Below are 63,681 nucleotides of genomic sequence, written 5' to 3'. Positions count from 1 at the left end.
ATACTTCAAAGCATACTTCCAAAGTTGTGGCAAAATGGCTTAAGGACAACAAAGTCAAGGTATTGGAGTTGACATCACAAAGCCCTAACCTCAATCCTATAGAAAATTTGTGGGCAGAACTGAAAGTGTGTATGAGCAAGGAGGCCGACAAACCTGACTCAGTTACACCAGCTCCGTCAGGAGGAATGGGCCAAAATTCACCAAACTTTTTGTGGGAAGCTTGTGGAAGGCTTCCTGAAACGTTTGACCCAAGTTAAACAATTTAAAGGCAATGCTACCAAATACTAATTGAGTGTATGTAAACTTCTGACCCACTGGGAATGTGATGAAATAAATAAAAGCTGAAATAAATCATTCTCTCTACTATTATTCTGACATTTCACATTCTTAAAATAAAGTGGTGATCGTAACTGATATTTACTATGATTAAATGTCAGGAATTGTAAAAAACTGAGTTTAAATGTATTTGGCTAAGGTGTATTTAAACATCCGACTTCAACTGTATCTGCAGAGACATTGATTTGTATTGTGCCTGCAGCCAATTACGTTTTGTTACTTATCAATGTGTGAGCTGTAACACTCCACATTCTCCTAAGTTCAGTCTAGTCAAGACATGTTGATGTTGAAAGCCCAAATAACATCCTAAAAATGTCATGTAATGGGAACCGGAAAGGACAGTGCCAATTATATTTGGCATATGAGTTTATCGAACTTATATGACATGAATGATGATATCATGACGGAGTGGTGCTGGAGCAAAGACCAGCATTTAACTCTAAAGGAATGGAGTTGGAAGGCTTTGGTGTACAAGAGGGCCGAGTGTCTGCGCTCCTCCCTTGTACTCAATTGATTAATTAAGGTCGCTGATTAGTAAGGAACACTCCTCACCTGGTTGTCTAGGGCTTAATTGAAAGGAAAAATCAAAAACAGCAGACACTAGGTCCTCCATGGAATGAGTTTGACACCCCTGCCATAGGGAATTCAGACAAATAGCTTGTATCCCAGCCAATATCTAAACATGTTCCTTTGCATTCACTTGATACAGTCCATGACTTGGCAATAACCATGACGAGCCCATGGTATATATATTGTAGCGACCCTCAGGGGTAAGGGGGGCAGATCCTGCCCAGGACTGTCAGTAACAATCACTTTCATTGTTTATGGTGTTGTCATAGTAATAGAAGAGGGGAGGGGGCATAGGTTCTGTGGGGATATAATTAGGGAGAGAGACCAAATTCATTCTCTCATTATCACGCTGAGGGAATATTTCCCGCTGGATTGTGAGTTATGGCTAGCTACTGTAGTTCAGGCTAGGTTTGTTGTTTTATGTAGCTCCCGTTACCCCGCAGTGTAACATTAAAATGCCGGTTGGCATTAACTGTAATTCCCTCTCCGTCCGTTTGTTATTTAAGCTAGTAAGGCTATCCCACTTCTGACACCAATGTGCAAACAGTGGAGCAGGGAAGTGAACCCGGGTCGCTGGCATGAAACCCTGCGCATTGCATCAATAGGGTTAACCCACTTGGTGGGAATTGTAACGTAGCTCATATAGAGAGGATCGCTACACTATCCCCCGAATTCGCAACATTGGTGTCAGAAGTGGGAAGCCCTTGAGGCCACTGAAGAGATTTTGGCAATGAGGCCCTTTATCTACTTCCCCAGAGTCAGATGAACTTGTGGAAACCATTTTATGTCTCTGTGTCCAGTATGTCCAGTCAAATGTCGTTTTGTGAGCTAATGCTAACTAGCATTGGCACAATGACTGGAAGTCTATGGGTATCTGCTCATTGCGCTAATGGTAGTTAGCAATTACAATTCCTTCAAACTGCACGCGGAGACCAAAATTGTTTCCACTGACTCTGGGAAAGTAGATAAAGGGCCTCATTGCCAAAATCCTGAAGTATCCCTTTAACCCAACACCTAGTGACCTCTTTTGGCGTAATGGGTATAGTGTTCATTTGACAGTCGCTGGACCCGGGTTTGAGTCCTGGTCAGGGCAAATCCCCGAATTCGTTACAGTATTATATACCATAAATGTGTCAACTGATAAATACAATGGCTTGGGATTGTCTAGAATGTGTGCACTCAACAGGAACATGCAGATATGCAGAGCAATTGACTACTCTGACTGAATTAAATTAGCTTTTTGGTGACTTTGGTTTGACATCCAAACTGTGCATGCAGATACTGTAGTGGATTAACCAATGCCAAACAGCTGACAAATCTGACTCCCCTTTTCAAAGGCACACTGGTGGTACCTTTGCCATTGGCCATGTTCTCCTCACTATTCAGACATCATGAGAGGGGGGCAGAGAGTCTTGTAAAATGTCAACCACCAGTGGAAACAAATCTCTTTCTCTTTCTCTCACCCACTTGTTTCCCCTCTGCAGGTCTCTTTATGATTGGTCACAAGAAGTTCACATTAATCAACTGTGAGCCTCATTAACTGTGGTATTTATTATTTAGTTAATTTGATTCAGACTGCAGTAAATTATCCCAGAGAATGATCAACTCATACAGAATATGGGCAAGGATATTCAGGTAATAATACATTGTGCTGACTATAAGCCTACAAGTATTGTCAAATTAGGTATATGAAAAGCCAACAAATCCTAGAGGATGACTGTTGGATGTGTCAATGTTGAGAAAGGATATGATCAAAAATCATATAGGCCCATGCAGTGTTGTTTCTGAAAACATCTGTACATATGCAGATGTACACTAGCAACGTGCACCAGATAGTCACATGCCCCAAGTCTCAAAGCATCATATTCTGAATTTGAGAAGAGACCCCTTGACTCTAAACAAGTAGTCTAGTACAGCAGAACTTGAGTCTTACCTTGACAGGGTGCCAATTTAAAGATAGACTCAGCCATATGACGTAGATGCAGAAAGTAAACAGCATAGGTCAAATTCCGCAACAACTGAGAGTGTTGACGCGCGAGGCTCAACTTCTCCGCTGTTTTAGTCCCATGGCTACTACACCATGCACAAGCGCAGGTACTCCGTGTGAGAGCGAAGTCTTGCATCTCGCTCGTCTCAATGTGAGACCTCCCCTGCTTAGACGTCGCATACATCAACCAATGGTTACTTGCCACGTCATCGACTGAGTCATCGACTGAGTCATTGACTGACAGATTGCTATAACATATGATGTGGTTAGCTGACATGTACATTTTTGTTTATTTATTTTATTTTATTTCACCTTTATTTAACCAGGTAGGCCAGTTGAGAACAAGTTCTCATTTACAACTGTGACCTGGCAGTGCAACAAAACACAACACAGAGTTACACATGGGATTAACAAAAGTACAGTCAATAACACAATAGAAAAATCTATATACAGTGTGTACAAATGGAGTAAGGAGGTAAGGCAATAAATAGGCCATAGTAGCGAAGTAATTACAATTTAGCAAATTAACACTGGAGTGATAGATGTGCAGACGATGATGTGCAAGTAGAAATACTGGTGTGCAAAATAGCAAAAAAAGTAAATAAAAACAATATGGGAATGAGGTAGGTAGTTGGATGGGCTATTTACAGATGGGTTATGTACAGCTGCAGCGATTGGTAACCTGCTCAGGTAGTTGATGCTTAAAGTTAGCGAGGGTGATATAAGTCTCCAACTTCAGCGATTTTTGCAATTCGTTCCAGTCATTGGCAGCAGAGAACTGGAAGGAAAGGCGGTCAAAGGAGGTGTTGGCTTTGGGGATGACCAGTCAGATATACCTGCTGGAGCGCGTGCTATGGGTGGGTGTTGTTATAGTGACCAGTGAGCTGAGATAAGGCGGAGCTTACCTAGCAACAACTTATAGATGACCTGGAGCCAGTGGGTCTGGCGACAAATATCTTGCGAGGGCCAGCCGACAAGGGCATACAGGTTGCAGTGGTGGGTGGTATAAAGGGCTTTGGTGACAAAACGCATGGCACTGTGATAGCCTGCATCCAGTTTGCTGAGTAGAGTGTTGGAGGCTATTTTGTAAATGACATCGCCGAAGTCGAGGATCGGTAGGATAGTCAGTTTTACGAGGGTATGTTTGGCAGCGTGAGTGATGGATGCTTTGTTGTGAAATAGGAAGCCGATTCTAGATTTAATTTTGGATTGGAGATGCTTAATATGAGTCTGGAAGGAGAGTTTACAGTCTAGCCAGACACCTAGGTATTTGTATTTGTCAACATATTCTAAGTAGGAACCGTCCAGAGTAGTGATGCTAGTCGGGCGGGCGGGTGCAGGCAGCGATCGGTTGAAGAGCATGCATTTAGTTTTACTAGCGTTTAAGAGCAATTGGAGGCCATGGAAGGAGTGTTGTATGGCATTGAAGCTCGTTTGGAGGTTTGTTAACACAGTGTCGAAAAAATACCGATCTGCCTTGAGGGCCAGAGCCAGAACGAATCAGTTGGACGGATCTTTGATTTCCATCGGTGGGCACATTTTTTCACAGGACCACATATGTGTGCACAATTTTTTACATTTTTTAAAATGGGTGTTATAGTACCATAGGCAGCTCGTGAGTTTGAAGTTTGGGGAAGTTTACAATTTATCCTACCATTTCTACCCGATCTGCGTGCCAGTTATGATTATTTTTATATGTGCATTTTCGTGGAAAAGTTTTATTTCAATAAAAACATTTTCATTTCTCAAAATCATTGTCACGTGGTTAATCATAAAAAGAAATGAGCGCATAGAACTCAGAGATGGCAATACAGCAGTAAGCCTATAACTTCATTGTCAACTAAGTAATAGGCCTGAAGTCGACAAATTAAAACAGTACAACATATTTCATTTCTCTACTTTGCCTGTCTGCCTCTGTTTCTATCTGTCTTGCCTTGAGCTATTACTAGTGAAGTATAACATTGTATCAAATCACCAACTGGGTCGACCCAAAGCTCTTGCTAGCAAACTTGAAAAATTATATAAACTAGCCAATTCCGGGCCCTCAGTTTCCCGCGCCAGTGAACTCCGGACAGACACCAGTTTTTACATTTTTTTATCATGTTTCCACTGGATATATGGAATCATAAGATTATGATACATTATTTTGCTCTTTCACGTGGAGATTATGAAGGCCCAGAGTGTTGCGAAGACTTTTCAAATACTGAAGAACTATCATTTACAGTGGATGTTAAAAAACAGACTTTGGTGACTTACTGTGTGAGGTGAAGAGAATATGACTGAGAAGAAGTAACGATATCAGAAATCAGACATTGCCAAAAGGGCACTTTCCTACTTTTGCATGCAGCTGACCTGGTAGGCTTACTTCTGTGAGTGCTCAGGCACACGTGCTCCCTCAATGTTTTAAAGAAAGAGAAACCAGACACATGCTCATTACCCACATGGAGCACTCCAATCAAAAATAATGAAAAATGTACAAAACTCGTAATCGTTATGAAATAAACCAAAACGTGTGTCTCACAAGTGTAGCTGGTTGTGAACTTCGCAAGCAGCATTTCCAGTGTGAAAATGAGAATGGTAAATGACTGTAATTAATACATGCAATAACATAAATCAATGTAACCAAATTAGAGGGAATTAATGGTACATTTACTAGGCCCAATGGTGACATACATTACCGGTCAAAGGTTTTAGAACACCTACTCGTTCAAGGGTTTTTCTTTATTTTTACTATTTTCTACATTGTAGAATAATAGTGACGACATCAAAACTATGAAATAGCACATTGAATCATGTAGTAACCAAAAAAAGCGCTAAACAAATCAGAATATATTTTATATTTGAGATTCTTCAAAGTAGCCACCCTTTTCCTTGTTGACAGCTTTGCATACTCTTGGCATTCTCTCAACCAGCTTCATGAGGTAGTCACCTGGATTGCATTTCAATTAACTGGTGTGCCTCTTTGAAAGTTCATTTGTGGAATTTCTTTCCTTCTTAATGTGTTTGAGCCAATCAGTTGTGTTGTGACAAGGTGGGGGGGTATACAGAAGATAGCCCTATTTGGTAAATCCATATTATGGCAAAAACAGCTCAAATAAGCAAAGAGAAATGGCAGTCCATCATTACTTTAAGACATGAAGGTTAGTCAATACGGAACATTTCAAGAACTTTGAAAGTTTATTCAAGTCCAGTCGGAAAAACCATCAAGCGCTATGATGAAACTGGCTCTCATGAGGACAGCCATAGGAATGGAAGACCCAGAGTTACCTCTGCTGCAGAGGATAATTTCAGAAATTGCAGCCCAAATAAATGCTTCACAGAGTTCAAGTAAAAGACGCATTTCAACATCGACTGTTCAGAGGAGACTGTGTGAATCAAGCTTTCATGGTCGAACTGCTGCCCTATACTCTCTCCTGGCCCCTTACACTGAGTCTTAACTTGTCCTGCAGGGTGACCTAAACTGGGACATGCTTAAACCACCTAACCAAGTCCTAAAGGGACTCCCTAAAACTGTCTCAGATTATTACCAATCCCACAAGGTATGACTCCAAACACCCAGAAAAGGCTACTCTCCTCAGTGTTATCCTCACAAATAATCCTGATAGGTATCAGTCTGGTGTTTTCTGTAATGACCTTAGTGATCACTGTTTTACAGCCTGTGTTCATAATGTCTGCTCAGTGAAACGACCTGACCTGATTTGTCATAGACGCTTGCTAAAAATCTTTAATGAGCAAGCCTTCCTTCATGAACTGGCCTCTGTAAAATGATATAGAATCATCTTGATCTTCTCTGTCAAGAGGGGCAGGGGCGGAAATCCCGGGGGGGACGGGGGGGACACGATCCCCCCATCCTGGGAAAAATATGATTTGTCCCCCCCAATATATCACTGAAACATAACTATGTAATTTAAATAATATTAATAATACGCAATGAAAGCAATTGTGCTGATTATAGACACTTAATAGCGCGTTTTTAAGTTTCAAAAGATTGCAACCCCCCCACCCTTTGCCTCACAATGGTTTGATCCACTTCCAGTTCCTTAGCTTGCTAGGTAACAGAGAGGTCGTATCTACTGTCTGAAAGGCACTCAATGCACATAACTGACGTGAGGTTAATCCAGTCAATCACGCACACACACTAGCTGAATATGCACAGCTAGCGCGCAAATATGAACTATTAAGCTAGCTAGTACCTATTCCATTTATGTGGCGTCGTCAAAGATGGAATCAGCATGCAGATGATGTAAGTTAGTGCTTCAAAGTCCCTGTGATAAGGTTAGCGATAAACTGAAATCCAAACTGAACAGAACTACACTCTCTTCTACCATTGTCTTAAATATATTTAATAGTCTCGTTGCAAAAGCTAAATTGTCGCAAGTGAACTTTTATTTATTTATTTTATTTCACCTTTATTTAACCTGGGTAGCAAAGATTATAGCAAACACCACTGAAACTGAATTGGTGCTCGCTAGCTTTGCAAATTCAGCTATTGTTGGAAGCCAGCCAATATGAAACAAACTATTAAAATTACAAAAGGTTGCAGCATATGTTGTGTAAATGGTGAACTCATACAGCTGTCAACTCTTGTCATTTTAATCCGTTTCACATTTGCTAGCTACCTTTTAGCTCGAAGCCCAAATAGAATGATTGAAGATGATAGAAGCCCATCTCCTACTGTAAATAACCTACACATTGTGTGTGTGTGTGTAGCCAGCCAGCCAGCCAGGTAGAAAAATGGCAGAAAAATAAAAGACGGACATCAGAGTATTTTTCAATACACCAAAACGCACAGTAAGAACCCTAGTAACCTAATATCTCAAAGACTAGTTGATAAAATGTTCATAAGAAAGAAATGAAATTCTAATGGAAATGTTTCACAATGATGTCATTAGGCAGAGCAGGCAACAGATGGCACACAGACAGCAGAGTTGGGGACAGATATGCAGGGACAGACTGGCAGAGACGGGGAGTCTCAGGTAAGTTTGTTGAGTCTTTGTTTGGCAACATTATGAAAGGTTCTCAATTTTTTTGACTTGTAAAATAGGAACATAATTGGAAAATGCCATGGATACCCCCACTCTCAACTTAAACTGGTGACTGAACTAAGATTTGTTAAAGGCAATGGTATTGCTGTTGTGATTAGTTGTGTAGTTTTGGGTACCGGTAGTTAGGAGTACGGCAAACACCTTATTTCTTTGGTTCCTCAATATACATTTACCATATTACAATGTAGGCTATGTGTTACAGCACTACTTTTGGTGTCCCCCTCAGGAATTGCTCTTGAGAAAATGTCATGTAATTGTCCCCTCCAAAGTTGATATCAGATTTTCGCCAATGGAGAGGGGATCAATTTTCAGTGGTATTGTTAACAAACACGCCCCCATAAAGAAAATTTGAATTAAAAACAGGTTCAGCCCCTGGTTCGACCGTAATCTTGCAGAGTTACTCCACCTCAAGAATTGCATTAGACAAAAGGCTCAGCACACGCATACTCAGGCTGACTGGCTATCATTCAGGCAAATGAGAAATAAGTGCACTCAGGCTATCCGGAAGGCCAAAGTTAGTTACTTTAAGGAGCTCCCCCCTATCTCTCTTTGTGGGTCTAACCCCAAGAAGCTCTGGAAAACAGTTAAAGACCTGGAGAATAAACCCTCCTCCTCACAGCTGCCCATGTCCCTTAATGTTGATGATGTGGTTGTTACTGACAAGAAGCACATGGCTGAGCTCTTTAATCACCAATTCATTAAGTCAGGATTCCTATTTGACTCAGCCATGCCTCCTTGCCCATCCAACATTTCCTCAACTCCCACCCCTTCTAATGCGACTATCCCCAATGCTTCTCCCTCCTTTTCCCCCACTACAAAGTTTCTCCCTGCAGGCAATCATTGAGTCCGAGGTGCTAAAGGAGCTCCTTAAACTTGACCCCAAAAAAACCATCTGGGTCAGATGGTTTAGACCCTTTCTTCTTTAAGGTTGCTGCCCCTATCATTGCCAAGCCTATCTCCAAACTTTTTAACTTGTCTCTCCTTTCTTGGGAGGTTCTCATTGCTTGGAAGGCACCCACAGTTCGTCCTTTATTTAAAGCTGATCTTAACTGTTATAGGACTATTTCTATTTTGCCCTGTTTATCAAAAGTGTTGGAAAAACTTGTCAATAATCAACTGACTGGCTTTCTTCATGTCTATAGTGTTCCCTCGGGTATGTAATCTGGTTTCAGCTCAGGTTATGGATGTGTCACTGCAACCTTAAAGGTCCTCAATGATGTCACCATTGCCCTTGATTCTAAGCAATATTGTGCTGCTATTTTTATTGACTTGGCCAAAGCTTTTGATACGGTAGACCATTCCATTCTTGTGGGCCGGCTAAGGAGTACTGGTGTCTCTGAGGGGTCTTTAGCCTGGTTTGCTAACTACCTCTCTCAAAGAGTGAAATGTATAAAGTCAGAAAATCTGCTGTCTCAGCCACTGCCTGTCACCAAGGGAGTACCCCAAGGCTCGATCCTAGGCCCCACACTCTTCTCAATTTACATTAACAACATAGCTCAGGCAGTAGGAAGCTCTCTCATCCATTTATATGAAGATGATACAGTCTTATACTCAGCTGGCCCCTCCCCAGATTTTGTGTTAAATGCTCTACAACAAATCTTTCTTAGTGTCCAACAAGCTTTCTCTACCCTTAAACTTGTTCTGAACACCTCCAAATCAAAGGTCATGTGTTTTGGTAAGAAGAATACCCCTCTTCCCACAAGTGTTATTACTACCTCTGAGGGTTTAGAGCTTGAGATAGTCACCTCATACAAGTACTTGGGAGTATGGCTAGACGGTGCACTGTCCTTCTCTCAGCACAAATCAGAGCTGCAGGCTAAAGTTAAACCTAGACTTGGTTTCCTCTATCGTAATCGTTCCTCTTTCACCCCAGCTGACAAACTAACACTGATTCAGATGACCATCGTACCCATGCTAGATTACGGAGACATCATTTATAGATCGACAGGTAAGGGAGTTCTCGAGCGGCTAGATGTTCTTTACCATTCGGCCATCAGATTTGCCACCAACGCTCCTTATAGAACACATCACTGCACTCCTCTGTAAACCGGTCATCTCTGTATACCCGTCACAAGACCCACTGGTTGATGCTTATTTATAAAACCCTCTTAGGCCTTACTCCCCCTATCTGAGATATCTACTGCAGCCCTCATCCAACACATACAACACCCGTTCTGCCAGTCACATTCTGTTATAGGTCCCTAATGCACACACATCCCTGGGTCGCTCCTCTTTTCAGTTTGCTGCAGCTAGCAGCGTGCTTCTACACCTGCATTGCTTGCTGTTTGGGGTTTTAGGCTGGGTTTCTGTACAGAACTTTGAAATATCAGCTGATGTACGAAGGGCTATATAAATACATTTGATTTGATTTGAGCTAGCGACTGGAACGAGCTACAACAAACACTCAAACTGGACAGTTTTATCTCAATCTCTTCATTCAAAGACTTAATCACGGACACTCTTACTGACAGTTGTGGCTGCTTTGTGTGATTTATTGTTGTCTCTACCTTCTTGCCCTTTGTGCTGTTGTCTGGCCCAATAATGTTTGTACCATGTTTTGTGCTGCTACCATGTTATGTTGCTACCATGTTGTTATTATGTTGTGTTGCTACCATGCTGTGTTGTCATGTGTTTCTGCCTTGCTATGTTGTTGTCTTAGGTCTCTCTTTATGTAGTGTTGTATTGTCTCTCTTGTTGTGATGTGTGTTTTGTCCTATATTTATATTGTATTTATTTTTTATTTTTAATCCCAGGCCCCCGTCCCCGCAGGAGGCCTTTTGCCTTTTGCCTTTCAGTAGGCCGTCATTGTAAATAAGAATTTGTTCTTAACTGACTTGCCTAGTTAAATAAATAAAATAAACCACTACTTAAGGACACCAATAATAAGAAGAGACTTGCTTGGTCCAAGAAACACAAGCAATGGACATTAGACCAGTGGAAATTTGTCCTTTGGTCTGGAGTCCAAATTGGAGATTTTTGGTTCCAACCGCCGTGTCTTTGTGAAACATGGTGTGGGTGAACGTATGAACTCCACATGTGTGGTTCCCACCATGAAGCATGGAGGAGGAGGTGTTATGGTGTGGGGGTGCTTTGCTGGTGACACAGTCTGTGATTTATTTAGAATTCACGGCACACTTAACCAGCATGGCTATCACAGCATTCTGCAGCGATACGCCATCCCATCTGGCTTAGGACTTGGGACTATCTGGCTTGGCACTATCATTTGTTTTTCAACAGGACAATGACCCAAACACACCTCCAGGCTGTGTAAGGGCTATTTTACAAGAAGGAGAGTGATAGAGTGCTGCATCAGATGACCTGGCCTCCACAATCCCCCGACCTCAACCAAATTGAGATGGTTTGGGATGTTGGAAAAGCATTCCAGGTGAAGCTGGTTGAGAGAATGCCAAGCGTGTGCAAAGCTGTCATCAAGGCAAAGGGTGGCTATTTGAAGAATCTCAAATATAAAATATATTCTGATTTGTTTAGCACTTTTTTGGTTACTACATGATTCAATGTGCTATTTCATAGTTTTGATGTCTTCACTATTATTCTACAATGTAGACCCTTGAATGAGTAGGTGTTCTAAAACTTTTGACCGGTAGTGTATGTAATGGGGAATTGATCAAAAACAAAACAAATTCATAGGGCAAACAATTCACACAATAAAACAATGAATGTACAATAATTGGTGGGAGAGCTGAACACATTCTGGAGAGCTGAGTGCCTGCATTCTGGAGAGAGACACACCATATGTTTTCCACACACCCTTCCCCGTCTTGTTGCAACATTTCAAATCAAATTTGACATTATACTGAAAGCATTATCTTCACACATATTTTAGATGCTTATCACTGACAAATTTTCATGTCTCCTCCCTAACAACGGGAGTCTTTGTCCCAATGGCGACAAGGCAGGCAACAAGCTTAGGTCTGCATATTACGCCCATAGAAACGCATTGGGATTATTCTGGATAGCTTTTGGTGAGAGTGAGCCCTCTCATTTTGTCTCTTCCTCTCTGCTGAAACGATGTCATTGGAGAAAGCATTCGAGCAAGAAACAGTGCCCCTCTATATGTAGCCCATGTATCTTATCTTATGTCTGCCAGTAAGAGTATGACATTCCATACTCTTTTGGTCCAAAAAGCAGGGGAGCAACTTTGGTTTTAGATGTGGGGGGGACATAACTGTTAGAATTTTTTATCCAGTCGGATAAACACTCCAAACAGCCTTCCTGACTGCTCGGAGGCCTCCGCATGGTCCTAAAGCACACCGTTGCCACATTTTGTATTATATTCCAATTATTAAACTGGGGGGAACAAAAGTGCAATTTCAGAAAGTGGGGGGGACATGTCAAAAAGCATTTCATTCCTGCCAAAAAGCATCAGATACATAGTCTACACATACTTAGACAGAGGGGCACTGTTTTGCTCGCTCGGATACGTTAACTAAGATTGATGCGTTTTCTGTAGGCACGTGTCTTGGTCAAATAAATGATCAATATTTCAATATTTTATTTGGACAGGTAAGGATGTTCGGTAGGGCGGGCCCAGAAATGTCCGACCTGCCTACAGGCATTGTAAGATCTGGCAGGCATGCTTCTGGTAACTTCATTTGGCTGAGTCTACCTTTTAAAGGCTCTGCATGGTCAATCTGATATCTGCAGTGGCCGAACAGCATTTACATCAATTTGGCCTCTGCAGAAGTCAGGGCATTCATACTTCTTGCGCTTTGTGTAACAGAGCAGAGCTGTTGTGAAGGAAGTTGTCAAGGAAGTGAGTTTGTGTTTATACAGGACCTCCCGCCCCCACCTACCATCAACCAATCATGTCACATTTGGGAAGCACACGTCAATGTGGTATGGCGCTTGATTTGGCCTCTGCAAAACCTCCGGAGGCTTCGCAATAGAGTACCACAGTATGAGTCATAATCAGTGGCGACCCATCATTCAGGGTTTTGCATGTTATTTTTGCATTTATACGTGTCACGTATCAGTTTACAAACAATGTAAAAAATAATAATTTAGTTAATAAAGCCGCATACAAACTTGGTCTCCTTTTTGCTTTCTTGAGTAAGGCAGCTCCAAAATGCAGCTACTGTGCTTTCTGTGGTGGTGCGGCAGCCAGCGGAAAATATGGAGTTTAGGGGTTGGTAATGTTCTCTTGTTGCGCTGTGATTGGCTCAGTGTTCTGTCACTCATGGGGACACAGTGTCACCGCAAAATCTACAGGTAGAGCTTGAAAATTCAAGCCTCTTGGGTGCTGCCATAGAGTTACATTAGAAGTGCCATCCAAGAAGGCTCAAGGTCATTAGCCACAGATACAATGATGTCAAATCACGTTATATCTACAGTAGCTTTGATTGGACTGATCATGTCAACATCATACTTTCAAAATCTTAGCTAGCAAGCTAGCAATCAACATCATGAATCAAGTTGACAATCTCCTGGCAAATCCTTTTCAATCCTTGTCATGTGAAGAGAAATAATGAAGAGAAAGTATAGATAAAATGTATCGGTGCTCATCGACCATTGGACATAAACAAGTTTGAAATTGCAAATTCAACAATGAGTGGTTTGGAAGGAATCAGTGGCTAACTGCAAGCATTGCAAAGCAATCACCAGCCTGTTATTCAGTGGAGTGGGTGTGTGGTCCAAGTCTGGGGTTAAGGGTCTCTTTTCCAAGCTTAAAAGGATACACATTCAACATTGACCATGCTGTCATTCACGCATGACTTCTGCCACGCTCAAAACAACTGGAAACTCGGAAATGGGAAATCTCAGACTTCAGTGAGATGAAGACAACTGGGAACTCGGAAAAATATGATCTCAGACTGAGAAAATACGTTTTGAACGGTCATCCAACTCGGAATGGCAAGTTGGGAACTTTCTTTCTACATCTCTGACCTGAAGATCACTGACATCATCATGATTCAACCTTGTTTTTTTAAGAGTTCCCATTTGTCTTGAAAGCACCACAAATCCAGAGAATGCCAGACTTTGATGACAGAGTTTGATGACAAAATTTTCCCACGAAGAACCGCCGCGCCACCTTCCTGTTCAAGTGAGCACAGCACAACAAGGTGAGTCCAAAAATGTCTTGTATGCTGCTGCATAAATTATGGAATATTCCAGGGAGATATGTATACTGTAACCAAGAAAGTAATACTAAGTGTATGTCGTGTAGTAAGCTGTTAGTAGCCCATGTGCTTCACCCTAATAATTTGGTCCCTTTTCCCCTCAAAATTCAGCCTACTGTTCTGACTTGGTGGTGCACATGTAGCCTACAACATGTTTTTGAGAAATGTAATCATTGGATATTGTAAGAGCTTCCTTTGTCTGCTTATATGCCCCCTTTATTTATCCTTCGGTTCTGACTTGGTGTACAGGGAGAATACTGTAAGAACGGCCCATGGTCTGAATTATGTCGCTGTACATTTCAAAAGTGCTGAACAAATTGTTATATTGACTACGTCAATTAATGTCATTTTGATAAAAGTCACGTTGTCTGAGATATTTACCTGGTTATCAAAATGTTACACCAGGGCAAGCCTACACGAAACACAGCCCTTATTTGAAGTGTTTCTAATATTTCCTATGGGAAAAAATGAATGGTGGAAAAACAATTGGAACCATTTCCCTGTTTGAATGCTAGGTTTTATGGGTATTATGACACCTCCACCTTGGGGCTCTATTGTGTCACACCCTCCAGAAATGTATTGCCAGATCAATAATAAATTGGCTTTTAGTCCATGTGTATTAAAAATGGACAAATGAGTTAATCAATCCATCCAAACCCACCATTTTAATTGATTATTATATGAATGGAATATAAAATTAGACTGAAAATGATTTAAAACATGATTTTGCCAAGATGCACCCACCGTCCAAATTAATGGTGTAGGTTTTTAGTTCTGTACTTCCTTGTCGATTGATAAGCGACAACGACCTTGACATTCTGGCAGAGCATGCGGACGCGGAGGCGTGTCCAAGGACTCAATGGGAAGATAAAATGCAAGCGCACCTTTGCTCGTCCCCGCTTCCCCTTGCAAACAAGTGGACAGACAGAGGCTATACAAGAACGGTACTTTAAAACTTTGTTTCTTATGCCTTCAAAACGAACTTTAATTGACAGTTTCATGTGTGTTTATTGTATGTGATTTACGCACTATTCATTATAGGCCTGGGCTTATCTGGCGTTTTGAATTGCTTTCTTTTATGACTGCGCATCGTGTTTTAAAATGTTTTCTTTGACATGCATATTTAGTCACTTCATTTTCTTTCAACGTTTTCTAAGACTGTTTTGGTCAACTGTGTACATTTATAAATGACTCCCTGCCACAGACTCGATTGTCTCATGGCTATTTTAATATGTTCTTCTTTCTATGACTGTCAGTGACTTGATTGACGTACATCGTCTCCCAAACTCAACCCTGGGGACCCCAATTAGTGGACTTTTTTGTTGCTTTCACAACACCGCTAATCCAAGTAGCCTAATCAACTTGAGTTGATCATTTGAATCAGCTGTCTACTGCTAGGGTGAAAGACAAAACTAGTTTTGGTAACACTGACATGGATGCTTATTCAAATTTTGCATTATGCTCATGTTACTTGTGATAAAGTTAACTACTTTTTACTTTCAGAGGACTAGACCATATCAGGCGAAATGGTGAAGATTGGGATCAATGGGTAAGTTGCTTTTGTTATATTTAGCTTAAATAAAGTCTTGAATAGTATTTTAACACTGGCTGAATTTGGCTTTTGTATAAAAGCTAGACAACAAAGTTTTTTAAAAGGTCACAAGAGACCTTGGATTGCATTGCACAAATCCCTTGATACAGTTTGTACTTCAGAACCAAGGTGGTGGACAGTTCAAGCCATACTGTAGCTACTAGTTCATAAGCCAAGTCTGGACACTTTCCCTGTCCATTCTCTACTTATTTATAGTTTGGGTGTCACACCGCCTCTGCAACACTCCTGTAGAAATCCTCTCCTCAGCTGTCATGTCTTTATTCTATCTAATAATACTCTGTTAAAGTTCAGAGCTCAGATTGTTTGGAGGAGCTCTTAGACAATCCTATCCTTCTAACCTTTATTTGGCCAATAGATGGCTGTAAGTTAATATATATATTTTTTTTGTGTAACCTTTAATTTAACTAGGCAAGTCAGTTAAGAACAAATTCTTATTTAGAATGACAGCCAAACCTGGGCCAATTGAGCGCCGCCCTATGGGACTCCCGATCACGGCCGGATGTGATACAGCCTGGATTTGAACCAGGGACTGAAGTGATGCCTCCTGCACTGAGATGGTGCCTTAGACGGCTGCGCCACTCAGGAGCCCAATGACGGTGAATAATTGAGCTGCACGAAGATTAAAGTTGGATATGATAGGCCCTTTCTAAAAATAAACATGAAGTCGAAGGCAATTGCCCATTTTAAACCGGAAACACTGACATGAGGTTGTTCCAATTCTGCTGTTGTGCTGATTGACCTTTATACAGTGTGGAAACTAAACGGTCTTATCACTGAGTGCAATAAATCCTGACTGTTCAGTTCCCTCAACCGATGTCATGGACGCGTTGAGTGTGACAACTTCATTGACTAGAACAGGACTTGTTAATGGGAATGGATAACAAGGGATTTTCTCCAGAACACCAACTGTTTACCTCATAATGTTACCGAATGGGCACTTGTTTTTCACCTTGTTTTTACTCCGTTCTGACGCACTGAGTCCTTTGTTGGTCAATACATTGACCCTTGTGAACAGGATACCCTTGTAGTTGGGGGTGTGTCAGCTTGCGTCACTGGACAAAGTTCAAATGAGTTTAAACATAACAAGGATAATAACAATGCATAACAGTGAATCCTCAGTTTTAGTATCCACTCTGAACTTGATTGCTCAATATATACCACAAGGCAGCTCTGCACTAATTGACTGCTGATGGTATCTACATGGAAGTTAATACTTCAGCCGCCCGGCACTGACGTCTTTTTAAATTGAGACTGAAAACGATTCTAGACTGGAATCCAGTTTACTTTCAGTGTCATCTAGATTCATATGCCTTATTATTGACCTTAAATATTTCTCAACTACTAACAAACTGAAGTCTCCTGCATTCAGTATTTGACTGTGGTCCTGTCATTAATCTGCATGAGTTACACAGTAACCATCAGACTTAATTTAGTTCACCTAAGTGAACATATCTATGTGGATTGCGCTAAACACTTCACCGAAGTTATGCTGAAACTAGACCTACACCACTGATGGCAATGTGGCTTAATCTAGTTTAAACACTAGGACAAAATGTATTTGCTTTTGGTGGGTAATGTAACTGCACGGGCCAACCAAGCTTTCAGATCTGTCTTTTCTAACCTGATTTTCCAATTTGTCCTCAACCTGCACTTTCTCGTCACTTCTGGTCACGCTGCACCAACCATATTAGGCATAAACAAAGGCTCTGGGCTGCAAATGTCAAGTGTTGTTATCAGTCAAGGTTGGCAGGCCTTGTAGAGCTGTCAGTATAGGGCTGCTGCTACCTGCTGGTGTGGTCATATGGATACATGGGGATTAATCATAAAACGATCTGATTTCGCTTCTCAGATTTGGGCGTATTGGGCGCCTGGTGACCCGTGCTGCCGCCAAGAGTGGAAAAGTTGAGGTTGTCGCCATAAATGACCCCTTCATCGACCTGGACTACATGGTGATAACTTTATACTGCATTTAGAAGTGCAGTACACTTAAGCAAATGTAAACTAAACTATACCTTCTCAGGTTTTTACTGTACCATGACTGACTGTAATTGCCCCTGTTCCATAGGTCTACATGTTCAAGTATGACTCTACCCACGGTGTTTGGAAGCACAGTGAAGTGAAGCAGGAGGGTGGAAAGCTGATCATTGGAAACCTCCACATCACAGTTTTCCATGAGTGGGTTTTCCTTATTCTTAAGTACATTAGTTCAAATTACACATTTGGATGGTTTCCTGCACCCGTATGAAGCTTAGAGGTGGACTAAAAAGCACTTTCAATGGAAATGTCTCACTGGTTCTGGGAAACTGCCCCATTGACTCATGGGCGTGCCAAGGCTGACGCTTGGGAGTGCTTGATCGGTCTAGACCACTTATGTTAAAATGCCTATGGGTTTCACACCAATTGGAACCATTCGATATCTGTAATTGAATTCTAGGTTTGTGGCTCTTAATCCCAACTTCTATCTTCAGGAGGGACCCCACTGCCATCAAATGGGGCGAGGCTGGAGCTGACTATGTTGTGGAGTCTACTGGTGTGTTCACCACCATCGACAAAGCTTCTGTAAGTACATCCGTTCACTAGCAGTAGGAAGGCCATGGTCACATTTTTATATAGTTTAGGATATTGGCGAGCGTTCATTATAATTTTGGTAGGCATGTTGTGCAGTGACCCCACTTTACATGAACACTTTTTTTTTTTTTTACATCTAGACTACTGCTTTTAAACATACCTGTTTTTTTTAACTATGTGCTTAAAGGTTGTCTGGCTTGGTTCATTCACTGGCTTTGCTATTCCACAATGTCCTTTGCCCTCTAACCCCAACTGTCACAACAGGCTCACCTGCAGGGAGGTGCCAAGAGGGTCATCATCTCCGCCCCCAGCGCAGATGCCCCCATGTTTGTGATGGGCGTTAACCACGAGAAGTACGACAACTCCCTGAAGGTCGTCAGGTAAGCCCCCCTTCGTTTCATCTTAAAAGAGCAGTGGTAATTCCCTGTGGCCAAAAGATACCGTGTACAAAGAATGGCTGAAACAAACACGCACTGTGTGCATTATTTAGACTCCTTCCCCTCAGTCCTGAGGTAATATTTTAATTTAAATAAATGGTGCATTTATGAGTCTTGAATGCGTTTGTTGCACAACTGTAATTTATTAAACATTTGTGCTGGTATGATAGTAATTATGTAATGTCCTTACAGCAATGCCTCCTGCACAACTAACTGCCTGGCACCCATCGCCAAGGTTATCAACGACAACTTTGGTATTGTTGAGGGTCTCATGGTAAGAACAGATTTTCCTTCAGTGTTTTGACTTTGTCGAAGCGTGGTACTTACTGGAATGTATACTCGGCAAAAAATAAACGTCCTCTCACTGTCAACTGCATTTATTTTCAGCAAACTTAACATGTGTAAATATTTGTAAAAACATAAGTTTCAAGACATACACTGAACAAGTTCCACAGACATCTGACTAACAAATGGAATGTGTCCCTGAACAAAGGGGTCAAAATCAAAAGTAAATCAGTATCTGGTGTGGCAACCAGCTGCATTAAGTACTGCAGTGCATCTCCTCATGGACTGCACCAGATTTGCCCGATCTTGCTGTAAGATGTTACCCCACTTCCACCAAGGAACCTGCAAGTTCCCTGACATTTCTGGGGGGAATGGCCCTAGCCCTCACCCTCCAATCCAACAGGTCCCAGATGTGCTCAATGGGATTGAGATCCGGGCTCTTCGCTGGCCATGGCAGAACACTGACATTCCTCTCTTGCAGGAAATCATGCACAGAACGAGCAGTATGGCTTGTGGCATTGTCATGCTGGAGGGTCATGTCAGGATGAGCCTGCAGGAAGGGTACCACATGAGGGAGGAGGATGTTTTCCCTGTAACGCACAGCGTTGAGATTGCCTGCAATGACGACAAGCTCAGTCCGATGATGCTGTGACATACCGCCCCAGACCATGATGGACCCTCCACCTCCAAATAGGTCCCGCTCCAGAGTACAGGCCTCGGTGTAACGCTCATTCCTTCGACGATAAACGCGAATCTGACTATCACCCCTGGTGTCACAAAACCGTGACTCGTCAGTGAAGAGCACTTTTTGCCAGTCCTGTGGTCCAGTGACAGGTTTGTGCCCATAGGTGACATTGTTGCCGGTGACGTCTGGGGAGGACCTGCCTTACAACAGCCCTACAAGCCCTTAGTCCAGCCTCTCAGCCTATTGCGGAAAGTCGAGAACTGATGGAGGGATTGTGCGTTCCTGGTGTAACTCGGGCAGTTGTTGTTGCCATCCTGTACCTGTCCCGCAGGTGTGATGTTCGGATGTACCGATCCTGTGCAGGTGTTACATGTGGTCTGCCACTGCGAGGACGATCAGCTGATCTTCTGTAGCGCAGTCTTAGTCGTCTTACAGTACGGACATTGCAATTTCTTGCCCTGGCCACATCTGCAGTCCTCATGCCTCCTTGCAGCATGCCTAAGGCACGTTCACGCAGATGAGCAGGGACCCTGGGTGTCTTTTGGCGTTTTTCAGAGTCAGTGGAAAGGCCTCTGTAGTGTCCTAAGTTGTCATAACTGACCTTAATTGCCTACCGTCTTTAAGCTGTTAGTGTCTTAATGACTTCCACAGGTGCATGTTCATTAATTGTTCATTGAACAAGCATGGGAAACAGTGTTTAAACCCTTTACAATGAAGATCTGAAGTTTGCATTTTTATGAGTTCTTTGAAAGACGGGGTCCTGAAAAGGGGACTTTTTTTTTACTGAGTTTAGTAGTAAAGTGTCTAACACTGATGTAAATGCTAACATTAATGGTCATTAGTGTATCAATCTATCCAAACCCTCCTGGTTCATTTATTAGTATATCAATGAATTTCTGGTTTGTTCATATCATAAAAGTAGTTGGTTGTGATGAGTCATGGGCGTATCTCAATGTACTACTTTTGAGGTATGAACATTTCCAAAACGTAGATTCTGGAACGTCGTATCCATTTAATTTTGGTGCCCTCCATAAACCATGCCTAGACTAACGCCCCTACCACTGGTTTCTCCCAGAGCACTGTTCATGCCGTCACAGCCACACAGAAGACTGTTGACGGGCCCTCCGGTAAGCTGTGGAGAGATGGACGTGGTGCCAGCCAGAACATTATCCCTGCCTCCACCGGTGCCGCCAAAGCCGTGGGAAAGGTTATCCCCGAGCTGAACGGGTATGAACCAATCAGGATCACTTTAATGGAGGTTTTGACTATAGTGATGACTGCTGGGATTTATGACCCTAGTGCTTTTTACTAGGGACAAGTTTTTTTTTTTTTTTAAGATGCTTAATGGTGTGGCTCCTGAACCTTGTTGGTCTTTCTAACCCACAGCAAGCTGACCGGCATGGCCTTCCGTGTTCCCACTCCCAACGTGTCCGTGGTTGACCTGACTGTCCGTCTTGAGAAGGCCGTAAGTCTCCAACCACTTTATATACTTTTGCTTGTCTACTAGGGTTAACCTGGGAGTTTGGGGTAAGTTACCAGCATTACAGCAACAGGCACTTCATACATGTGTGGTCTACCTTTTTTAACATGTTTGTCTGCTTTAGGCACCTTATGACGAGATCAAGAAGGTCATCAAGGCTGCTGCTGAAGGACCCATGAAGGGAATTCTGGGATACACGGAGGACCAGGTAAATGTCCCCACTAACTCTGTCCCAATCTCATTTTATTTTGTATACTATTTCCTATGATTAAAACAACTTAGATTAGTCTAGATCAGTTTACCAAACTGACCTGGGCCCCCCATGCATGTTTTTGCTTTGCACTACACAGCTGACTCCAATAACTAACTCATTATCAAGCTGTGATTATTTAATCGGCTGTCTAGTGCAAAAACCAAAACGTGCAGTTTGGACAAACCCTGGTCTAGATCAGTTTCCCCAAACTTCAGTCCCAAGCCATTCCATGTATTCCAGAACTAGCACAGCTGATTTGAATGAGGGATTATTAGTTGACCACTTGACTCTGCTGTGTTAGTTCTGGAATGCATGGAATATGTGGATGAAGTGCACCAAGAACAGGCAACATTTCCTTACTCTAATGCCTGGGGCCTCAAAGTCAGGCTGAAATGTCTAAGCTCCAGGCCTGTTGCTTCCCCCCTGCAGGTGGTGTCCACAGACTTCAACAGCGACTGCCGCTCCTCAATCTTTGACGCCGGTGCAGGAATTGCGCTCAACGACCACTTTGTCAAGCTGGTCTCATGGTATGTATGCAGGAACCTACACACCCTTGCAATCTCTCACCATGTGTCCACTGACTCGATGTTTCATTGATGTACAGCGGTGTATTGTTTGTATTGCAGTGAATGTGCTGTTATAACATTACGTGTGTGTGTGTAATGAACAGAGCCTTGAGCAACATTGACAAACTCAAATTAAAGGGAGGTTGCAATCTAAAGCAGGCCAAAAAATTCTAAACACAATAACTTATTAAATATAACGTCCTGTTATTGTGGGATGGTGAAATGCAACAGTGGGGGGGGGGGGCAACAATTTGAACTTGTGGCAAACAACAATGCCTAGTGTGGCAGCTGGTGTGAAAAGGAGTGGACTGCCTACCTTAAATGAATTACTTCTGTTGGACCACATTGTTGAATGCAGTTCATGGGTGTATGTCACTCACCCAGATGCAATCAATGGTGTGCTGGCACAGAATTACAACAATCATTGAATTAGTATGGTTTTGTGTATTCTCTAACTTTCTCTTTTCCACAGGTACGACAATGAGTTTGGCTACAGCAACCGTGTTGTTGACTTGTGTCTTCACATGGCCTCCAAGGAGTGAAGCTTCCAACTCCAAACCCCCACATCCCATAACATATTCCTTCTCCTGAACAGACATCCCACCACCAGAGAAAAAGAGCCTGTAGAGAACTCAAGGCAACATTTTCATAAAACGTCACTGCTGTTTAGTGTGAGGACTAATATGATTTCTGCTTGAAGAGTATCTTTTTACTGCACTGCACTAGGGCTTAATTTGTACTCAGACAATAAAAGTCCTGTTTGTGAAAACTGTCCTCGTTATTCCAGAGCACATTTTCATTACGGCGCGCAACGGCATTCTGATTGTCTTTACTTTTTGCAACGGAAAATAAATCTTTATTCCAGTTGGTGCCTAATAAACCACCCTGCATGGACTAATGTCCCTAGGCCACAGTTCACGTTGCCATAGAACAGACGGGCACTCCAGTAAGCTGGAGAGGCGCCAACTAGAACAGCACTTGTGTCGCTAAGGCTGTGGTAGGAACCAATCCAGGACCACTGGGTCCCTAATAGGTTTTTATCACCTGTGATGAATAGGATTTCTGTACTGCTTTTCACTCGGGTGAAATCTAAATTCTAAAGCAGTCATGGAGATGCATCTCTATGCAGCTGGTCTAAAGTAATTGACATACCCAACTGCTGTGACTTGTAAAAAAGGGTGTAAGTTAAGATGAACTACAGTATTGAACAGATTCTTTTAAATTTAGGACATTTTTAGTGTAGTTCTAAATTTAACTTTGCCCTGCCAGCCAGCATGGCCTTCTGTGTACCCCGACAACCCATCTTGTAAGTCTAGCCTGGCTGATCCAGAACAGAGTAGCAGAATGAAATCGGACAGGTCAGATTCGGTGACTGGTCAAGGAGGTATTCGGATCCAGACTCCTTGTAGGAAAGGTAATGTCTGTGGGTGTGGCATAGCGTTTGGTTGGAGCAAGGAGTCTGGGTAGCCAAGCAAGTCTCAGTATTTCCTATGAGTTTATTAGTGTTAAGGGCCAGGGTTGGTTCAATTCACTAAATCAACTGAAATTCCATCTTCAATACTTTAAAGCTAGGTTTCCATCAAATTGGCAACAGACTCCTGCATTAATAAAATTAGCATTTTCCCACAACTTGTTGCGGATAAAAGCGGTGCTTGACGACTGTGCACAAAGTTAAATCACCTCCTGGTAATTTCGAGAAAGAAATCACTGTCCTGGATTGGTGTGCAAGCTTTCCTTTGCTTTCACCATGTTGGATTCAAGGAAGGGAGGTAAGGATGCATTTTTAGGAGTATTAAAAAGGGCCCAAGCTTTCCTTACTCATGTCCTGTGCCTCAGCCATAAATGGTCAAATCTAAGCTCAGACACGGGAGCAGTAGTGGTTTTTTTCACACCTTCATCCCTCAGGTGGTGTCCAGACTTCAACGGTGTCTGCTGCTCAATCCACGATGCCATCGCATTTGACCTATGTCAAGGGGCTCTCTTGGTGTGTATGCAGGAACTTACTCATCCTTGCGAAACCACAATTGGCACCAGACATGAGCTTCACCGCACAACTGCAAGAAAAATGTCAGGAACAAAAGCAACCATTTAGACCTTAAAAAAGCTTTGACTCTGAAGTGCTTTGCCCTCTGGCTGATTCTGTCAAATTGGCAAATTCACCAGAATACTGCGACTGATGCATAACATGTAAGCTTCAGTTATGAGTGTTCATCCATAACCTGTCTGAATGTTTTCATTTCATGTAAGAGTAAGTGAACAGGGTCAAATGTGCTTGTAACTAGTGTTTCAAGTGTTTAAGTCACAATCACCAAACCAACTTAAAACATTCCATTTATCATTTTTAACCTATAACTCATATTTGCATAAAAGCTCCATAGGCTATAATCCATTTAGGATTCACCACTGCTCTTGAATCATTTAAGCTACAAACGCCAAACCAATGTTGAAATGTGAAGTTAAATTGCTCGTCAAAAGCTTTTTGATACCATTTACACTTGAACTATAACCATTTTAAATTAACATAAAAGCTACATTGATACTTTAACGTCTTCTCTAGACGGAACAGAATTGCGGTACTTTTCACTTAAGTATTCCCTGAACTCAAAGCTAACCCTGAGTTGGTTAAACTGAATTTTAAAAATGTAGCCATCCCTCAACTATGAACTGAGCATCCTTTTCCCTCCAACAAACCACCTTCCTATTGGTTATAACTTGTAGTCCATGAAGAGGGCAGACCATGACCCTATTGGTTATAACTTGTAGTCCATGAAGAGGGCAGACCATGGCCCTATTGGTTATAACTTGTAGTCCATGAAGAGGGCAGACCATGACCCTATTGGTTATAACTTGTAGTCCATGAAGAGGGCAGACCATGGCCCTATTGGTTATAACTTGTAGTCCATGAAGAGGGCAGACCATGGCCCTATTGGTTATAACTTGTAGTCCATGAAGAGGGCAGACCATGGCCCTATTGGTTATAACTTGTGGTTTGGCTCTGTACTCAGCACTTTGGATTTCAAATGATACAATGACTATGAGGTTAAAGTGCAGACTGTCCATATCGGGGGAACCATTTAGAAATTACAACCCTTTTAGTACATAGTCGCCACATTTTAGGGGACCAGAAGTATTGGGACAAATTCACCTATACACTATATGTGTTAATGTAGTCAAACGTTTAGTATTTGGTCCCATATTCCTAGCACGCAATGATTACATCAAGCTTGTGACTACAAACTTGTTGGATGCATTTGCTGTTTGTTTTGGTTGCGTTTCAGATTATTCTGTGCCCAATAGAAATGAATGGTAAATAATGTATAAGTGTCATTTTGGAGAAACTATTATCGTACATAAAAATAGAATATGTTTCTAAATACTTCTACATTCATGTGGATGTTACCATGATTACAGATACCCCTGAATTATTCATGAATAATGAGTGGGAAAGTTAAGAGACGCACAAATATCATACCCCCAAGACATGCTAACCTCTCTCAATTCTAATAACAGGGGAGGTTAACATGGTATTTGTGCATCTGTAACTTTCTCACTCATCATTATTCACGATTCAATCATGATTACCAATAGCGGTAGCAGTCTGCACTTTAACCTCATAGTCATTAAATCATTTAAAATCCAAAGTGCTGGAGTACAGAGCCAAAACAGCAAAAAATGTGTCACTGTCCCAAAACATTTGAAGCTCACTGTAGGGTGCAAGTTGAACAAGCTACAGTCTAATCCCTCATCTCCATTCAGTGAGTAATAATATCCGCAGGGACACTGATTATGCAGCAAATGTCGTATTGTTACTCATCAATTTATCAAATTTCCCAACTTCAGTCTAGTTGAGACATGTTGATGTTGAAGCTCAAATAACATCCTGAAAGTGGTGTGTCGTTAAATGGAAATGTGGGTTTTATCGAACGAATCAAACCTTTTGAAGATGGTTCTACATGCAATGACTAAGCTATGTGGTTGCAAGTCGCTCTGCATAAGAGCATCTGCAAAATGACTAAATTGTCAAATGTGTCATGAGTGATGGTATGAAGAGTGGTGCTGGAGCAATTGTCAACATCTGACCCTGAAGGAATGGAGTTGAAAGGCTTTACTGTAAAAGATGCCAGAGGTATTTCAGACAAATAGCCCGTATCCAAATCCCTATGTAAACATTTGCCTTTGGCTTTAATTGAGACATATTACGACTTGGACGGAAACCTTAGAAGATTCCTACTGTGGAGTCTTGTCCGGTACCAGCAGTGGTTGCCAAAGCCCTCTCCAGGGACAGGGGCATACCCGGCCCTGGCCCCTGGATCTTTGCCTGGCCCTGGTCCAACCTCCAGCAGCAATTCTGGATCCAGCGTAGATTCCTCTGCTGGGTGATAAGCCTGTGATAAGAAATCATCCTCCAGACTCAGAAGTAGGATATTATGCATGAACGTAATGAATACAACAGAAAGAATAAATATGAAATGGAAGTGCAGATGAAATTGAGCACAGTAGAGAAACGACCACTTTAAGATAACAAAGGACTGTATAAAGGTAGCAATACAAACTCGACCCAATAAATAAGAATAGGAACAACAATGCCAAACTTACAGCTGAATATGCATTCAACTTTATGAGAGCTGCTCAGAAGATAGGGTGCCAGGTGTTGAGACTCTGAACTGCTGCAGGGGAAACCGTGGCTAGTGGGAGAGGTGAGGAGATTTTCTGGGCAGGCTGTAATGGGACCGATGGGATGCCTGGTCATTCAGGTCACGGACAGTTACAGATAGTTACAGGTGGCTGAGATGCTCCGTCCCTCCAAAGATGAACTGCTTCAACTCCCTTCCTGATCTCATATTTCTGTTTTTGTGTGCTCCAGTATGTTTGAATTTGCTTTTTGTTTAGATTTTGAAACACTTTGAGATACTTTGTGTCAGTGTATTATTATTATTAATAATATATTATTGTTTTATCTAGAAGCCTACAAGTCTGGGCACAGTGGGAAGCTCACCATCCCCCTGTTTTATGTCTCTGCTATCTTCTGCAGCAAGGCTGAGTTTCAAGGAGCTTGAGAAAGAGATGAAGAGGGTGTCAGAGCTCACCAATATAGCTCTAAACAGTTTTTAACATTTTTTTATAATCCTTTATTTTACCCACTTTTCCTACCCAATTTCGGGATATCCAATTGCAATCCAATTATGATCTTGTCTCATTGCTGCAGCTTCCCAACGAGCTCGGGAGAGGAGAAAGGTCCGCTAAACCCGGAAGCCAGCTGCACCAACGTGTCGGAGGAAACACTGACGACCGAAGTCAGCCTGCAGGCGCTCAGCCTGCCACAAAGAGTCGCTAGAGCGCGATGAGCCAAGTAAAGCCAAACCCTAACCCGGACGACGCTGGGCCAAATGTGCGCCGCCCTATGGGACTCCCATTCACGGCCGGTTGTAACACAGCCTGGGATCGAACCCGGGTCTGTAGTGACGCCTCAAGCACACCGCTGCGCCATTCCGGGGGCCTAAACAGGTATTCTTAACGGACAGTAGAACAGGATTAAGCTTGTGAGGAACGAGGGAGTGAGGCATAGCGACTCAAGAGACTCACCATCCAAGTGATGTCCACTATCCTCTATCCCACAGCCTGCCTCTCAGTGTCACCACCTCACATACAGTTGAAGTCGGAAGTTTACATACACCTTAGCCAAATACATTTAAACTCAGTATTTCCACAATTCCTGACATTTTATCCTAGTAAAAATTCCCTGTCTTAGGTCAGTTAGGATCACCACTTTATTTTAAGAATGTGAAATGTCAGAATAATAGTTGAGAGAATGATTTATTTCAGCTTTATTTCTTTCATTACATTCCCAGTGGGTCAGAAGTTTACATACACTGAATTAGTATTTGGTAGCATTGCCTTTAAATTGTTTAACTTCGGTCAAACGTTTCGGGTAGCCTTCCACAAGCTTCCCACAATAAGTTGGGTGAATTTTGGCCCATTCCTCCTGACAGAGCTGGTGTAACTGAGTCAGGTTTGTAGGCCTCCTTGCTCGCACACGCTTTTTCAGTTCTGCCCACACATTTTCTATAGGATTGAGGTCAGGGCTTTGTGATGGCCACTCCAATACCTTGTCTTTGTTGTCCTTAAGCCATTTTGCCACAATTTTGGAAGTATGCTTGCGGTCATTGTCCATTTGCAAGACCCATTTGCGACCAAGCTTTAACTTCCTGACTGATGTCTTGAAATGTTGCTTCAATATATCCACATTATTTTCTTTCCTCATGATGCCATCTATTTTGTGAAGTGCACCAGTCCCTCCTGCAGCAAAGCACCCCCACAACGTGATGCTGCCACTCCCGTGCTTCACGGTTGGCATGGTGTTTTTCAGTTTGCAAGCCTCCCCCTTTTTCCTCCAAACATAACGATGGTCATTATGGCCAAACAGTTCTATTTTTTGTTTCATCAGACCAGAGGACATTTCTCCAAAAAGTGCAATCTTTGTCCCCATGTGCAGTTGCAAACCGCGTTTTTATGGCGGTTTTGGAGCAGTGGCTTCTTCCTTGCTGAGCGGCCTTTCTGGTTATGTCGATATAGGATTCGTTTTACTGTGGATATAAATACTTTTGTACCTGTTTCCTCCAGCATCTTCACAAGATCCTTTGCTGTTGTTCTGGGATTGATTTACACTTTTCGCACCAAAGTACGTTCGTCTCTAGGAGACAGAACGAGTCTCCTTCCTGAGCAGTATGACGGCTGCGTGGTCCCATGGTGTTTATACTTGCGTACTATTGTTTGTACCGATGAGCGTGGTACCTTCAGGCGTTTGGAAATTGCTCCCAAGGATGAATCAGACTTGTGGAGGTCTACAATTATTTTTCTGAGGTCTTGAGGTTTTCTGAGGTCTTGGCTGATTTCTTTTGATTTTCCCATGATGTCAAGCAAAGAGGCACTGAGTTTGAAGGTAGGCCTTGAAATACATCCACAGGTACACCTCCAATTGACTTAAATGATGTCAATCAGCCTATAAGAAGCTTCTGGAATTTTACAAGCTGTTTAAAGGCACAGTCAACTTAGTGTATGTAAACTTCTGACCCACTGGAATTGTGATACAGTGAATTATAAGTGAAATAATCTGTCTGTAAACAATTGTTGGAAAAATTACTTGCGTCATGCATAAAGTAGATGTCCTAACCGACTTGCCAAAACTATAGTTTGTTAACAAGAACTTAGTGGAGTGGTTGAAAAACGAGTTTTAATGACTACAACCTAAGTGTATGTAAACTTCCCACTTTAACTGTAGCTAATTGTAACTCTTGCGTTCCATACTTACGTAGGCTATAAGTTAGGCTTGAATGCTGCATGCATAGTAGCCTATTGTAGTGGTTCTGGGCATGGGTAGTTCAGGTTATGCACTAACAGATCCCCTCACTATGCAGACCTCTCTGGGGGGGGGGGGGGGGGGGGGGGGGGGGGTATAAAGTGTCTTGTAAATGTCAACCACCAGCCACTCTTGTTTTTTTTTTATTTTTTACTTGGGCTCACACACTCCCTGTCCTCTCTTTCTCTCTCTCTCTCTGTACAGGTTTCTTTTTTTACATGGGCTCACACTCCCTGTCCTCTCTATCTCTCTCTCTGTACAGGTTTCTTTTCGTCCTGAGACATTGACATGGGGGAGAGGAAGGGGGGTTTAGAGGGTCTTGTAAATGTCAACCACCAGTGACTCCTCTTTTTTTTCTTTCATGGACTCACACACTTCCTGCTCTCTCTCTATATCTCTCTCTTTCTAGCTCTCTCTCTCCAGGTTTGTTTTGGTCCTGAGAACATTGATGCCTAGGTTCATAAGTCATATAGAACCCCCAACACTTTAGTTCCCTTTACATACAAATTCTCAGAATATATGATAACGTTAATTTATATTGCTGCATTAGGCATCCTAAACCTAATTTTTTTTATTTATTTCACCTTTATTTATTAACCAGGTAGGCTAGTTGAGAACAAGTTCTCATTTGCAACTGCGACCTGGCCAAGATAAGGCATAGAAATTCGACACATACAACAACACAGAGTTAGTTACACATGGAATAAACAAAACATACAGTCAATAATACAGTAGAAGTAAGGCAATACAGTAAGGCAATAAATAGGCTATGGTGGCGAAGTAATTACAATATAGCAATTAAACACTGGAATGGTAGATGTGAAAAAGATGAATGTGCAAGTAGAGATACTGGGGGGCAAAGGAGCAAGATAAATAAATAAATACAGTATGGGGATGAGGTAGGTAGATAGATGGGCTGTTTACAGATGGGCTATGTACAGGTGCAGTGATCTGTGAGCTGCTCTGACAGCTGGTGCTTAAAGCTAGTGAGGGAGGTATGAGTCTCCAGCTTCAGAGATTTTTGCAGTTCGTTCCAGTCATTGGCAGCAGAGAACTGGAAGGAAAGACAACCAAAGGAGGAATTGGCTTTGGGGGTGACCAGTGAGATATACCTGCTGGAGCGCGTACTACGAGTGGGTGCTGCTATGGTGACCAGTGAGCTGAGATAAGGCGGGGCTTTACCTAGCAGAGACTTGTAGATAACCTGTAGCCAGTGGGTTTGGCGACGAGTATGAAGCGAGGGTCAACCAATGTGAGCGTACAGGTCGCAATGATGGGTAGTGTATGGGGCTTTGGTGACAAAACGGATGGCACTGTGATAGACTGCATCCAGTTTGTTGAGTAGAGTGTTGGAGGCTATTTTATAGATGACATCACCGAAGTCGAGGATTGGTAGGATGGTCAGTTTTACGAGGGTATGTTTGGCAGCATGAGTGAAGGGTGCTTTGTTGCGATATAGGAAGCCGATTCTAGATTTAATTTTGGATTGGAGATGCTTAATGTGAGTCTGGAAGGAGAGTTTACAGTCTAACCAGACACCCAGGTATTTGTAGTTGTCCACGTATTCTAAGTCAGAGCCGTCCAGAGTAGTGATGCTGGACGGGCGAGCAGGTGCGGGCAGTGATCGATTGAATAGCATGCATTTAGTTTTACTTGCGTTTAAGAGCAGTTGGAGGCCACGGAAGGAGAGTTGTATGGCATTGAAGCTCGTCTGGAGGTTAGTTAACACAGTGTCCAAAGAGGGGCCAGAAGTATACAGAATGGTGTCGTCTGCGTAGAGGTGGATCAGAGAATCACCAGCAGCAAGAGCAACATCATTGATGTATACAGAGAAGAGAGTCGGCCCGAGAATTGAACCCTGTGGCACACCCATAGAGACTGCCAGAGGTCCGGACAACAGGCCCTCCGATTTGACACACTGAACTCTATCAGAGAAGTAGTTGGTAAACCAGGCGAGGCAATCATTTGAGAAACCAAGGCTGTCGAGTCTGCCAATAAGAATGTGGCGATTGACAGAGTCGAAAGCCTTGGCCAGGTCGATGAATACGGCTGCACAGTAATGTCTCTTATCGATGGCGGTTATGGTGTCGTTTAGGACCTTGAGCGTGGCTGAGGTGCACCCATGACCAGCTCTGAAACCAGATTGCATAGCGGAGAAGGTACGGTGGGATTAGAAATGGTCGGTAATCTGTTTGTTAACTTGGCTTTCGAAGACCTTAGAAAGACAGGGTAGGATAGATATAGGTCTGTAGCAGTTTGGGTCTAGAGTGTCACCCCCTTTGAAGAGGGGGATGACCGCGGCAGCTTTCCAATCTTTGGGAATCTCAGATGATACGAAAGAGAGATTGAATAGGCTAGTAATAGGGGTTGCAACAATTTCGGCAGATAATTTTAGAAAGAGAGGGTCCAGATTGTCTAGCCCGGCTGATTTGTATGGGTCCAGATTTTGCAGCTCTTTCAGAACATCAGCTATCTGGATTTGGGTGAAGGAGAAATGGTGGGGGCTTTGGCGGGTTGCTGTGGAGGGTGCTGGGCAGTTGACCGGGGTTGGGGTAGCCAGGTGGAAAGCATGGCCAGCCGTAGAGAAATGCTTATTGAAATTCTCAATTATAGTGGATTTATTGGTGGCAACAGTGTTTCCTAGCCTCAAAGCAGTGGGCAGCTGGGAGGAGGTGCTCTTATTCTCCATGGACTTTACAGTGTCCCAGAACTTTTTTGAGTTAGTACTACAGGATGCAAATTTCTGTTGGAAAAAGCTAGCCTTAGCTTTTCTAACTGCCTGTGTATATTTGTTCCTAACTCATGAAGGATATCACATAGCAAAGGGCACCAGATCATCACATGCCCCTTCATTTCTCAAAGTCAGTGCTTGAGTTGGACTGAAATTGGTTTGGGAACTCATTTTGGGTGCTGGTACTGTTTATATTTAGGTGCAGGAGCTCCACAATACTTTTGAGCTAATATTCTGTAAGAGGAACAGGAGCTTGAGCAGTAGAACATTTGAGGTGCCGATACTCAGCTCCGGTGAGCTCCTGCCCAAGTCAAACACTGCTCAAAGTGTCATACTCTGAACTTGAGAAGAGCGCCCTTGACTGTAAACTAGTCCTAGTGTACTGGTGGTCTTACCTTTGCAAAAGGCCAACTGATGGACACACTGTTATCATTGGGCTTTATCCCATGTTCTTTCAACTGCCTTTCATTGCAACATACTATATTGCAGCCAAGCACACCCAATGCCCTGAAAAAATATTATTACATGTTTTTTTCCCCAAAGATTCTAAATGTTTTTTTCCCCAAAGATTATAGCCTTTAAATAAAGTTAAAGTTAAGCAATTGGGTAATCCAATTATTATCCTACTATCAAATCAATCCAAATGGAAATTGCCCATCTTCCTCTTTTTTGCAAAGATGCATGCAGTTCATTACATATGCTATGTTGCCATGATGATCACATCAGTAGTGGGGGGGTGTCATCCAAATTAATGTCCTGTTCTGTAATTAAAATGAAACTCGATTGGGACAACGACCAATTGGCTCTGCTGTTCATCTGTGACTTAACATTCTGAAGGGGCCTGCGCGCATGAGTTTGTGTTCACGCGGGGGCGTGTCCATGTACCCTATAGGAACATACATTAAGCTCTTTATGCCTTCGTAGCCAACTTGGAATTTAATTATACAATTATGTGTTGATTACATGTGGCAATTTGCACTTTGGCAGGTGAAGTCCTACCTGGTGTTTTGAATAGCTGTCTTGTATGACTGCAATTTGTATGGATGTAGGCTACAATTGGTGTAGATGAGAGAAAAAATTACCTGGCATGCATGGTTGAATATTTTAGGGGAGCAAAACATTTTAAATGGGCTCTTTGAAATGATTGTAATGTCTGCACTGTACAATTCTTGGGGATTCTATAGATGCCACAAAATAGATCAGTATTTTTCACTGCTAGTTTCTTTCTATTGTGGCTGTTAATCAGTGATGCTTAATGTAGTGATGTACCTAGGGGATTTTAGTTGCTTATTAAAATGTTGCCTCATACATAATATAACCAAGTACAGTTAAAGTAAAACAAGTTATTATGTATTTTTACTTTTTTTTTAATTTACTTTCAGAGGTCTGGACCATATCAGGAAAAATGGTGAAGATTGGAACAATGGGTAATTAGCTTTTTCTGTGGGCAAATTTACCTTTAAAATGATATATTTTCAAAAGAACAGAAGGACAGACTTGACAGGATCGAGTGACAAGATAATACCCTGGGTTGCATTGCACTTCTGTGCTATACAGTGAGGGAAAAAAGTATTTGATCCCCTGCTGATTTTATACGTTTGCCCACTGACAAAGAAATTATCAGTCTATAATTTTAATGGTAGGTTTATTTGAACAGTGAGAGACAGAATAACAACAACAAAAAATCCAGAAAAACGCATGTCAAAAATGTTATAAAATGATTTGCATTTTAATAAGAGAAATAAGTATTTGACCCCTCTGCAAAACATGACTTAGTACTTGGTGGCAAAACCCTGGTTGGCAATCATAGAGGTCAGACATTTCTTGTAGTTGGCCACCAGGTTTGCACACATCTCAGGAGGGATTTTGTCCCACTCCTCTTTGTAGATCTTCTCCAAGTCATTAAGGTTTCGAGGCTGACGTATGGCAACTCGAACCTCCAGCTCCCTCCACAGATTTTCTATGGGATTAAGGTCTGGAGACTGGCTAGGCCACTCTAGGACCTTAATGTGCTTCTTCTTGAGCCACTCCTTTGTTGCCTTGGCTGTGTGTTTTTGGTCATTGTCATGCTGAAATACCCATCCACGACCCATTTTCAATGCCCTGGCTGAGGGAAGGAGGTACTCACCCGATTTGACGGTACATGGCCCTGTCCATCGTCCCTTTGATGCGGTGATGTTATCCCGTCCCCTTAGCAGAAAAACACCCCCAAAGCATAATGTTTTTACCTCCATGTTTGACGGTGGGGATGGTGTTCTTGGGGTCATAGGCAACATTTCTCCTCCTCCAAACACGGCGAGTTGAGTTGATGCCAAAGAGCTCCATTTTGGTCTCATCTGACCACAACACTTTCACCCAGTTGTCTTCTGAATCATTCAGATGTTCATTGGCAAACTTCAGACGGGCATGTATATGTGCTTTCTTGAGCAGGGGGACCTTGCGGGCGCTGCAGGATTTCAGTCCTTCACGGCGTAATGTGTTACCAATTGTTTTCTTGGTGACTATGGTCCCAGCTGCCTTGAGATCATTGACAAGATCCTCCCGTGTAGTTCTGGGCTATTCCTCACCGTTCTCATAATCATTGCAACTCCACAAGGTGAGATCTTGCATGGAGCCCCAGGCTGAGGGAGGGTTCTTTTGTGTTTCTTCCATTTGCGAATAATCGCACCAACTGTTGTCACCTTCTCACCAAGCTGCTTGGCGATGGTCTTGTAGCCCATTCCAGCCTTGTGTAGGTCTACAATCTTGTCCCTGACATCCTTGGAGAGCTCTTTGGTCTTGGCCATGGTGGAGAGTTTGGAATCTGATTGATTGATTGCTTCTGTGGACAGGTGTCTTTTATACAGGTAACAAACTGCAATTAGGAGCACTCCCTTTAAGAGTGTGCTCCTAATCTCAGCTCATTACCTGTATAAAAGACACCTGGGAGCCAGAAATCTTTCTGATTGAGAGGGGGTCAAATACTTATTTCCCTCATTAAAATGCAAATCAATTTATAACATTTTTGACATGGGTTTTTCTGGATTTCTTTGTTATTCTGTCTCTCACTGTTCAAATAAACCTACCATTAAAATTATAGACTGATCATTTCTTTGTCAGTGGGCAAACGTACAAAATCAGCAGGGGATCAAATACTTTTTTCCCTCACTGTACGTTCCATAGGTGCTTGCTCTCAAGTTCATAAGCCTGACCAAACTCCTGGGCCGTACATTGACCCTTGTATGTATGGCTCCTTTTTTAGTTGGGGGTGTGTCTGCTTCTGTCACTGGGCAATTTTTTTTATATTTAAAATTGCATATTTAAAATTGCATATCTTAAAGAAAACATAAGGAATGGCTGTTGACAGGATCGGGTCACAGGACATATCCTGGATTGTGTTGCACTTCTGTACTGTACATACCATAGGTGCTTGCTCTTAAGTTCACAAGCCTGGGTTATACAGTTTTCACTAGAAACGAAACGGAAGCAAACAGGACGAAATGAGAAGGGACTACCTGAACTTGTCCAATAAGATGCTGCTTTTCATTTTCCATTGCAATTTTTTTTGCCACCTTGTGCCCTAATGAATAAGACCCTGGTCTGGCCAATACCATTCTCTACTTCTTTCCAACCGCCTCTCTGCAACACTCTTGTATCTCTCCTCAGCTGTCACATTCCTTTATTCTATCCATCTAATAATATCCTGCTAACCTTCTCGGCTAAAGTTCAGAGGTCACACTGAGACTTGTTTGGAGGAGCTGTTAGACCAATCATATCCCTCTAACCTTTGTTTGACCAATCTGCAGCTGTCACTGAGCCACAGGAAGATTAACGTTTGTTTTGATAGGCCCTTTCCCCAAATCAACCTGAATGTTTAACTGTGCCTACTTGAAAGACCAAACGCTGTGCCTTGCAGTTTGATATTTCACTCCTGCTGACCAACCTTAGTATGGTAACTAAATGATGTCTCGTTATGACTGACTAATTGATCATGCTGACTGTTCACAGTTCCGGCAAAGCCAATCTTGTTGACCCATTGAAAAATGCTTTGTGGAGTATAGTTATGATCTAACTTTATTGACCCGGGCCAGATTTCCCAAAAGCATCTTATGGCTAAGTTAATCATAGAACCATAGGATCCTATGGTTCTATGGTTCTAACAATGAACTTAGCATCTTAAGGCTTTTGGGAAAGCAGGCGCAGAACAAAATGACTTTGACCAAACTGTTACCAAACACTTGTTTTTCGCCCTGTGTTGTTTCTGACCACAGGAGGTTGGTGGCACCTTAATTGTGGAGAGCGGGCTGGTGGTAATGGCTGGGACGGAAGAGTTGGAATTGTATCAAATACCTGGTTTCACAGTTTTTTTCCATTCGTCTCCGTTCCAGCCGTTATGAGCCGTCCTCCCCTCGGCAGCCTCCACTGTTTCTGACATACTGTACACTGGCTCCTTTCTGACGTACTTTGACTATTTTGCTGGGCCATACATTGACCCTTGTGTGCAGGACTCATTTTAGTTGGGGGTTTGTCTGCTTGTGTCACTGGGCAAAGTTCCAGTATGTTCTATTAGAACAACGATCGTCACACCAACTCCTCAATCACAAAGATTATATCTTCCACTGTCGGTGGACTTGATTGGTCTATCTCGCTCTCTCTATATCGTTTCACTAGCTGGCTACAAGAGTCTGCAATATGGCGAATAGTCTAATCTAGACATTTCTCACCCGCTTGTGAGTGGTGACAACTTAAGTCTCCAGAATTGACAGTGTTTGACTAATGTGGGCCTATCAGTAGTCTGCTTGAGTTAAACAGTAAAGGGAACGGTGCATACCGCACATACAGTGTGTATTCCACTGAACTTTACACCCAAGTTATGCTGCAACTGGGCATTTAAAGGGGAATTACACTCCAAGTTCCTGAACTGTTTTCATACATAAGTGGTCTTCCGTTGAAGTCCATGTTACCCAAGATGCGCACCATGTCATTTGCGGTACTCCTCTTTTACATTATTTTTGGGGTTGGGGGAGCTAGATATACACAACTGATAGTGTGGAGCGTGGATTAATCTTGACATCAGACTACTGGATAGGCAAACTACAAATGTTACACTGACCAGCCTTGTCCCTTCCCTGCTTCTACAATTTGTGTCCTCAAGCCGCACTTGTCTGTTCTATGGGTCAGCACGCTGCACAACCCCAACCATATTAGGCATAAACAAAGGGTCTGGGCTGCAAATGTCAAGTGTTGTTATCAGTCAAGGTTGGCAGGCCTTGAGGAGCTGTCAGTATAGGGCTGCTGCCACCTGCTGGTATGGTGTGGTCATATGGATACATGGGGATTAATCATAAAACTATGGGATTTCGCTTCACAGATTTGGGTGTATTGGGCGCCTGGTGACCCGTGCCGCCGCCAAGAGCAGAGAGGTCAATATCATTGCCATCAATGACCCCTTCATCGACTTGAACAACACGGTGAGAACTTTATATAGGCTACTGCTTTATATACCGACAAATATACAATTTAAAAGGTACGGAAATTGAAATAAACTGAGAAATATAAACCTGTTTTACTGAAGTCAGACATTGAGTGGGTCAGGTTTGTTTCGGTTAAACAAGAAATATCTCAGGTGCACAACTTTACTGTACACATATTCAACACCTCCCTAAAGATTGTATGTAATATCACTGACCAGCTCTCTACCCCTGCCACTGTTCCATAGGTCTACATGTTCAAATATCACTCCACCCATGGTGTTTGGAAGCACAGTGAAGTGAGGCAAGAGAATGGCAAGCTGATCACTGGCAACCTCCACATCCCAGTTTTCCATGAGTAAGTGTTGTTCCTTTTCTTTACCTCTGTAATTCTAACACTAGTTTTATGGTATAATCCTAACTTCTATCTCTTTGCCATCTTCAGGAGGGGCCCTTCCCAGATCAAGTGGGGAGAGGCTGGAGCTGCCTATGTTTTGGAATCTACCGGTGTGTTCACCACCATCGACAAGGCCTCTGTAAGTACCGCTTCGCTAGCAGACAATGGTCTATACTTGAATTTGGTGGATATATATATATATATATATAAGACTTCATGGCTATAAGGTTGTGGGTGAGCAGCAAGTGAGCACAATGCTGTATGTATTTTTCTGCTGTAAATTGTTTACATTGATACCTTAACTTTTGCCTACAGACTGTCGATTTTGCATATCATCAGCTGTATGAGACTGAACCAAGCAAGGCAGCCTTGATGCTGTGTATTTGTTGTTACACAAACATACCCTTTGACCTCTCCCCCCACTCATCACCCCCACAGGCTCACCTGAAGGGAGGTGCCAAGGGAGTCATCATCTCCACCCCCAGCGCCGATGCCCCCATGTTCGTGATGGGTGTCAACCACCATCATTACGATAACTCCCTGAAGGTTGTCAGGTAAGCCCCTCCACCCATGACATTATTTTAAAGGAGCAGTGTGACATGTACAAACATTCCTGCCACAGGGTGACATGTCACATGTACAAACAATTGCTGAAACAGACGCACACACACACTCAGTTCCAGCAGGTCAAAAATCATCACTCAGTCTTACTGAGAATGCGAGTGTGAAACATGGCCTAAAAACATCCTACAATTGCTCACACCAATTAAACTTTGAGACAATATCACTAAACAAGGTCCTGTGTTTGACAGATTTTGGACCAGAACTGTTTTCAACAATGGTTTTGTAAAGAAAAATGTACTCTCATTCTATGCATTGTTTACTTTACATTGCTTTCCATAAGCCTTATATTCAAATTCTATGGCAGCTGCATATCTCCTCGAGGTAAGAAAACAATTCAGATTAGGTAACATGGGAAACTATTTTACTTCGGAAAGGTAGGATTTCATGTGGGTCAAAGGTGGGTGGAGGAGTGACTTGGTGCTGCTGACAATACAGTTGAAATGATGTAGGGTTGTTCCTAGTGGGAGGATGTAGATTATGTTGATAATGATGTCATGTCCTCACAGCAACGCCTCCTGTACAACTAACTGCCTGGCTCCCATCGCCAAGGTTATCAACGACAACTTCGGCATCATTGAGGGTCTCATGGTAAGAACGGATGATAAAAAAAGCACAATTATCACACGGACTGGGATGTAGTGATAAAAGTGGGTCAACATTGATGCTAACATTGACGCCTCGATTAATGTACATGCTAACAACGCTCATGTTTCAGCTCTGCACAAGTCCTGAGTCATGTTTATCAGAGCACACAACAGAAAAAGAAAATGTGGTTCATTTCAGATAGTAACTTCCTGTTTTCTTCCTTTTGGTGCCTAATGAACAAAACCCTGCATAGACTAGCATCCATATCACTTGTTTCCATCCCAGAGCACAGTTCACTCCGTCACAGCCACTCAGAAGACTGTTGACGGGCCCTCCGGTAAGCTGTGGAGAGATGGACGTGGTGCCAGCCAGAACATTATTCCTGCCTCCACCGGCACCGCTAAGGCGGTGAGCAAGGTTATCTAGGACCATTGGTTTCGTAATGGAGGTTTTATGACCAATGGGTGGGATTTGTATAGTCCTTTTCACTATATATTTGAAAGCATGAACATTTTTTATAGCCCCATCCCTCAGCTGTATATCAAAACAAGTGGCAGGGCTGTCATTGTTTTATTATCCCAGAATGTAGATTTAACTGAACCTTCTGACCCACAGCAAGCTGACCGGCATGGCCTTCGTGTCCCCACCCCCAACGTGTCTGTGGTTGACCTGACTGTCTGTCTTGAGAAGGACGTAAGTCTCGTCACCTCTCTACACTTTTTGGGGTATTTTATTGAAATACAAGATGTTCTACACAAGTAGAGCTACTCTTCGATCCCAGGCTGTGTCACAGCCGGCCGTGACTGGGAGGACCCATGAGGCGGAGCACAGTTGGCCCAGCGTCGTCCGGGTTAGCGGAGGGTTTTGCCGGCCGGGATTTCCCTGTCCCATCATGCTCTAGCGACTCCTTGTGGCGGGCCGGGTGCCTGCAAGCTGACTGCGGTCGCCAGATGGATGGTGTTTCCTCCAACACATTGATGTGTCTGGCTTCCGGGTTAAGCAAGCATCATGTCAAGAAACAGTGCGGCTTGTCAGGGACATGTTTCGGAGGACGAATGGCTCTTGACCTCCGCCTCACTCGAGTCCGTAGGGGAGTTGCAGCGATGGGACAAGACTGTAACTACCAATTTGATATCACGAAAAAGGGGTAAAAAAACAGGAATTCAGAGTAGCTCTACTTAATTCCCCTTGACCACCCTCCCAACCCAACTACAAACGACCCTTGTTTTTGCACCTTTCCTTTAGTTACTGTAAACGTAACACACAACAGGCACTTAATACATAATAATTTGTCTCCATTTAGGTACATTCTTGTTCTACATGTAATGTTTTCTCCTGTCTGCCTCAGGCCCCTCATGAAGAGATCAAGAGAGTCATCAAGGAGGCCTCCAAAGGACCCATGAAAGGAATTGTGGGATACACAGAGGACCAGGTAAATATTTTCCCATTCCAAGACCCTGCTTGAATACTATCAAATGCATCATTCCTTCCATACTTATAGAAATCACTGATCGAACATGATTTGATAGGTGTGAGCAAGGGTCTGTGTTGCAGTCCCTAATCATGTCAGTGAGTACCACAATGAAGGAAATAAGGAAGGATGCATTTTAAGACTACTTGAACAGGGCCCAAGCTTTCCCTGCTCTCATGCGCTGAGCCTCAAGGTCATATGAACTGAAACGTTTCTGTTTTTCACGTAACGAGCCTGTTGCTCAGGTGGTTTCCACTGACTTCAATGGTGACAAACGTTCTTCAATCTTTGGCGCAGGCATTGCACTCAATGACCACTTTGTCAACCTGGTCTCATGGTATGTATCCAGACCTACACACACACACAATATATGTAGTAATTCTGAGTGTATATATACATTATAAAGATTCCTTCCTCTCGCTCCCTCTCCCATAGGTACGACAATGAGTACGGCTATAGCAACCGTGTTATTGACCTGTGTATGCAACATGGCACTCAAGGAGTAAAGTCTCCACAGCACACCTCCAACATCCCATGACATCTTCCTCCTCCTGAACAGACATCCCACCAGTCCACTGCCAGAGAAAGAACCGGTAGCAAAGTCCATGGCAACAGGTTTAAAATAAGTGACATTTCTGTTCAGAGGATGGAGTCTTGTTTTTGCCTGCAAAATATTTCCGTCCACCGCACAGTGCCTAAATTCACTCGGTCACACAATAAAGTGTTCTGTTTGTGAAGTGTTTGTCGTCTTCTGTTTTCGAAGTGTTCTCGTGGTACATTCTAGCAGACTTGTCGTGGTACATTTCATTAAAGCTGCACAGAGGCTGTGAAACAAAGCATTTGGACCATGAATGGCATGCCAAAATCTGCCAGTCATTTACTCCAGTCTGACAACAGGAACCTTCTACCACTTATAGTAAACTCATTGAATTATCCTGACAAGATAATGGTTAAATTATTTATTTTCAACAGCTAGCAATGGAGGCTCCTCAGAGGAGGAAGGGGAGGGCCATCCTCAGTGAATTTCCAAAATGGTAAAACATTTTTAAAAACATTTAAAGTTAACCTTTTTAGATCAAACTATACTAAATATAGTCACATGTCACCAAATAGATTTAACACACACTATTTTGCAAAGGTCTACAGTAGCCTCAACAGCACTCTGTAGGGTAGCACCATTGTGTTGAATGCTCTGGATTTTAAAACCTCTAATATAATCTTTAAGATCAAATGGATACAAAACTATTAAAGAAATAAGGATTGCATTTGGAATATAATCCCTCATTTAATATTCCAACAGATTGGTGGTCTAGAATTCTTACTCAAATGCAACTTTGATATGGGTAAAATCCCTATTAAGCTTGCTAACTTTCATGAACAAGTACTTCTAACTTGGAACTTCATGTACAAACACAATTGTTCCCCACATAGGTATACAATCTGGAATAATAAAGACATACAAAAACAAGTCTTTGTTTTTCCAGAACTGGTTTGACAACATTATCTGGGTTAAACAATTATTGAATCATGATGACAACTACATGATTATCTAGAATTCATGAGAACACACAATGTTACATTCCCTCCTGAGGAGGATCACATTGTTGTTAGAGCTGTCCCTAAAGGTGCTATTCTTCTTTTAGGAGAATATAACAGTACTCCAAGTGCAACTGGTTGAGGATTTTGTAGCCTCAATACAATTAGAAGGAATTGACATTTTAAACTATAAATGTAATAACATGTATATAAGGAAACTATGTCAATATGTTACTATTCCCTCTGGTAAAATGTACTGGAATGCAGCCCTAGGACAAGTGAACTGGAACAAAGTCTCGTTGTCTGGTAAATATTGTATATCTAATAAGGTGAAAGAAGTATCATACAAACTCATTCACAGAATCTACCCTGTAAAGACCTTTATTATACACAGATTTAAAATAGCTATTGGGACTGTTCTTATGTCAGAAGATTCTGGAGTGAGTTAGAAGATTTATTTTAAAAGAAACGACTGTTAATGTTAATCTGAGAGACTCTGATATTATGTTTATTTTGATCTAAATGATATGGACCCTGATTTAACTTTCATTGTTAATTTGTTTATCTTTCATGGAAGATTCTTTATCCATCAAATGAAGTGGGCAGAGAACAAACCCCTCTTCACATTATTTAAGATAGAACTGAAATATTATTTTGTAATTATCATTGAATGTAAAAACAAAAAAGCAATACGCACCATAAACGTTTTTGACGGATTGAAAATGTATCTCGATTAGTAATACCCCTGTCTGTTAGGTTTATTTACTCTTGTTTGTATATTTCTGTTTTTGAATGAGTCATCCAATATGCTGTAATAGAAATAATGTCATGCTCGTGAAACGGTACTGACCGTCACTGACAGCTAGGTAGTGAAAGGTAGCATGTTGCTGAGTCATTTTAACTGTCATCCAGAATCTCTTGTTCTAGAAATATCACTTTTACACATGGATGTAACTGTTTTTGTGAAGCAACCCTCCTGCTTAGAACAACCATTTCCAGGGCAACAAGAAATGTACAGTGGTGCATTGACTTCTAAAGAAAAAGAATGAACTTATTTTTGGTTCCTTGGAAGAGGAAAAACAGGTTGCCTGACGGCAGGTGACGTGAGCCAGACAACTCAAGAAGAGATCAGTGCATTCAAATCACAGACATATCATTGCTCTTTAAAAAACAGCATAGGAACAAGACAACAAGAAAAGAGATTATATGTTGTTCATGTAAGTATTTGAACTTTATTATACTTTATTCATGACTGTTGTTGTAAATGTACTATTGTTTTTTCCAAGACAGGGACAACTGGTGCATTTGGTTGAAGAAAATAGTTGTTCTATTTAAATCTACTTTTTTAATTGTATTTTTTAATGGCTTTGTTGCTGGTTTCGGGGTAGTTCCTTATACCTGATAGATAATGGTTAATCACTGATAATATATCTGATCTCTCCCACTAGTATCCGATCTCTGCATCTGTGATATAGTTTATAAATATGGACAGTGATCAAGATGAAATCACCCAGGGTAAGTATGAGCTGAAATATCTACTTTTTACCCCTTTTTCTCCCAATTGGTAGTTACAGTCTTGTCCCATCGCTTCAACTCCCGTACGGACTCAGGGGAGGCGAAGGACAAGCGAAGGACGAGAGCCATGTGTCCTCTGAAACACGACCCGGCCAATCTGCGCTGCTTCTTGCCACACTGCTCGCTTTACCCAGAAGCCAGCCGCATCAATGTGTCAGAAGAAACACAGTACAACTGGCAACCGAAGTCAGCATGCAGGTGCCCGGCCCACCATAAAGAGTCACTAGAGCGCAATTGGACGAGGACATCCCAGCCGGCCAAACCCTCCCCTAAATCGGACGACGCTTGGCCAATTGTGTGCCGCCTCATGGGACTCCCAGTCACGGCCGGCTGTGATGCAGCCTGGGATCAAACCCGGGTCTGTAGTGACACCTCAAGCACTGTGATGCAGTGCCTTAGACCGCTGCGCCACTATGGAGGCCCTGAAATACCTACTTTTATTTACCTTTGGACAATTTGAGAGGGCCCATTAGCCTTATAAAGGCACTACAAAATAATTGAGGTGAGGTGCAGTTTTGTGGCAATCCCAAACCAATAGTTAAGGCTATAATATAAAAAAAATTATTTACATATTTGCATTTCTTCAAAATATATATTTGTTGTAACTTGTTAAAACAGTCCTCGCAATCTCTTATTTACCATTTGGTGAAGTCTTAAATATTAGGCTACATGAATGGGTTAAAGTGCTTTCGAAGTGAGAGTAAGTACTTTATCTTCATCTTGCTGCCAAAGTTACAGATTGTGGCTTTAAATTTGAAGGCTAAATGGGTTTCCCTGCCCCATCTCTCTCTCTCCTTTTCTATCTCCCTCTGTCTCATAGAGGAATATCATGTTGGGAAACCTCTTCCAGCCCGACTACATTTGTTCCTACCAATGCCACATCCACAAGTCAGTACAAAGACAAAACCGTGGCATGTTGAGGAGAAAGGTGTTGAGGAAAAAACACTTTCCTCCATTCCAGCTCTCTAACTGCCTCTGTCTACTTTACTAACACAGATAGCTCAGATTGACATTGTCACTGTGGAAGATGAGTTCACCTTTAATTAATATACATACCTTTAACTACGTCTTAAAGGGATAGCTTTCTGGGTTTTTACTGCAATCCTAATTGGTTTGTGTTCTAACTTATTTAAAATACAGACTACTTGTTTTAAATACAGGCTCAACAGAAAGCCCTATGAAGTAAACTATGTATGGCTTGGGAGTAAAAACATATACAAAAAGCTTTGGGAAAAGTTATGTTCCATAAACGTAGATGAACACAGATCTTCTGGAGTGATATTGTGGCAATAGAAGTCTGATTTAATTATCGACAAGGTATTTTGGGATGTTTTTAGAGAAGCGTGGCAAACGCATTCTATGCATTGTTTACTTCACAGGGCTTTCTGTAGAAAACGATCTCTTTAAGTTGATTGTTTCTGTCCTTTCACTCGCTCAGGACAGGACCATGGTAACATAACAACTATTGAGAAGAGACCAACTACATCTTTAATTTATGCCCCTCCCTATGCTACCAGAACACAGAATACAACCGCTGAGAAGATACCAACATCCATAAATTCAAGTCTCTTTAGCCCTGACAATTCTACTACAACAAAGACCACCACAACCTTTTGAGATAACACCATTCTCCTCAATTACAAGTCAGTATACACCTGACCATTCTACCAGTACAGTGAAAAACCCCATTGAGAAAAGAGCAACATCCTCCATTGCAACTGTGAATGCCACTTCCAGTTACACTACGACACATCAGTCTGATTTTAATGGGGAGATGGATTCCTGTGGGGGACACACAGTACATGTTCAAAATGCTATTGGAAGAGGATCTTGTGATGTCAGTAAATACGTAATTCCCTCCGACATTTCAGTGAACGGCAGGCCAGAGATTGACATAGATCAGGTGCTGGGGGGGGGATCTACACAAGATGCGTCAGGAATTCATGACCAACAGCAACATCTATCCACATTAAGATGGTGTGGCATGTCAGCAAGTCATACTCTTCACTCCACTGATCCCATTGACTGCAAGTACAACATTCAACTTATATGTTCTCTATTGTTTTATGTATGTGTCAAAGGTTGTCAAATAAAATCAAATGTATTTTACCATATTTCAGCCCTCCTCGATCAAACAACAGGAAATTGTGTAATGGAGCATGTGTAGCATACGTTTCAACTAGGTGTAGGCCTAGTTTTGCACAAAACACAGTCCAAAAGTTTCAGTAAGCCAGTAGCCCATAGCTTTTAGACAATATGAGCAGAGAACCTTACAGGCAACGTTATTATGAGCTCTCTCTGACGTCCCCAAGGGATGCTGAGGGTGCCGTAAAACTCCTAAATCGTGAGCCATCATTGATTGAAATAATGGTGACGAAGTTAGACTTACAGACAATAATGCCATTGATATTACTCACGTGTAGGGTAAAATAAACACACAATGTGATATTAATGAAACGTGTCGAGAATTTACTCAAGCCAAGCAGTAGGTGATTGCGCGTTTACTCTAGTCGTGGCGGTAGTTGAAATCCGCAGTAGCTTGTTTATTTCTGCCTGGCCATGGTCTTCTTGACTGTACTGTTACTTCGGCAGACATCCCTACGCCAAAGTTAGTAGTTGCGCTGCGGCCAGCCAGGTAGCCTTCACCGCTTGAATTGCTGCGGCTTTTTCAGTCACTGACGGGTGAAATTTTAAAACGTGGAATATTCTACTTGTTCAATAGCTCCTTTTTACCTATAGCCTATACATTATTTTATTTTGTTCAGTAATCTTATTCTGTCTTGGTAGGACGCATAGGCTAAGTCTTCACAGGGTAAGGCTATTATTTGCATCAGGAGTTAGCTTTCAAGCTAAATTAAGAAGTCTGTTTTCATGCCGGATTTCGAACATTTCAGATTTTCATACTCAAGCATGAATCCGTTATTGGGGGAGAACGCGTACCTGGTTCAGCAACAGCAGCATAACCAGATGGGCAGCCAGTCGGATTCTTCCATGACAGGCCTAGACTCATACGGTGCACCTGACTCAGGCTTCATCTTGGGTGAGCACACTGGCTTTGGACAAGATGGGCTATCTGGCCTGGACTTTAGTGCGCTGCCACCTTCGGGACTCGCGTATCTGCACCTGAACAACATGCACCGCGCGCCGCCGCCTCCCGCAGCGATGGCCCTGCGTAACGACTTGGGCTCCAACATCAGTGTTCTCAAGACCTTGAATTTGCGCTTCCGTTGCTTTTTGGCTAAAGTTCATGAGCTGGAGCGTCGGAATAAAGCTTTAGAGAAACAGCTTCAGCAGGCGTTGGAAAATAATGAGGACAATTCAGGAGAAGGACACAGGAAAAAGCCATTGACTAAGGAAATGGGAGTCCAGACTGGTTTCGTAGGGCACATCGCAGTTAGGCCCGGACATATGCCCCTCCAGAACGTCAATAATTCTGCATACCTGCCCGGAGGCCTTCTCTCTCCATCACTCAACAGGCCTACAACTCCCGTCTTTGAGTCCAACAGCAAATCAGTATTTAGGAACTCGACTCTGACTGACTCGAATTGCAACCTCAATTCCAACCAACTCACTCCACATATTTCCATCAGTCCTTTATTAAGCCCTACTGATCCTTACGAGACTATATCCAACATTAACGAGAAATATGTCCGTTTTGGGACTGGTATGTCTACTAACCCGCCTCCCCGGTTCCTTCCCGGCACCGTTTGGTCCTACAACCACGACCGCAGGTTTGGCACGGGGAGGGATTCGCGCATAACGGGCACGGGTGTGCCTTGTGCCCAAACGGACGGAGTAGGTGTACAAATCGACACCATCACCCCTGAGATACGGGCCCTATACAACGTGTTGGGCAAGGTGAAACGAGAGAGGGATGAGTATAAACGCAGGTATGAATGAAGCGGTCTAATCAACAATAGTGTGTTTTTGCTTTCTTCATACCAAATTACACCCCAGAACACAAGAAAAGAACATTACATCATCATGCAAGGTCTACATGATTTGCGTACGCATCTTGAAATATAAGGCAGCGCTATATTACAGGCTTTATGGTTGTCCAGCTTATGATCATGCTGCCAAAGTACTACTATCTTAGAACTGAGTTGAAATGAGGAGGCATCATCATCATCATCATCATCCATTAGATGGCTTCTGGTTACTCTGCAAATCTTAAAGTGTTTTAGCCACTCTACCTTTTGTCTTCAAATTGCCCCTGTACTTCCCAAGTGATATGCCATTACAAGGCTTCGCTATAGGCTGGTTGGGGATCATAGTTCAAACATAGTTAATCACAGCATTTAAAAGAACAGCATTGGCCAATCTCTTATCCAATAGGAGGATTATCTAGAGAGGGCTGAATTGGCTGGGGAGAAGTCAGCAGTACACTGTTTTTTCTCTCTCACATGGCCTCTATCTCTCTCTCGCTCTCCCTCCTCCGCCCATCTGCGTTTCGCCTCACCACCTGCAATGCAGCACTGTACTGAAAGCTGTGACCGCTAGTGGTGCCGCCAGAGACTGTTCACATTGTTCTCTCTTTTTCTCGTTCCCACTTTCTCTTCTCCTCTCTCTCGCTCTCTATCACTCCCTCTCGTTCTCTCTTTTTTCACTTGAACCCTCTCCCACTCTATTTCTCTCTTACACACACAAACTCCCTGTTCCTCTCTCTTTCGCTCTCTCTCTCTCTCTCTCTCTCTCTCTCATCCCCTCGACCCATCGCATACGATCACTCGCCTTCTGCAGCGTCTGTGAGAAGACGCTGACGTCACTAAATGACACCAGTGACCTTCACTACAGCCTATAGTCCACTGTCTGAATGTTAATTTGTAAGTCGCTCTGGATAAGAGCGTCTGCTAAATGACTTAAATGTAAATGTAAATGTAATGGGAACAAGGCAACGTCAACTCTGTTCACCAGCCTCTATGCCTTGCCAGCTGAAACACCTTCGTCTAATTTCCTTTTATTGACAAGGTCAAATTGTTCAACAGGGGAATATTTCCAATCATCTGCCTTAGATCACATGAAAAACAACTGTCTCATAACAATACAATAACATACAATTCGTTTTTGTGTAATAAAACTCCAGGGGGCTGTGGGAAGCTAGAATAGAATATAACTTCATTTTCCATTCAATTTATACAGTGTATACCTAAGGCAAAAACAAAAGTAGGTTCAAGTTAACTTTATTGTCCCAATTGGGAAATTTGTTGTGCAGTCAGGGTTCAACAATAAAAAACATCAACATTAAAAACAGTGACAACCATATACAGTTGAAGTGGGACGTTTACATACACTTAGGTTGGAGTCATTAAAACTCGTTTTTCAACCACTCCACAAATTTCGTGTTAACAAACTATAGTTTTGTCGAGTCGGTTTGTAGGACAACTACTTTGTGCATGACACAAGTCATTTTTCTAACAATTGTGTCACGTCCTGACCAGTAAAGAGGTTATTTGCTATTGTAGTTTGGTCAGGACGTGGCAGGGGGTGTTTGTTTAATGTGTTTCGGGGTTTGTTGGGCAATGTTCTATGTTAGTCTATTTCTATGTCTGTGTCTAGTTTATCTATTTCTATGCTTAGTTTATTGGTTTGACCTTCAATTGGAGGCAGCTGTTTCTCGTTGCCTCTAATTGAAGGTCCTATTAAGTAGGGGTGTTTTTTCATGGGTTTTTGTGGGTAGTTGTTCCATGTGTAGCTGTGTGTCTTACAGGACTGTTTCTTCGTCGTTGTTGTTTTAAGTGTTTTGTTTTGTTTTCTTCTCAACAAACAAGAAGATGAGCATACACATTCCCGCTGCGCCTTGGTCCCATCTTTACGACGAGCGTGACAGAACTACCCACCACCAACGGACCAAGCAGCGGAGGAAGGAGCAGCAGAGGGTTTTGGAGTCATGGACATGGGAGGAAATTTTGGACGGGGCAGGACCATGGCACCAGGCTGGGGAATACCGACGCCCTAAGGAGCAGCTGGAGGCAGCCAAGGCGGAGCGGCGCCGTTACGAGGCATTATACGCGCCGATTGGCAAGTGCGAGAGGCACCCCCAAGACATTATTTTTGGGGGGGCACACGGGGAGTGTGGCTAGGTCAGGTAATAGACCTGAGCCAACTCCCCGTGCTTATTATGGGGAGCGTTTGGAAGTGAGAGCGCCGGTCTATGCGGAAGTGCGCACGATCTCGCCCATGCGCACGCACAGTCCGGTGCGAGCGAACCCAGCCCCTTGCACGTGCCGTGCTAGAGTGGGCATCCAGCCAGGTAGGAGAATGCCTACGCAGCACATCTGGCCACCAGTGCGTCTCCTAGGCCCAGGCTACCCTACGCCTGCTTTACGCACGGCAGCCATCAGGCCTCTGCACAGCCCAGTTCGCCCTGTGCCAGCACTCCGCTCGTGCAGGGCAACTCTTACCATCCAGCCAGGACGGGTTGTGCAGGCTGTGCGCTCCAGACCTCTAGTGCTTGTTCATGGCCCGGTGTATCCAGTTCCTGCTCCTCGCACTAGCCTTGAGGTGCGTGTCTCCTGTCTGGCGCCTCCCAAGCCAGCACCACGCACCAGGCCTCCAGTGCATCAGCCCAGTCCAGTACATCCTGTTCCCGCTCCTCGCACTAGCCTTGGGGTGCGTGTCTCCAGTCTGGTACCTCTAGTACCAGCCCCACGCACTAGGCCTCCAGTGCGTCAGCCCAGTCCAGTTCGTCCTGCTCCTGCTCCTCGCACTAGCCCTGTGGTGCGTGAAAATAGTCTGGCGCCTCCAAAGCCAGCCCCACGCATCAGGCCTTCAGTGCGCAGTCCCCGTCCAGAGCTTCCGACGACAGTTCCCCGTCTAGAGCTTCCGACGACAGTTCCCCGTCTAGAGCTTCCGACGACAGTTCCCCGTCCAGAGCTTCCGACGACAGTTCCCCATCCAGAGCTTCCGGCGACAGTGCCCCGTCCAGAGCTTCCGGCGACAGTGCCCCATCCAGAGCTTCCGGCAACAGTGCCCCGTCTAGAGCTTCCGGCGACAGTTCCCCGTCTAGTGCTTCCGGCGATGTCCTACAGTCTGGAGCCTGCAGAGACGGCCCACAGTCCGGAACCGGCAGAGACGGCCCACAGTCCGGAGCCTGCAGAGACGGCCCACAGTCCGGAGCCTGCAGAGACGGCCCACAGTCCGGAGCCTGCAGAGACGGCCCACAGTCCGGAGCCGGCCCGCAGTCCGGAGCCGGCCCGCAGTCCGGAGCCGGCCCGCAGTCCGGAGCCTGCCCGCAGTCCGGAGCCTGCCCGTAGTCCGGAGCCTGCCCACAGTCCGGAGCTTGCAGAGACGGCCCACAGTCCGGAGCCTGCAGAGACGGCCCACAGTCCGGAGCCTGCAGAGACGGCCCACAGTCCGGAGCCGGAGCTCCCAGAGTCGCCCTCCAGTCCGATGTCTCCAGCGACGCGCATCAGCCCGAGGTCTCCAGCGGGGTTGGACAGGTTAGGTTGGGGACTAAGGCCAGAGCCTGAGCCACCTCCATAGTAGGTGGATGGGGGAGGGGGGGTGTAGCATAAGAACCGTCAGTGACGGTGGCCTCCCTCCCTTTAGTTTGTGATTATTTTTGTTTTGGGGTTTATTTTTGTGTTTTTGTTTTTTTTTGGTTTCAGGTGCATCCGGGGTCTGCACCTTTGGGGGAGGGGGGGGTACTGTCACGTCCTGACCAGTAAAGAGGTTATTTGTTATTGTAGTTTGGTCAGGACGTGGCAGGGGATGTTTGTTTAATGTGTTTTGGGGTTTGTTGGGCAATGTTCTATGTTAGTCTATTTCTATGTCTGTGTCTAGTTTATCTATTTCTATGCTTAGTTTATTGGTTTGACCTTCAATTGGAGACAGCTGTTTCTCGTTGCCTCTAATTGAAGGTCCTATTTAGTAGGGGTGTTTTTTCATGGGTTTTTGTGGGTAGTTGTTCCATGTGTAGCTGTGGGTCTTACAGGACTGTTTCTTCGTCGTTGTTGTTTTAAGTGTTTTGTTTTGTTTTCTTCTCAACAAACAAGAAGATGAGCATACACATTCCCGCTGCGCCTTGGTCCCATCTTTACGACGAGCGTGACAAATTGTTTACAGACAGATTATTTCACTTATAATTCACTGTATCACAATTCCAGTGGGTCAGAAGTTTACATACACTAAGTTGACTGTGCCTTTAAACAGCTTGTAAAATTCCAGAAAATTAAGTCATGGCTTTAGAAGCTTCTGATAGGCTAATTGACAACATTTGAGTCAATTGGAGGTGTACCTGTGGATGTATTTCAAGGCCTACCTTCAAACTCAGTGCCTCTTTGCTTGACATCATGGGAAAATCAAAAGAAATCAGCCAAGACCTCAGAAAAAAATAGTAGACCTCCACAAGTCTGGTTCATCCTTGGGAGCAATTTCCAAACGCCTGAAGGTACCATGTTCATCTGTACAAACAATAGTACGCAAGTATAAACACCATGGGACCATGCAGCCGTCATACTGCTCAGGAAGGAGATGTGTTCTGTCTCCTAGAGATGAACGTACTTTGGTGCGAAAAGTGCAAATCAATCCCAGAACAACAGCAAAGGACCTTGTGAAGATGCTGGAGCAAACAGGTACAAAGGTATCTATATCCATCTATGCATCTATATCCACAAAATGAGTCCTATATTGACATGAAAGGCCACTCAGCAAGGACGAAGCCACTGCTCCAAAAGCGGCATAAAAATGCCAGACCACGGTTTGCAACTGCACTTGGGGACAAAGATCGTACTTTTTGGAGAAATGTCCTCTGGTCTGATGAATCAAAAAATAGAACTGTTTGGCCATAATGACCATCGTTATGTTTGGAGGAAAAAGGGGGACGCTTGCAAGCTGAAGAACACCATCCCAACCGTGAAGCACGGGAGTGACAGCATCATGTTGTGGGGGTGTTTTGCTGCAGGAGGGACTGGTGCAATTCACAAAATAGATGGCATCATGAGAAGGAAAATTATGTGGATATATTGAAGCAACATCTCAAGACATCAGTCAGGAAGTTAAAGCTTAATCACAAATGGGTCTTCCAAATGGACAATGACCCCAAGCATACTTCCAAAGTTGTGGCAAAATGGCTCAAGGACAACAAAGTCAAGGTATTGGAGTGGCCATCACAAAGCCCTGACCTCAATCCTATAGAGAATGTGTGGGCAGAACTGAAAATGCGTGTGCGAGCAAGGAGGCCTACAAACCTGACTCAGTTACACCAGCTCTGTCATGAGGAATGGGCCAAAATTCACCCAACTTATTGTGGGAAGCTTGTGGAAGGCTACCCGAAACGTTTGACCCAAGTTAAACAATTTAAAGGCAATGCTTCCAAATACTAATTGAGCGTGTGTAAACTTCTGACCCACTGGGAATGTGGTGAAAGAAATAAAAGCTGAAATAAATCATTCTCTCTACTATTATTTAGACATTTCACATTCTTAAAACAAAGTGGTGATCCTAACTGACAGGGAATTTTTACTAGGATTAAGTTCATTGTGTAAAAATGCAGCAATAAATATACATTATTTAATTTTATGTGCAGATTCAGAAAGTTTATGGCCTGTGGGATAAAAGAGTGGTTGGTCTGGGTGGATGGGTGGGCGTATAATGCGATCGTCTACCCAAAGGTTAACATATCATATGTTTTGCAAATTCGTAACATATAGTACGTTTTGAAATTCGTAACATATTATACGAAATGGGTGATGGACATCCACAATTTATTACATACCATACGAAACATAACATATCATACTAAATGGAGTGTCTCGGATTTACGTACGGAATAATACAAATGCTATGAGACCAGGTTGAACTTACAGCATAGGCTACCCAAGTATACTGTTAACAACAGGCTACTGTAGGACTATACACTGCATCCCCACTTGAGCAGACTGATAACAGTGTGTATAGGCAACGTGGACTATGGCACATGCGCCCTCCTGGGTTAGGCCACTTCACCTTCAGTAAGTGCTGCAGCAGGGTGCTCTATATGCATACTGGGTGGTGTTCTGTTCCGTAACACAGCTGAGTAAGGGAGAATAGGCGCACAACATGGATATACAAACTCCATCAAACTTCAGAATGAACTGGGTGGTTCGAGTCCTGCATGCTGATTGGCTCACAGCTGTGGTATATCAGACCGTATTCCACGGGTATGACAAAACATTTATTTTTACTGGTCTAGTTATTTTGGTAATACAGGAGGTTGGTGGCAGCTTAATTGGGGAGAATGGGCTCGTGGTAATGACTGGAGCGGAATCAGTGGAACGGTATTGAATACACCAAATACATGGTCTCCAGGTGTTTGATGCCATTCCATTTGCGCTGTTCCAGCCATTATTATGAACCATTCTCCCCACAGTAGCCTCCACTGGTTGGTAACTAGTTTATAATAGCAATAAGGCATCTCTGGGGTTTGTGATATTTGGCCAATATACCACGGCTAAGGGTTGTGTCCAGGCACTCTGCGATGCATCGTGCAGAAGAACAGCCCTTAGCCGTGGTATATTGGCCATTTACCACACACCCTCGGGCCTTATTGGTTAATTGATCCGCATGAGCACAACACTGTAGCCTATAGGAGAGGGTATTAGGCTATCTGCCTGGTTTCTATCTGTTATTTGTAACTTTTTTACATGTATTTTTTATTTAAAATTTATTCAACTAGGCAAGTCGGTTAAGAACAAATTCTTATTTACAATGACGGCCTACCAGAGAACAGTGGGTTAACTGCCTTGTTCAGGGGCAGAACGACAGATTTTTACCTTGTCAGCTTGGGGATTCGATCCAGTATTACTATTATACTATTTGTGAGACATTTTGGCCTTTGACAAAGTTATCTACCCTCAGTCACAGATGGTCGGGAAAATTGAGGAACTAGAATATCCTAAATAGACAATAATGGTGATTGTGTGATTGAACTGCTAAAGTTGGGTGTGTAATTGGAAGTTGTGTCCCCAGAAGAGACAGTGATGATAGTGCGATGTTGTGGTGATGACTCCCTCATCCATCCCCATTCTCATCTTTATGATCACTGTGTGTGTGTGTGTGTGTGTGTGTGTGTGTGTTTCAACAGATGGGAGGAAGAATATACATTCAGAGTGGACCTCCAGGAGAAAGTGGCTGAGCTGGAGGAGGTAAGCCCTTAGCTGTGTCAATGATAAAGGGCAATCTGCGATTGCTACATGCATGTTTTAATCAATGATATATAGCCATTGATTCTTGAAAAACAAAACATATATAAATGCCTCGTGAGCTTAGTTCACCAGTCAAACCCCCTCAGAACCCAAAATAGAAGTGGGTTTTACTCCATTGTTGGTAAACAATGTAATTGTAAAGAAACACTGTATAGTGTCGCTTTAAAACATGGTAAAACTCTCATTTTGAACTCATGGATGGTGAGTCCTTGTGTCCATAGCACCGTCTATGAATTTGATAGTGGTTGCATTTCTCCGAACCCCCCATCCCTAAGCTGTTTACCTAAAAAGCTGGAGGTCGACTGCTTTGTTATTGTTTGAACTGCAGGTTACCCCTTTTAATATTTCACATCACACTAACATTATGATTCCACCTCAGATTGATTGGTTGATTGGAAAGCAGTAGTAGAGAGGTAGAGAGTGTATTGTGTAACTTGAGCTGGAAAGAACTACAAATGAACTATTCAATACGCCACCCATTCTATTTATTCTGCATACTTATAATCAGTTATGTCATACATGCAATGCAAATAATGCGCGCGTGTGTGTGTATGTGTGTGTGTGCGTGTGCATGTGTCTGTGTGTGTGTGTGTGTGTGTGCGTGTGCGCGTGGCGTGTGTGTCTGTGTCTGTGTGCGTGTGCGTGTGCGCGTGCGCGTGTGTGTGTGTGTGTGTGTGTGCGTACAGGATCTCCAGGAGAGTGAGGTGTGTCAGGATGAGCTGGCCCTCAGGGTGAAACAGCTGAAAGCTGAGCTGGTCCTCTTCAAAGGCCTAATGAGCAACGTGAGTCCCTCATAGCAACGCTGGAATAGTCCCACGTGAGATGGCTTAGAATAGGAATTTTGCCCTACTCACTTTTGAGTTCTAAAATCGTAGAACATCTCTAATTGGTAACTCATTGGTGCGGTTAACTTCAAAAATGTATTTTAAAATACAAATAAGATTTGGGAACACATATTTCCTTTTGCGAGGGTCACTCACTCTCCTCTCCTTCTCTCTCTCTATCAGAACCTGTCGGATCTAGACAGTAAGATCCAGGAGAAAGCCATGAAGGTGGACATGGACATCTGTAGACGCATCGACATCACAGCTCGCCTGTGTGACGTGGCCCAGCAGAGGAACTGTGAAGACATGATCCAGATCTTCCAGGTCAGGACTGCTTATAGGCCACTATACAACTAACTATACTATATGTTAGGTAGCCCCTAGACACTGATATGAGATCAGTTTAGCATTTACCACCATAATGGTTAAGTGTAGGATTTTCCAAAGGTAAGCAGATTCTAGATCTGTTGGAGCAATCGTCGATTGGTTTAATTACAGCTTGACCGATTCTGTGGAAGCAAGTCCACTCATATCTTCTAGGTCAACTCATGTTAATTACACCTTTATTACACTGCTATTACACTGTTATTCCACTTTTATCTAGCAGATGGCCACACCTCCTTCCACTCTGACTCGCCGGCCCCGAAAGCAGGCGGCCCAGTCGGTTAAAGGCGGTGATGGGGACGAACCAACCAGCATCTCTGAGAGCGAGAGGGGCAAGGATGAGGAGTCGTGTAGCACGTCAGCCAATCAGATCAACGAGGAGATGCAGAGGATGCTGAACCAGCTGTGAGTCCTAAATATGAGGAAATGGTCAGCAATCAAGGTCTGATAAAGTTTCAGTCACCACAATTGGGAAGCCACTCTAAATTTCAGACCATGATTGAATCAGGACGGTTAGAGTTGGTCTGGATAAAAAGCTTACACACTGCTCATCACCAGGACTAGCCTGTCACTTGAGAGTCGGCCAGTAAACTACACTGAACAAAAATATAAACGCAACACGCAACAATTTCAAAGATTTAACTGAGTTACAGTTCATATAAGGAAATCAGTCAATTGAAATAAATTAATTAGGCCCTAATGTATGGATTTCACATGACTGGGAATACGGATATGCATCTGTTGGTCACAGATACCTTAAAAAAAATAGGTAGGTTTGTGGATCAGAAAACCAGTCAGTATCTAGTGTGACCACCATTTACCTCATACAGCCCAACACATCTCATTCGCATAGAGTTGATCAGGCTGTTGATTGTTGTCTGTGGCATGTTGTCCCACTCCTCTTCAATGGCTGTGTGAAGTTGCTCGATATTGGTGAAACTGGAACATGCTGTCGTACACGTCAATCCAGAGCATCCCAAACATGCTCAATGGGTGACATGTCTGGTGAATATGCAGGGCATGGAAGAACGGGGACATTTTCAGCTTCCAGGAATTGTGTACAGATACTTGCGACATGGGGCCGTGCATTGTCATGGTGAAATATGAGGTGATGGCGGCGGATGAATGGCACAACAATGGGCCTCGGGATCTCGTCACGATATCTCTGTGCATTCAAATTGCCATCGATAAAATACAATTGCATTCGTTGTCCATAGCTTATGCTTGCCCATACCATAACACCACTGCCACCATGGGGCACTCTGTTGAAAACTTTGACATCAGCAAACTGCTCGCCCACACAGTGCCATACACGCTGTCTGCCATCTGCCCAGTACAGTTGAAACCGGGATTCATTGATGAAGGGCACACTTCTCCAGCGTGGCAGTGGCCATCAAAGGTGAGCATTTGCCCACTGAAGTTGGTTTCAACGCCGAACTGCAGTCAGGTCAAGACCCTGATGAGGATGACGAGCACACAGATGAGCTTCCCTGAGGCGGTTTCTGATAGTTTGTGCAGAAATTCTTTGGTTGTGAAAACCCACAGTTTCATCAGCCGTCCGGGTGACTCATCTCAGACCATCTCGCAGGTGAAGAAGCCGGATGTGGAGGGCCTTGGCTGGCATGGTTACACGTGGTCTGCGGTTGTGAGGCCGGTTGGATGTAATGCCAAGTTCTCTAAAACGATGTTGCAAGCGGCTTATGGTAGAGAAATTAACATTCAATTCTCTGGCAACAGCTCTGGTGGACATTCCTGCAGTCAGTATGCCAATTGCATGCTCCCTCAAAACTTGAGACATCTGTGGCATTGTGTTGTGTGACAAAACTGCACATTTTAGACTGGCCTTTTATTGTCCCCAGCACAAGGTGCACCTGTGTAATGATCATGCTGTTTGATCAGCTTCTTGATATGCCACACCTGTCAGGTGGATGGATTATCTTGACAAAGGAGAAATTCTCACTAGCAGGAAAAATCTGAGAAGTAAGCTTTTTGTGCGTATGTAACATTTCTGGGATCTTTTATTTCAGCTCATGAAACATGGGACCAACACTTTACATGTTGCGTTTATATTTTTGTTCAGTATATACATATATTTACAACTAGTAAGCCATACTATTGCAGGAGGGAGTGTGAGTTTGAGGACGACTGTGACAGCCTGGCCTGGGAGGAGACTGAGGAGACTCTGCTGCTGTGGGAGGATTTCCCAGGATACACTCTGGGAGCAGTGGAGACCCAGGGAGAGGTAAGCCACTATACCTGCCACTATACCTGCCACTGGCTGATCTAAGTTTTGTATTTACCACTGTAATGGTTCATGTTTGGAGCTGGCTAGGGTAAGCTGATCCCAGAACTGTGTTGAAGGGCGTGTTTCAACCGAAGCCGCTGTACTTCCTGCTTGTTAATTATTCTTATGGTTGGGCTGCCTTGTCTGTGTGTCTCTGTCCTATTTTAAACACTGCATGTATGACTGTGACATTGGTATGTCCTGATCCGTGGATCACAGTGTAAATTAGATAAGCTGGTAGCACACACACACACACAAAACACACACACACACACACAGACACACAGACACACAGAGGCAGGGCATTAGAGACACTTTGGAATTGAGCTGTACTTATGCAATGGATTGGCAGTATATTACATTTCCATATACTGATCGACATTCCTTTTATCTCATGTATCTTAGGCAAATAAGCACAAAACAATGTGTTCTCTTTCTCTCTCACACGCACACACACCACGCAGCAGCAGCAGGAGGAGTCCATAGAGAAGGTGATAAAGGACACAGAGTCCCTCTTCCAGACTAGAGAGAAGGAGTATCAGGAGACAATCGACCAGATCGAGGTGAGACACACACAAACATACAAAGCCCTTCTCTAAGTACCACAGTTGTCCCCCTGCAGTTTGTACAATATGAGGACTTTGCTGCAGGATAAGGCTATTTATTAGCCTGCAGAGAAGTAAACAGAGCCATAAATACATAGACGTTTCTCTGGGATTATTACATTATGGAAATAAATAAGTCAGCCATTCCATGTGCTTACATGAATCACTGTTGAAATTAGTTCCTATGTAGATGATAAGATAAATTGAAGTAACAAATTGAAGGTAGTGTAGTCTTTCAAGAGCTCTCCTCTTGCTTGCTCATTTGCTAATTTCTCTGTTCCCCGTGGCAACGATAGGAAGTACAAATACAATCGACCTAAAAGAAGACACAAACTAGAAAAAAAGATTTATGCAAACGGCTGCAGCCTTTTGGTTTTGCGCTTGCAAAGATCCTGCCCCTAATCGCTCCAACATTTTGGTGGTGACACTTTAAACCAGAAAGCAAACTTACGGTATGGATTGTCTTACCTTACGTCTCCACAGTTGGAGCTGGCCACGGCTAAGAGTGACATGAACAGACACCTGCACGAGTACATGGAGATGTGTTCCATGAAGCGAGGCCTGGACGTGCAGATGGAGACGTGCAGGAGACTCATCACCCAGAGTGGAGACAGGTATCAGACACCTCCGCATGGTGCTGAACACTCACCCTAAACGCTCAAAAAGATACCTGTATGAGATATCTAATCGGTCAAAGAGATACCCTAAAGATACCTAGAGTTACCCTGGAGATACCCTGGAATTAGATACTAGAAAGAGGTAAAAGATTGCAAGATGTCAAATCAAATCAAATGTTAATTTGTCACATGTGCCGAATACAACAGGTGTAAGCTTTACCATGAAATGTTTACTTACAAGCTCTTAACCAACAATGCAGTTTTAACAAAATAAGAGTTAAGAAAAGATTTACTAAATAAACAAAAGTTTAAAAAAGTAATACAATAAAATAACAATAACGAGGCTATGTACAGGGGGTACCGGTATCAAATCAAATTTTATTGGTCACGTACACATGGTTAGCAGATGTTATTGCGAGTGCAGCGAAATGCTTGTGCTTCTAGTTCCGACAGTGCCGCAATATCTAACAAGTAATCTAACAATTCCACAACAACTACCTAATACACACAAATCTAAGTAAAGGAATGGAATAAGAATATATACATGTAAATATATGGATGAGCAATGACCAAGCGGCATAGGCAAGATGCAATAGATGGTATAAAATAAAGTATATACATATGAGATGAGTAATGCACGATGTGTAAACATTATTAAAGTGGCATTATTAAAGTGACTAGTGATCCATTTATTAAAGTGGCCAATGAGTTCAAGTCTGTATGTAGGCAGCAGCCTCACTGTGTTAGTGATGGCTGTTTAACAGTCTGATGGCCTTGATAAGTACAACATATCATACAATGGCAGCAATAAACACACAAGATTGTAGACAGGTATACACAATGGAGAATACAGGTAGTGTCATTAGCCACACTGTACCTCACTGTACTATCGTTACATTGACCCACCTGTAAGTATGGTAGACTGGTCCCAGATCAGTTTGTGCTGCTGTGCCATCTCCTATGGTCATTATTACTCCAATGACCGTAGGAGTTGGCAAGACGGCTCAACAGATTTGGGACCAGGCTATGAATACGGACCGTTGAGTCATCTTGTCTCGATTCATTGCCTGTTGTATTGACTCCACCTCTCTGTCTCCCTTTCAGGAAATCTCCCCCCCTCATTACTGTGGCAATGGAAGACTCTGATGACGGAGAGAAGGAGTGGAAAAAGGCGTCCCCACCCGCAGACTCTGAAAGTGATGAACCCTACTGTGAAACACAGGTTAATAGTGGTACGGTCCCTCACTTACCATGGAGGAAGTCCTAACCCTTACTGATGATGCCCTGTAGATGTACCATAGTCTGGATAGTGCTGTTGTTTACATTTTTTGCCATCAATTATGTAAAACCAGCAGACTCTTTCCAGGGCCATATGTCACCACTGCCCTCTTGTGGTTCAGGTTATTAAAACACCTAATCTGAGGATAGGACTAAATGGCACTTTAAAACATTTCAATGAATTTCTTAACATTGTGCTATTTATATCTCTTCTTATATGATATGAACGATCAAAATATATACATTTTTGTTAAGTTTGCACATTGATCTTGCTGTTTGTAGCAAGGTCCAACCAAAAACTATTTGCACACAGTTTTTGTGGAATAAATGCCTTATGTTACATTGCAGTTACAGATTTGAAACCACAGTTGAATTTTTGAAGGCAAGCAAAAAATTGCACAGGATAAGTAATTATCTAGTAGTCTGTTGCAGTCAAACAAAATGAGCATTTGCAATTTTTGCTAAAGGGAAAGGACTTAGCTGTTGATAGTCATCTATGAAAATGTATTTTCTTTATAATTAATGTCCTTCTCATGATCTATTTTCCCTTTTTGAAAGTATGGATACCACTTCTAGGAAACTTGTAGAAAGATTGCTTAAAAAGGCTTTACCTCCTTCAATCTCATAACATTTGTATATACACAACACGTTATTAACAGAAGCTCACAACATTTGTATTTATGTTGACTTTATTATTATTTACTTTATTTGATTACATATTCATACATACTTGATTCATTTATTTCAGCACTTTTTCAGTCATCATTGAAATTCAGATAGCTATGTATTTATTTTATATTACGATCACTGTAAAGAAAGTATGATAGGCGATAGATTTTTTTATATGAAATGCAGAGGATAATATTATGTAGTTTTGCAAAGACAATTCACAAAAGCCATTGCTATAACGTTTAGAGTTAAAAGTAAAAAAGTTTAGAGTTAAAAGTAAAACATTGGTACCGTTAGCTTTGCACTGTCATGCACATTGCTGTGATTCCAAACTATAAGCAAACATAGAAGCATACTGCATTAGACCCCTGGATAGTGTTGATATCACAACCCACATAAAGTCCTACAAAAGCACACACTCAATGCTAGTGTATCAATCCCCAGCCAGCAGTGACTTCATCTTGAACTCAAAAAGGCTCTCTGATCAATCAACGGCGAATCAGACTGCCATTTTGGTGCACTTTTAAAATGGACAGCCAAGAGGTGTGAGTTTAAAGGCCCGTGGACAACGGGACAAGTAGGCTACAGTAGATGTTGGTCCTGTTCAGGACAATCTAACATACTGCTAGCAGGTGAATAACTTCTTTAGGAGCTCGTTCAAGGGCACTCAAACTGTGACATGTTTTATGTAGCACATGAGACCTTCATTACCTGAACAAAGACACCCCGCCTAGTGTGTTTAACCATCTGCTTTGTGAGATCTGGGGTTTTGTCTCTGGATGTTGCACAGTCTCATTGCACTTGAACGTGCTCAGTGTTTACAGCTGGAGAAAACGTAAACAACAATCATATCTAGGGCTTGATTCAAATCAGTAGCGCAGAAGATCAGCGTTACAGCGCGATTGACATTTAAAAGCAATGTTTCCTTGTTCACGGTAAACGCTGCATGTGTCGGCTCCAATCAGAAATTACCTTTACATTTCAACCACACTACAACACAGATTGTCCGCGCTCCGGATTGAATCGAGCCGCTCCTTTGTTTATTGATGTCTAAAAGCCTATTGTAAATACTCCCCCCCCCCCTATATTGTACAGTTTGTAAATCTCCACATATAAGTTGCACAAAAGGATCTATATTCAACAGTAATGGTAAACACTGTATAAAAAATGCAAACATATAACACCTGTACTAGCTGTTACTGAATGTAAATAACATGTCAATGTACACTGAGAAGACAAATGCATGTAAGAGATTTAAGAAAAGGATTTCAGACAGTATGAATGTAAAGGTGGCCATTGTATAGGGAGTGTCTTTGGGTGTTCTACGACTAGCTTTGTTGGTGTGCATGTACCTCTGTCTAGTGCTGTCTGTTTTGTATTGCAAGAATATTTCAGAGTTTACTTGTTCACCTCTCTGGGGATTCAAAACATATCGCTCATATTATAAAACTTGAATGTCTGCCTAGTAAATTCTCTCATCTTTACCGCAAAAGAGTAAACACAGAAGAATGTACAGAAGAAAAGCAGTCTTAACAGCAAAAGCAGTCTTAAGACTTGCATCGCCATAGCCATCAATAGACTATCGTACCTCGTGATGCAACTGTGTACAGAAGCTCAGCAAGTAAACTTTTGAAAACATCAATGTTGAAATATGAATATTAGCAACAGCTGTGTAAGAATTACGATTATATGTGGTGAAAGAGTTGAACATTACATTTCCAGTCTCAAAGGATATACACGGAGTATACCAAACATTAGGAACAACTTCCTAACATTGAAACAGCCTCAACTCGTCAGGGAATGGACTCTACAAGGTGTCAAAAGCGTTCCACAGGGATGCTGGCCCATGTTGACTCCAATGCTTCCCACAGTTGTGTCAGGTTGGCTGGATGTCCTTTGGGTGGTGGACTATCTTGACGGGAAACTGTTGAGTGTGAAAAACCCAGCAGCGTTGCAGTTCTTGACACAAACCTGTGTGCCTGGCACCTACTACCATACCCCGTTCAAAGGCACTTAAATCTTTTGTCTTGCCCGTTCACCCTCTGAATGGCACACATACACAATCCATGTCGCAATTGTCTCAAGGCTTAAAAACCCTTCTTTAACCCGTCTCCTCTTCATCTACACTGATTTGAAGTGGATTTAACAAG

The 63,681-nt window shown here is 42.9% G+C and overlaps 3 protein-coding genes across 3 annotated transcripts; all 3 read left to right on the top strand.

Moving 5' to 3' along the window:
• The first annotated feature begins 14,908 nt into the window (after positions 1 to 14,908).
• On the top strand, positions 14,909 to 22,731 carry LOC115176187 (glyceraldehyde-3-phosphate dehydrogenase). Its single transcript, XM_029736057.1, has 12 exons — positions 14,909 to 15,019; positions 15,579 to 15,624; positions 17,537 to 17,636; positions 17,753 to 17,862; positions 18,156 to 18,246; positions 18,520 to 18,635; positions 18,885 to 18,966; positions 20,738 to 20,889; positions 21,049 to 21,127; positions 21,267 to 21,350; positions 21,825 to 21,922; positions 22,434 to 22,731. Exons 2-12 carry the CDS (start codon positions 15,602 to 15,604, stop codon positions 22,501 to 22,503), a joined length of 1,005 nt encoding a protein of 334 aa, XP_029591917.1. The 5' UTR covers positions 14,909 to 15,019; positions 15,579 to 15,601; the 3' UTR covers positions 22,504 to 22,731.
• Positions 22,732 to 35,923: 13,192 nt separating this feature from the next.
• Positions 35,924 to 41,297, top strand: LOC115176188 (glyceraldehyde-3-phosphate dehydrogenase-like). The gene is made up of 11 exons (XM_029736059.1): positions 35,924 to 35,980; positions 37,400 to 37,499; positions 37,721 to 37,857; positions 37,945 to 38,035; positions 38,335 to 38,450; positions 39,027 to 39,108; positions 39,391 to 39,513; positions 39,721 to 39,798; positions 40,454 to 40,537; positions 40,810 to 40,913; positions 41,012 to 41,297. Exons 3-11 carry the CDS (start codon positions 37,754 to 37,756, stop codon positions 41,112 to 41,114), a joined length of 885 nt encoding a protein of 294 aa, XP_029591919.1. The 5' UTR covers positions 35,924 to 35,980; positions 37,400 to 37,499; positions 37,721 to 37,753; the 3' UTR covers positions 41,115 to 41,297.
• Positions 41,298 to 43,021: 1,724 nt separating this feature from the next.
• Positions 43,022 to 63,260, top strand: LOC115176167 (intermediate filament family orphan 1-like). Its single transcript, XM_029736012.1, has 11 exons — positions 43,022 to 43,329; positions 43,561 to 43,627; positions 45,126 to 47,577; positions 54,750 to 54,810; positions 55,557 to 55,652; positions 55,878 to 56,018; positions 56,299 to 56,483; positions 58,200 to 58,320; positions 58,827 to 58,925; positions 59,451 to 59,581; positions 60,689 to 63,260. The coding sequence occupies exons 3-11, from the start codon at positions 46,559 to 46,561 to the stop codon at positions 60,849 to 60,851; spliced, it is 2,016 nt and encodes a 671-aa protein (XP_029591872.1). The 5' UTR covers positions 43,022 to 43,329; positions 43,561 to 43,627; positions 45,126 to 46,558; the 3' UTR covers positions 60,852 to 63,260.
• Positions 63,261 to 63,681: the final 421 nt, after the last annotated feature.

This window comes from Salmo trutta, chromosome 36 (assembly GCF_901001165.1).
Source record: "Salmo trutta chromosome 36, fSalTru1.1, whole genome shotgun sequence".
Taxonomy (NCBI): Eukaryota; Metazoa; Chordata; class Actinopteri; order Salmoniformes; family Salmonidae; genus Salmo; species Salmo trutta.
This window is presented reverse-complemented; position numbering and strand designations above follow the sequence as displayed.

What these genes read in the sequence shown, in the direction of transcription:
- LOC115176187 (XM_029736057.1), top strand. Translation starts at nt 15,602, where the DNA reads ATGGTGAAGATTGGGATCAATGG. An exon ending in CACATCACAGTTTTCCATGA is followed by an intron (nt 17,863 to 18,155) that starts GTGGGTTTTCCT and finishes TTCTATCTTCAG; the next exon opens with GAGGGACCCCACTGCCATCA. An exon ending in TGGGATACACGGAGGACCAG is followed by an intron (nt 21,351 to 21,824) that starts GTAAATGTCCCC and finishes TCCCCCCTGCAG; the next exon opens with GTGGTGTCCACAGACTTCAA.
- LOC115176188 (XM_029736059.1), top strand. Translation starts at nt 37,754, where the DNA reads ATGTTCAAATATCACTCCACCCATGGTGTTTGGAAGCACAGTGAAGTG. An exon ending in AACTCCCTGAAGGTTGTCAG is followed by an intron (nt 38,451 to 39,026) that starts GTAAGCCCCTCC and finishes ATGTCCTCACAG; the next exon opens with CAACGCCTCCTGTACAACTA. An exon ending in CTGTCTGTCTTGAGAAGGAC is followed by an intron (nt 39,799 to 40,453) that starts GTAAGTCTCGTC and finishes TGTCTGCCTCAG; the next exon opens with GCCCCTCATGAAGAGATCAA.
- LOC115176167 (XM_029736012.1), top strand. Translation starts at nt 46,559, where the DNA reads ATGCCGGATTTCGAACATTTCAGATTTTCATACTCAAGCATGAATCCG. An exon ending in AGGGATGAGTATAAACGCAG is followed by an intron (nt 47,578 to 54,749) that starts GTATGAATGAAG and finishes GTGTTTCAACAG; the next exon opens with ATGGGAGGAAGAATATACAT. An exon ending in ACATGATCCAGATCTTCCAG is followed by an intron (nt 56,019 to 56,298) that starts GTCAGGACTGCT and finishes ACTTTTATCTAG; the next exon opens with CAGATGGCCACACCTCCTTC.